The sequence below is a fragment of the Aedes albopictus genome, chromosome 1 (assembly GCF_035046485.1).
Source record: "Aedes albopictus strain Foshan chromosome 1, AalbF5, whole genome shotgun sequence".
NCBI lineage: Eukaryota > Metazoa > Arthropoda > Insecta > Diptera > Culicidae > Aedes > Aedes albopictus.
Genome location: NC_085136.1, coordinates 142,072,686 through 142,144,774, shown reverse-complemented (window position 1 = coordinate 142,144,774; position 72,089 = coordinate 142,072,686). Strand labels below are relative to the sequence as shown.

General features: G+C 41.8%; 3 protein-coding genes across 3 annotated transcripts; 2 read left to right on the top strand and 1 right to left on the bottom strand.

The window, feature by feature from the left end:
* The first annotated feature begins 25,722 nt into the window (after window positions 1-25,722).
* On the top strand, window positions 25,723-28,226 carry LOC134289580 (uncharacterized). The gene is made up of 3 exons (XM_062855596.1): window positions 25,723-26,115; window positions 26,177-26,236; window positions 26,295-28,226. The coding sequence occupies exon 3, from the start codon at window positions 26,526-26,528 to the stop codon at window positions 28,224-28,226; it is 1,701 nt and encodes a 566-aa protein (XP_062711580.1). The 5' UTR covers window positions 25,723-26,115; window positions 26,177-26,236; window positions 26,295-26,525.
* Window positions 28,227-28,688: 462 nt separating this feature from the next.
* LOC134289576 (uncharacterized) lies at window positions 28,689-36,964 on the top strand. The gene is made up of 2 exons (XM_062855589.1): window positions 28,689-33,576; window positions 33,635-36,964. Exon 1 carries the CDS (start codon window positions 28,689-28,691, stop codon window positions 32,970-32,972), a length of 4,284 nt encoding a protein of 1,427 aa, XP_062711573.1. The 3' UTR covers window positions 32,973-33,576; window positions 33,635-36,964.
* LOC109422809 (general odorant-binding protein 99a-like) lies at window positions 36,442-37,963 on the bottom strand. Its single transcript, XM_019697689.3, has 2 exons — window positions 37,761-37,963; window positions 36,442-37,690 (listed from the first exon to the last, which is right to left on the bottom strand). Exons 1-2 carry the CDS (start codon window positions 37,803-37,805, stop codon window positions 37,295-37,297), a joined length of 441 nt encoding a protein of 146 aa, XP_019553234.1. The 5' UTR covers window positions 37,806-37,963; the 3' UTR covers window positions 36,442-37,294.
* Between the last annotated feature and the right edge of the window lie 34,126 nt (window positions 37,964-72,089).

The following is a 72,089-nucleotide window of genomic DNA, read 5'->3' as shown; positions in this document are numbered from 1 at the left end:
CATGGAAAAGTGATTTGTTGATATCTTTGTCATCTTTCATTCAATTTTAATTCTTCTTGGCTTATTTGAAACAAAATGAATGATACTTACTGAATAGACATTGAACCACACATATTTGTTGAAATTTACATACTAAAACTTAACGTAAAGTTGCCGCATTTTGTGAAGCGTAGTAAAATGTGCTAACTTTACATAACATTTTTATATACAAAAATCGTTAAATACGTTAAGTTGAAGACATCATACGTAAATTTAGTTAATTATCTTTGAAATGAGCCAAAAATAATTAAAATTGAACTATAGATGACGAAGATATTACCAAATCACTTTTCCATGTTTTACGAAAGTGACCCCAAACTTTTGGCCGATACATCATATTGAGGGGTGACCCCAAACTTTTGGTCGATGACATCAAGGATTAATTTACTTAATAACTTTTTTTCTAGATTTTTTAGCTAAGTTCTGTAAAAAGCAGTTGAAAGCTAATAGAAAATGGGTCATATTACCGCTATCATCTTAAAATTTGGTCGACCCAACTTCCAGCGACACTGCTGTAAGTTTATATTCATTTTTTTTGAAAATTTGGCAACTTTGGGTTAAGTTTACATACAATTTTTTTTGAAAAAGTTTCTTTTAAATCATGTTCAAAGTTTCTTTGACTTATTTTCTATTGAATGAAACCTAGGGTTTTGAAATCGGACGCAAATTGGCGGAGATATGGGCCTAAAAAAATGACATGTTTTTGAGGGGGTGACCCCAAACTTTTGAACGGGAGTGTACCCAGAGCGAACTCGGATACCTTCAGCGTGGTGTTGCTGAATAACAATCAACCCGAGATTTGTTTTGATTTTCTGCTTTATGTAATTTCGGAATTATGTTTTTGTGTTTGTATGCTAGAAAATTCAATGGAAATGTAAAAAAATGTTATAAAGAAAGTAATTTGTTACAAATTCGAACAATATTGGGTAGACATCTTGAAATTATCATAAATCAAATGTATTATTGATCTATTTTGATTTGAGCACTTTCTATGTGAACCGCTAAACGCACCGCAATCATAAACACAGAGTCAAAGATGGAGAGCAACAGTAAGCCGCGTAGGGTTGCCAACAATGCACTGGCCCATCTTATATTATCAGTTATCACACAATCACTGAGATTGCAATGCAATTACACTTTGTTTGCAATAACTATCTTTTTACAATTCAGTATCATAATTTGTATTTTATTTAACTCATTTTAGTATCATAATGGCCAATTTTTGCGTACTGATTCATTATGCAACTGAAATTACTTTCATTTTGAAAACGAGTTGTATAATGTTCATTATACAACTCATTTGGATTGCATGATGAACATTATGCAACTCAAATGAGCTATATAAGGAAAATTTAATTGCATTAAATTTTGTATGTACCTCGGCAAAACTCGTACTTTTCAGCACTAGTGCAGAAAAAATCATCTTTTTGCAACTCGTTGCATAAATAACAATTATACTTTACATCTACATGAACTTGCAATGAGCATAGTAAACAGTAAGTTTAGAATGTAACAACAGTTCAAATTATTACGAATGTAACCAATCGCTAGCATGATCATTTCTGGTAACCCTGAAGCCTGCCGCGATTCGCTGTGCTCATCCCACCCACCAGGATCAGAGAAAATAAGAGAATGTTTTTTTCTCAATATGAGGTAAATCTGAGCGATGTTATCATATCATTATTGACTAGAAAAGCACGGTTTACGAAATTTTATGCTGTAAAGTATACTTTTTTTTAGGTCTACATGATCCTTGAACTTGTAATAATATTTGCACATGGCGGTTTGAGAATATATGACCACTATATTTGAAAATTATACAAGAGAAATGTCTGAACACACATTTTCTGTAAGTAACTTTGTTCGCTCTTGATCACGGTTTTCAAATTTGGAAAATACTTCAATCATGAAATTTTCACAGCACATTCTAGGATACCTGTAGAATATTCGCACATGAAGAAATCACGATATTCGGTCTCATATTCGAGAAATTATGTAAAATACGCCAAAAATTATAAAATCCTCTCTCCCGTGAGAAGCGTGACCTCAGACCTTAAACGTTGAGTTACGTCTAAATGTTTCTTTGAAACACCATTGTACGCACCTTGAATCTTTCGTATGCTCTAAAACTCGATAACAATGCTGATAAATGATGCTACTGGAATCTCTCCCCGTGTAACCTCCCTTGTAACACCCATGATCCCTCTAGGGGTTCGCTGACGTCCTTGAGCCAATCATACACAGAGCTTAGCAGATAATGTGATTGCATATGGTAGAGCTATTTAAAGTAAAGTTAAAGAAAAGTTAAAGTGAAGTTAAAGTAAAGTTAAAGTAAAGTTAAAGTAAAGTTAAAGTAAAGTTAAAGTAAAGTTAAAGTAAAGTTAAAGTAAAGTTAACGTAAAGTTAAAGTAAAGTTAAAGTAAAATTAAAGTAAAGTTAAAGTAAAGTTAAAGTAAAGTTAAAGTAAAATTAAAGTAAAGTTAAAGTAAAGTTAAAGTAAAGTTAAAGTAAAGTTAAAATAAAGTTAAAGTAAAGTTAAAGTAAAGTTAAAGTAAAGTTAAAGTAAAGTTAAAGTAAAGTTAAAGTAAAATTAAAGCAAAGTTAAAGTTAAGTTAAAGTAAAGTTAAAGTAAAGTTATAGTAAAGTTAAAGTAAAGTTAAAGTAAAGTTAGAGTAAAGGTCAAGTAAAGTTAAAGTAAAGTTAAAGAAAAATTAAAGTAAAGTTAAAGAAAAATTAAAGTAAAGTTAAAGTAAAATAAAAAAAGTTTAAGTAAAGTTAAATAAAAGTTAAAGTAAAGTTAAAGTAAAATTAAAGTAAAGTTAAAGTAAAGTAAAGTTAAAGTAAAGTTAAAGTGAAGTTAAAGTAAAGTTAAAGTAAAGTTAAAATAAAGATATAGTAAAGCTAAAGTAAAGTTAAAGTAAAGTTAAAGTAAAGTTAAAGTAAAGTTAAAGTAAAGTTAAAGTAAAGTTAAAGTAAAGTTAAAGTAAAGTTAAAGTAAAGTTAAAGTAAAGTTAAAGTAAAGTTAAAGTAAAGTTAAAGTAAAGTTAAAGTAAAGTTAAAGTAAAGTAAGAGTAAAGGTCAAGTAAAGTTAAAGTAAAGTTAAAGAAAAATTAAAGTAAAGTTAAAGTAAAGTTAAAGTAAAGTTAAAGTAAAGTTAAAATAAAGTTTAAGTAAAGTTAAAGTAAAGTTAAAGTAAAGTTAAAGTAAAGTTAAAGTAAAATTAAAGTAAAGTTAAAGTTAAGTTAAAGTAAAGTTAAAGTAAAGTTATAGTAAAGTTAAAGTAAAGTAAAGTTAAGTTAAAGTAAAGTTAAATAAAAAAAGTTTAAGTTAAGTTAAATAAAAGTTAAGGTAAAGTTAAAGTAAAATTAAAGTAAAGTTAAAGTAAAGTTAAAGTAAAGTTAAAGTAAAGTTAAAGTGAAGTTAAAGTAAAGTTAAAGTAAAGTTAAAGTAAAGTTAAAATAAAGTTAAAGTAAAGTTAAAGTAAAGTTAAAGTAAAGTTAAAGTAAAGTTAAAGTAAAGTTAAAGTAAAGTTAAAGTAAAGTTAAAGTCAAGTTAAAGTAAAGTTAAAGTAAAGTTAAAGTAAAGTTAAAGTAAAGTTAAAGTAAAGTTAAAGTAAAGTTAAAGTAAAGTTAAAGTAAAGTTAAAGTAAAGTTAAAGTAAAGTTAAAGTAAAGTTAAAGTAAAGTTAAAGTAAAGTTAAAGTAAAGTTAAAGTAAAGTGAGAGTAAAGGTCAAGTAAAGTTAAAGTAAAGTTAAAGAAAAATTAAAGTTAAGTTAAAATAAAGTTAAAGTAAAGTTAAAATAAAGTTAAAGTAAAGTAAAAAAATTTAAGTAAAGTTAAATAAAAGTTAAAGTAAAGTTAAAGTAAAGTTAAAATAAAGTTAAAGTAAAGTTAAAATAAAGTTAAAGTAAAGTTAAAGTAAAGTTAAAGTAAAATTAGAGTAAAGTTAAAGTAAAGTTAAAGTAAAGTTAAAGTAAAGTTAAAGTAAAGTTAAAGTAAAGTTGAAGTAAAGTTGAAGTAAAGTTAAAGTTCAGTTGGATGCGAACTGTTTAAAACAAAAAAAAAATCAAGCATCCCCAGGTCAAAAACTTCTTTGCTCCGGTACATCAAGGAAGCAAACGACCCCTCATCAGTTTATTTGATTCGATTGTAGCGTTTTAAACAACAAGCCGCACTCTCTGATAACGACCTCAAATATCATCGTCGTTTGAATGTGCGGCTGCACTGCATAGCATAAATCCAATTTCTCCCGGTAATATTCCTATGGGTATGAAAACATCACGGCTGAGAAGTTTCAGTACAAAGAATTGTCTTTTATTCATATTTCATATCTAGTGTTGAATGGTCACTTCTCACCAATCAATTGAAAAGCTACATAGAGAAAATTATTTTTCCGTAATTTTTTTACCCACTGTTCAAAGAACTTGCCGTGTAAACAATTTTTTTTTTTTGAACGGCAATGTCCAGCCGGCATATGGACAGACCGAATCAATCTAAACAGTCTCGCCTTGTTTAGGAATCAGCTGACCGGGGGTCTGGGCTTCGCTACTGTTGTCAGGGCTAGCGAACGATACTCACGAAACTAATGTCTACGCATTCAATTGCACGCACCAGAATGCTGCCTGGAGTGGAGGTTTCCATTGTCAGTTGACAATTTCCTACCTACCATATGATTTATGCTGGTGATATAAGTAGAAGAGCAGCCTTTATCAATCTACATAAGTCACGCGACGATCATTCTGTCCAGTTAGCAATAAATTGTTGTAAATCTGCAAGATGATAAAAAATACTTAGGAGCAAAAATGTGCAAAGTGCTTCCTAGTGATTACACTTCGTACGATCTATCGTCAGCGCTTGACAATAGTTTGCTAGATGGCCCATATAGACGAAAAGATAAACGTTCGAGTATTTAGCATTAGGGCGTCTGGGCTAAGCAAAACCAACATTTCTTCAGCTCCAAAGAGGTCATGCCTCCAAATAGTATACATTGAAACCTCCTTTTAAGTAAACGAATGGCTGATCGAAAATAATTTTTACCGTACAAGCAATGACAAAACTATACACTTTTATATCTTTTAACACGCATAACTAAGGAGATTTTCGAAAAAATAAATATAAAACTGTATAGTTTAGTCATTGCGCTGGCAATAAGTAAGAAATTCTGCATCACGCCCAGCTAGATCCAAGGTGGTAACCCCATCAGCGTGATCGTCTCAGTGATGGTTGGGATGTTAAACAGAGCTGGCACGATGGCCCTCCGGCGAGACAGGAGTGTTGGCGTAAGCCCAATAAGCCACCCGTGAAAATCCCCATTGCGAATAACATAGGAGAAAATACGACTCAATACAATCGGCAAAGACTCACGCGATGAAATCCGTAGTCCTGATTGGAAACTAGAAACATGGAATTGCAAGTTACTTGGTTTCGCAGGATGTGACAGGATAATCTACGACGAACTACATTTCCGCAACTTCGACATCGTGGCGTTGCAGAAACTTTGTTGGACTGGACAGAAAGTGTGGAAAAGCGTGCATCGAGCGGCTACCTTCTACCAAAGCTGTGGCACCACCAATGAACTGGGAACAGGATTTATAGTGTTGGGCAAGATGCGACAACGTGTGATCTGGTGGCAACCGATCAACGCAAGGATGTGCATGTTGAGAGTTAAGGGCCGTTTCTTCAACTACAGCATCATCAACGTCCACTGCCCACACGAAGGGAGTCCTGATAACAAGAAAGAAGCGTTCTACCTGCAGTTAGAGCAAACATACGATGGTTACTCGCCGCGTGACGTGAAAATCGCCCGCCGTATCGAATGATAACGGGCAGCGATGCGTAAACTTTGCAGCCTCCCGTGTTATGGTAGTCTGAAGCACCTTCTTCCCCCGCAAAGATATCCACAAAGCCACCTGGAGATCACCCGACCATCAAACAGAAAACCAAATCGATCACGTTCTAATCGACGGTAAATTCTTCTCGGATATAACCAATGTCCGCACATACCGCAGTGTGAATATAGATTCGGATCACTACTTAGTAGCTGTATGCATGCGCTCAAAACTTTCGACAGTTATCACCACGCGTCGAAGCCGCCGTGGCTCAACATCGAGCAGCTGCGTAACGTAGAAGTGGCTCAAGTCTACGCGCAGTAGCTAGCAGTGGCCCTACCAACGGAAGAGCAGCTTGGCGCAGCTACATTTTAAGATGGCTAAAGGACTTTTAGCAGAAACGGTGCGGAGTCCATCATTGATGTGACCTTCTGGAGCCCAGGGCTTAACCCTAGCTCAGACTGGAGAGTTGATAACGGGTACACGCATAGTGATCACCTGGCGATTCGATACAGTATCGAACAGGGCGGTAGACGGCAGCAGTCGAGGATAACCGACACTCACCGAGGATGGCTAACCTCGAGTTTCGATAAGCCGGCATTTGTGGAGCGGATGCTCATGGAGCAGAATACAGACTACTTGTCTAGCGACGGTCTAGTTGGTACCTTGAGACGAGCGTGTGATGCGGCAATGCCGAGGCGATCCATACCCAGGAATGGACGAAGACCGGTGTACTGGTGGTGTCAAGAAATCGCGGAGCTCCGTGCATCTTGCCACAGGGCAAGGAGAAGGATGCAGAGAGCCCGGACCGATGAGTCGAGAGCGGAGCGAGAGGTGGCATACAGGGCGGCAAAGTTGGCACTGAACAAAGAGATCAAGGCGCGTAAGCGGGCGTGCTTCAACGATCTCTGTCAGACGGCCAACACAACCCCCTGGGGTGATGCGTACCGCGTAGTCATGTGCAAAACGAAAGGCACATCTGCACCACCGGAACGCTCTCCCGCGATGCTGCAGAGGATCGTGGAAACGTTGTTCCCGCACCACGAGGTGAGACCATGGGCACCCACACCACAAGACCATCCTGGTCCGAGTGAGGTTCCCCCAGTGACGAATGAGGAGTTAGCCGCAATTGCGAAATCACTTAAGCTGAACAAGGCCCCGGGCCCGGATGGCATTCCGACGGTGGCTATCAAAGCGGCCATCGAGGCTAGCCCTGACATGATCAGATCGGCTATGCAGAGATGCTTGGATAGAGGCGAGTTTCCGGAGAGGTGGAAAAGGCAAAAGTTGGTTCTACTGCCCAAGCACGGGAAGCCACCAGGCGACCCGTCGCACAGTGATGCGAGGGCGGCGAAAAGTCAAAAAATCAACTTTCAGATATGGGTCCTGTATTATTTTTGTACTATTTCTATATGTTTCGAGAGCTTATTACCAATGTTTCAATAAGATTGAACCGAAATTGATGTTTTTACAGCATTACAAAGTATGTGTTGAAAAATGTTGCATTTTTAGTTTCTTTGCAAAATGTATGGGGAAACGAAAAAAAATTCAACTAAGTTTTCAAATATGAGGACGCAGTTGGACACATTTCACGCTATGCTTATTTTGAAGATTTTCATGTCGTCTTTCAGAAAATCAATGGGTCATCTTGCGCAAACTTGCGCAACATATGTTTTAAGTCCCTTGAACATAGTGTATGATACAATATTTAGTACAAAATAATACCGTTCGTGCCTGGACTTAGTATGCATATCATTGTAGTCAGACTGACTCAGGGTAAAAGCATCTGTTAAAATGGGTTCTTTTTTTTCATTTGCAGCTGAGATTGGCGATGCTAAAACGATTTCATTGCATTTTTGTGTTACACTAAGGTCTTTTTTTACACGGGGGATACGTCCCGTGTAAAAAAAAACCGTGTAAAAAAAAACCGTGTTAATTCGCGAATCCGTGTAAAAAAAAACCGTGTTAATTCGCGAATCCGTGTAAAAAAAAACCGTGTTAATTCGCGAAACCGTGTAAAAAAATACCGTGCTAATTCGGGAATCCGTGTAAAAAAAAACTGAGGGAAATCTGAAAATATTTGAAATGTCCTCACCTTCAGATATCCGAGGTTTGTTTTAGAGAGTAATAAGAAAAGGGGGGGGGGGGTTAGTAGTAAGGGTTGAATCTAGGGGTTGGTGGGGAAGGGGACAAGGGATGGGCTATGGGGAGCAGAGTGCATACTGTTTCCAAGAAAGATTGTAGAGGATATTTTGGGGTGATAAGGACTGTCTAGACGGACGAAACGAAGGATCAAGGAGACTGTCAACACTCTACAGGTCCACGGAGCTAGGTGGTGTAGAGAAAGATGTTCCAGGACACCCAGGAACTTTCGCGAGTAAAGGCTTTGATATCTACGAGCGTAATCGATTGATTGTTGTTACATCGCTGATACTGTTCTACATCCTACAGGTATACGGAGCATTGTTCTGTAAATAAATCATTTTCAAACATGACCTCCAATTTTGATCTACAAGAACTTCCGCGAGTAAAGGCCAGAAGATCCACAAACATAGCCAATAATTTCTTGCTACCTGCGTTGTTACATCCCAGAGGTCCATTGAGCGTTGTACTGAAGAGTATTCATTTCTAAATACATACTAGGTCTTCCTTGAACTTCCGCGAGTTAAGGCCTTAAGATCTACAAGCGTACTCAATGAATTGTTGTTACATTTCTAATACGTTGTTACATGCTACAGGTCCAAGAACATTTTTTCTGTAAGGAACTAATTGTCATAGATGTTCTAGGTACTCCAAGAACTTCCACGAGTAAAGTCCTGAAGATCTACAAGCGTTGTCAATGGTTTGTTGTCACATTACTGATACAGTGTAGCGTCCTACAGGTCCAGGGAGCATAGTTGTGTAGAGAAATAATTTCCACAGATGATCTAGGACCTCCAAGAACTTCCGCGAGTAAAGGCCTTAAGATCTACAAGCGTTATCAATGGTTTGTTGCCACATTACTGATATAGTGTAGCGTCCTACAGGTCCTGGCAGCATAGTTCTGTAGAGAAATAATTTCCACAGATGATCTAGGACCTCCAAGAACTTCCGCGAGTGAAGGCCTTAAGATCTACAAGCGTAATCAATGGATTGTTGTCACATTTTTAATACGTTGAAACATGCTACAAGTCCATGAACCATTTTTCTGTATAGAAATAATTGCCACAGATGTTCTAGGTCCTCCAAGAACTTCCATGAGTAAAGACCTGAATATCTACAAGCGTTATTAATGGTTTGTTGTCACAATACTAATACATTGTAGCGTCCTACAGGTCCAGGGAGCCTAGTTCTGTAGAGAAATAATTTCCAATGATAATCTAGGACCTCCAAGAACTTCCGCGAGTAAAGGCCTTAAGATCTACAAACGTTATCAATGGTGTGTTGCCACATTACTCTTACAGTGTAGCGTCCTACAGGTCGAGGGAGCATAGTTCTGTAGAGAAAAAAATTCCAAAGATGATCTAGGAGCTCCAAGAACTTCCGCGAGTAAAGGCCTTAAGATCTACAAGCGTAATCAATAGATTGTTGTTACATTTCTTATACGTTGTAACATGCTACAGGTCCATGAACCATTTTTCTGTATAGAAATAATTTCCACAGATGTTCTAGGTCCTCCAAGAACTTCCATGAGTAAAGACCTAAGATTTATAAGCGCAACCAATACAAGAACTTCCGCGAGTTTAGACCTGAAGATCTACAAGCGTTATCAATGGTTTGTTGTCACATTACTGATACAGTATAGCGTCCTAAAGGTCCAGGGACCATAGTTCTGTTGAGAAATAATTGCCAAACATCTTCTAGGCACTCCAAGAACTTCCATGAGCCGCAAGAGTACAGCATTCTTGGAAATCAAGACTCTTCAGAACTGTCTTCCATGGACCTGTAGGATGTTGCACCGCATCAGTAATGCAACAGAAGTTCATTGATAATGCTTATTGATCTTAAGGCCTTAACTCGCGAAATATCTTGGATTAACTAGAAAATCTTTGAAAATAACTTCTCTATAGAACCGTGATCCATAAATCTGTATAACATCATATAAGTAATGTAAAAGCAATTGATTAATTACGCTAGTAGATTCAGCCCTTTACTTGCGGAAGTTCTGGATGACCAAGAACACGTTAACGGAATCTTGCGCCAAGGACCTGTAGTAGACGTGTGCGCCGAAGCAATTTTCACCGGCGGCGGCGTGTATAGTAATTCGAGGCAGCGGCGGCGCACGCCGTTCGTCCTATACGGCGGTGGCGGCGGCGGCGTAATCGGCGTGACCAAAATTTTAAATTATTTTTTTTAGTGAAGAGCAAATTCTAGTCATTAAAAAAACGTCAATACAGAACAATGTCTTTCTTGTATCTAAATTATAATTTTCATCTATTTTGTGTAAACGGTTTAAACGTATGTCAATCAGAGGTTTCAATAAAAACTATCCTCATAAGAACTATGCTATAAATTTCAGAGAGTACCCTTGAGGACGTTTACCAGGAAATTTATAAAGGATTCCTCTAGATAGAAATACACAACGTCGCACGTCTCGTCTAAGGATATTCTTCAATGAAACTCATTTTAGACCAGTATAGTCATGGTAAAATTCGAAATGTTTGTAGGTGTTCTGTTAGGGTGCTTTTCAGGAATTACTCCAGGGATTCTATCAGGAGTTTCTCCAAAAAATTCTGAATAGGGTTCCTCTAAGGGGCTTCCTAGAAGATCCTTAGATATTCCTCCACAAGTGTGATAGTAAACTTCTCTAGAGATTTTTAGATACTTTTCTTCAGGGATTCTTTAGAATTCACTTCAGGATTTATTTCTTAACGCTTCTCCAAGAATATCTTCAGAAATTCTTTTCGGAATTATTGCACAGCATTCTCCAAATTTCAGAGACTCCTCGAAAAAAAAAATATCAATTTTAGAAAATTCTTTGGTGATTCCCTTACGAATACTTCACAAGCTCCTCTATTTAGAAGTATGTCCATGAGTTCTTTCAGTGTTTGTTCCAAATCACCCTTCAAAAAATCATTAGGAGATTTATTTAGGAATTCTTCTAGTATTTATGTCTGTATTTTCTTTATTTATTTCCGAAGATTTTTTTCAAGGATTCTTTCAGAAACTTATCAGAGGTGTCCTTTAGAAATGCCTTCAAGGATTTTTAGAAACTTCTTCAGTATTTTTTCCTTGATTTTTCCCAAAAATTTCTCATTAAATTCTACTTAAAAATCCTCTAAATCCATCACAGGACTTTTTTTCCCACCCCCCTATTGGGGAAATTAAGCCACTTCGTCCAATTAACTGAATTTTTGTGTCGAATCTCAGGAGTTCCTCCAGGTATTCCCCAAGAACTTCTTCAGGAGCTATAAACGATTGTTTCTAAAATAGTTTCAATAAAATTTAATCTCATCTGAAATTTATTTAAATATTTCCTTCAGGTAACCCTCGAAGAGTAACTCCAACATGATTTACGTTATTTCATAAAATAATTCTGTAAAAATCTGTGGAGGAATATCTCAAACCGCTGAGAATTAGCATTAGCGTAGTTACGGTATACTTCGTAGATTGGATACTAACAACATTCATGTACCTTTTGCTAATCTTGCTTGGATTGCTTTTCGGAACAAGGCTAGGGAGTTAACTTCGCTCCAATCTTATACAAGAATACCAAAAGCACAAATGTCATTATTCCCGGCCACGCCCATCTTTACCGTAACTTGGGATAGGGGAAGGAAATGTTGATGTAGCACTTATATAAGAGGCCTCCGACTCAGTGACACTCCCATAAGTACTACGGAGTGGGTGGTTGGGAGATGTATTATGTAGGTCAAGGATTCGCCTGAAAAGCTGGCGATAGACCCACGGCATTGGTTGTTTAGTTGGTTAAAATTTAATCTTTTGAAAGCCGGCAATCAAAAGAGATTTTTTCCTATTTATTGTTTAAATAATTATGTTCCTGCTCAGTAAGAGGCCCAAGCAGAACCGATCCCTCCAGGGTCATCGGAACATCACAGTAAATGTTTGAAACGCGTGAAAAAAAAAACAAATTTGGCGATCCGGAAAAAAAAACTCAATTATATAAAAAAAAAAAACGCGAAAACAACGAAAAAAAAACATCTCAATTTATTAAAAAAAACGTAAAACGAGTTGAAGAAAATAAAATCAAAAGATATTTTTTCTGTTTATTGTATAAACAAGTATGTTTCCGCTCAGTGCGAGGCACAAGCAGAACCGATCCCTCCAGGGTCATCGGAACTTTGCAATAAATGTTTAAAACGCAAGGAAAAAAAAAAATGGTGACCCGAAAAATAACAAAATAAAAGAAAAAAAAATAACAAAAAATCGCGTTACACAACAACAAAAAACATCTTAATTTATCTATAAAAAATAAATCAAACAAGATCGCGTGAAACGAGTAAAAAACCATGGTTGGCAATCCGAAAAAAAAAATCAATGTTTCTAAAAAAAAAAAAAAAAAAAACGCGTCCACACCCGCGACATTACGACACTCGGCTCGAAGAAAAACAACGCGGACAACGTGGTCTACCTGCCACCGAATGATATGGCGATCTTGACCCTTAAAAAAATAAGAAGGATGTTTCGTCGTCCCGACTTCAGGGTTGCCCGCTTGTACATCTGAAATAGAAAATAGTATTAAAAGGTGATAGGCTCACAACAGTTACATAATTTTCGAAAATAAATCTCTCTTTACATAGACAAAAATTACCTGAATCCTCCTGAAACAAATGGTTCATTAGCAATAAAAAGCATAATACAAAAAAAAAAGTAGAACAAATTCTGATCTTGGATTTTTTTTGCATTTAAATTGACAAAGCTAAAAAATTACAAGATCAGAATTTGTTATGGTAGATCTTACACCGTAACGCACCATTATAAGGTGATCTACCCACGTTACGGGGCAATATCTCAAACCGCTGAGAATTCTTCGAAAATTCTGAAAATGAAAATAACAAAAAATCCATGGAAAAGGTAATCTTTTACTGAAAATTATGGGAGACGCTTAAACTACTGAAGGAGTCTCAAGTAATATTTCAAAAGGAATTCCTTAGTAAGATTTAAATGGAGTTCATGGAAGAATTTCTGAAAAAACCCATGGAGGAATTTCTGAATAAATTGTCTTTCTAATTCTTGAAGTAATCCCAGAAAATATTCTTGAACGAAGTCCTTCAAGATTATGTGAAACTATCTTAGGGATTTTTCTGAAGAAAGAGTTGCTAAAGAAAATGCTGAAAACTCTCCCTCGGAAACCCATGATTGAACTCCTACAAGGATTTATTAAAAAATATTTAGAAACATTCCAAGAGAAATGTCTTACCAAAACTCATGGAGGATGTTCTGAAAGAATTCCAGGAGGAGTTCATGAACATATTTTTAAAGAAAAACTTTAACAGTAAAGGAAATTTCCAAAAAAAAATACCTATATAACAACAATTGATTGAATACGCTAGAAAATGTAACAACAATTGATTGAATACGCTAGTAGATCTTCAGGCCTATACTCGCGGAAGTTCTTGGAGGTCCTAGAATATCTTGGAAAAGTACGTCTCTACAGAACTATGCTCTAAAGACCTGTAGGATGTTGCACCGTATCAGTAATGTAACTACAATCCATCGATTACGCTTGTAGATCTTAAAGCCACTACTCGCGGAAGTTCTTGGATGCCCTAAGATGTCCTTGAAAATTACTTATCTTCAGAACTATGTTCCATGGACCTGTAGGATGTTACACCGCATCAGTAATGTAACTACAATTCATCGATTACGCTTGTAGATATTAAGGCCACTACTCGCGAAAGTTCTTGGTTTACCTAGAATATCCTTGAAAATAACTTCTCTTCAGAACTATGCTCCATGGACCTGTAGGATGTTACACCGTATCAGTAATTTAACAAAAATCCATTTATTACGGTTGTAGATCTTGAATTCTTTATTCGCGGAAATTCTTGGATGACCTAGAGCATATTTGGGGAGCTTTTTTTTTTCTACAGAATTATGCTCCATGGATCTGTAGGAGAAAACACCGCCTCAATAATACAGCGGCCGTTCGGTCGTTGCAAAACCGCTCGACGCAACGCTTTTTAGTTGCAAGTCCGCTAATTGCAAAATTTGACAAGTTTTTGCAACTAAAAAGCAATCAAGTGTCAAATTCGTGCTGTGAGTTGTGCTGTCAGTGCATTTCGATGCACTTTAGTGTCAAAATGACGTTGCAATTAGCGAATGGCATTCGCTCGTTGCAAAGTAAACATTTTGCAACGAGCGAACGGCCGCTGTATAGCAAAAATAATTGATTACGCTCGTAGATTTTCAGGCCTGTATCCTCGGAAGTTCTTGGAGGTCCTAGAATATCTTTGAAAACTACGTCTCTACAGAACTATACTCTAAGGACCTGTAGAATGTTGCACCGTATGGGAGCGTCCATAAATTACGTCACGCAAAAATTGCCCATGTTCAACCCCCCCCTCCCCCCTATGTCACACTTTTTGTATGGGACCTCTGAATTTTTTGTATGGGTTGTCACACTTTGCTGAACCCCCCCTCCCCCCTAAAAGCGTGACGTAATTTATGGACGTTCCCTATTAGTAATATGACTACAATCCATCGATTACGCTTGTAGATCTTAAGGTCTTTATTCGGGGAAGTTCTTGGATGCCCTAGAATATCCTTGAAAACAACATCTCTTCAGAACTATGCTGCATAGACTGTAGGATGTTACACCGTATCAGTAATGTAACTGCAATCCATAGATTACGCTTGTAGATCTTAAGGCCACTACTCGCGGAAGTTCTTAGATGACCTAAGATATCCTTGGAAATAACTTCTCTTCAGAACTATACTCCATGAACCTGTAGGATGTTACACCGTATCAGTAATTTAACAAAAACCCATTTTTTGCGGTTGTAGATCTTGAATTCTTTATTCGTGGAAATTCTTGGATGACCTAGAGCATATTTGGGAAGTTTTTTTTTCCACAGAACTATGCTCCATGGATCTGTAGGATATTACACCGCATCAATAATATAGCAAAAATAATTGATTACGCTCGTAGATTTTCAGGCCTGAACTTTCGGAAGTTCTTGGAGGTCCTAGAATATCTTTGAAAACTACGTCTCTACAGAACTATGCTCTAAGGACCTGTAAGATGTTGCACCGTATTAGTAATGTGACTACAGTTCAACGATTACGCTTGTAGATCTTAAGGTCTTTATTCGCGGAAGTTCTTGGATGCCCTAGAATATCCTTGAAAACAACATCTCTTCAGAACTATGCTGCATGGACATGTAGGATGTTACACCGTATCAGTAATGTAACTACAATCCATCGATTACGCTTGTAGATCTTAAGGCCACTACTCGCGGAAGTTCTTAGATGCCCTAAGATATCCTTGGAAATAACTTCTCTTCAGAACTATGCTCCATGAACCTGTAGGATGTTACACCCCATCAATAATATAGCAAAAATAAATTGATAACGCTCGTAGATTTTCAGGCCTGAACTCTCGGAAGTTCTTGGAGGTCCTAGAATATATTTAAAAACTACGTCTCAACAGAACTAGACTCTAAAGACCTGTTTGATGTTGCACCGTATCAGTAATGTAACTAATTACGCTTGTAGATCTGAAGGCTTTTATTCGCGGAAGTTCTTGGATGCCCTAGAATATCCTTAAAAACAATATCTCTTCAGAACTATGCTCCATGGACATGTAGGATGTTGCACCGTATCAGTAATGTGACTACAATCCATCGATTACGCTTGTAGATCTTAAGGTCTTTATTCGCAGAAGTTCTTGGATGCCCTAGAATATCCTTGAAAACAACATCTCTTCAGAACTATGCTGCATGGACCTGTAGGGTGTTACACCGCATCAATAATATAGAAACAATTACTTGATTACGCTCGTAGATTTTCAGGCCTGAACTCTCGGAAGTTCTAGGAGGTCCTAGAATATCTTTGAAACTACGTCTCTACAGAACTATGCTCTGAGGACCTTTAGGATGTTGCACCGTATCAGTAATGTGGCTACAACCCATCCATTACGCTTATAGATCTTAAGGCCTTTATTCGCGGAAGTTCTTGGATGCCCTAGAATATCCTTGAATAAAATTACTTCTCTTCAGAACTATGCTCCATGGACCTGTAGGACGCTGAACCATACTCAAAAATCACCTTTAGGAAACCCCCCCCCATTTAACCCCTCCTAGCCCCCCATATATTTACCACCCCTCCTTCAAGAAACAGACCCCCCACACATCCCTTTCCTGCAGACCTCTTACATCATCATCCGCCTTCACCTCATACCACTTTTCAACTCCCTTGCAACCCTTTCCTATAAATCCCATTTCTTCCTTTTAATAAAAGTTCCCTTCTAGACACTTAGCGCGAGAAAGTTGAAAAAACCGTGTTAATTCGCGAATCCGTGTAAAAAAAAACCGTGTTAATTCGCGAAACCGTGTAAAAAAAGCCGTGTAAAAAAAAACCGTGTAAAAAAAAACCGTGTAAAAAAAGACCTTAGTGTATTCACTTGAGCCGTCCAAGCTCACACGTCCTAGAGTTTAACGGAGCCGTACATGCAGTTCGAATGAAGGCAGCGTTCAGTCGTTGTCTCAATTAGTATACTAGGGTCAATATGACCCAAATTTGAATATAAAATAGGCATACCTTATTTATTTATGCACGGAGATTTATTATTCTGGGGTGATATAAAATGGCATCAACATTTTCGATAAAGTATAAACCGTACGAGCTGAACAAAAAACTTATAAATAATACACTAGGGTCATATATAAACGCGGAAAATCGAACCCTTACAGCCCAATGACATTTTAACCAAACAACACCATTTTATATATCATTCGATTGAAAATTTTGTTAAGAACTCGATGTTGAAGTAAAAAAAATATTTGTGGTACAATGATCACCAGGAATCGACTACAAAGCATATCATGTTGACCATAACACTTACCGCATCTTCAACCATTTAGGTCTATAGGAAACCTGGTTTTAAGTAAAGTTAAAAATATGTTTACACTATAGGGTATTCTGCTGGCTGAAACAGATCATCGATAGCGGAAGCTATGCTAGAAAATTTTCGGACGTTTCGTGGTGCTCCGGGGAACTTGTGGCAAGAAACATGTAGGGAATCGCGCTACTTGGGCGGTGGCTTCTATATTCGTCTGTTTTCCACTATAACTCAGTCAATCTTGAATCAATTGACACAATTCTTGAAATGCGGTGAGATAGGTATAGTATCTACCCGTGTACAAAATTTCAAGTCAATCGGTTCAAAATTGACCGGGTTACAGTGGAAAACAGACGAAAATAACAGACGAAGAAAACCACCGCCCAAGTAGCGCGATACCCTATGTAGTAACGTCAAAACATGGCGTGTAACAGCTCTTTCGTGTGATGTTTTATGAATGTTCTTCAGGTTGTGCCTGAACGGATGGGCTATAGCAGAAAAGGTCGAAGTACAGAACGTCTAAAGACAAAAGGTCGAAAGTCTATGGACAAAAGGTCGAATGGACAGAAGGTCGAATGGACAAATTGACAAATGGACGAATGGACAAAAGGTCGAATGAATAAAAAAATAGTAAAATATGCTCTCAGGGGGTTGTAGGACAAAAGGTCAAAAATCAAAAGGTCGAAGGTCGAAGGTCGAAGGTCGAAGGCCGAAGGTCAAAAGGACGAAAGATCGAAATAAATGAAATAACTAGGATCGAAAGGACAGAAGGACGAATGGACTAAAGGTCGAATGGATGAAAGGTCGAATGGACAAAAGGTTGAATGGATAAAAGATCGAATGGACAAGAGGTCGAAACAAAAAAAAAGTACAGAAGGTTGAAAGGACAGAAGGACGAATGTTGAATTGACAACATAAAGAAAAGAAACAATGCCGATGCGACCATTTTTTTCCTGTTTTATGTTCTCACTGCAACTTGACCTGCATCTCTTCAACTTAGATTTCTTTTAGCGCTTCCACAATTATTATATGCAGGGTTTCTTTTGCTTTCCATTGTATTGTATTTGTATATTGCATAATAGGCATAATACCACACTATATCCAGGAAGTCGACATTTTTTTCTGATCGTAATCGAACCTCTAATCTGGGCTTATTATAATAGTTTGTTTTTACCTGGTATAAGTGTTTTGAAGAACTTATACCTCTTTTGAACGATGGCTGTTCTCTTGAGTAACTTGTTTTTACAGTTATTGGCGTGATTACTAATATTTTTTTAAATAGTATTCTACATTCTTTTGAATAATATTGCAATGTAGTACCTTTTGCCTTTTCTACCCTTTGTCCATTTGACCTTTTATCCATTCGACCTTTTGTCCTTATATTCAACCTTAAATTTTTTGTCACATATTCAACAAGCTTCTTTATAATTATCATCGTCGTTAGCAATCGGTTCACCCATGGATATCAAATGAATATTATTCTTATTTTTTCTGTTTTTTTTTTATTAGGATAAGTCAAAAATAAATTAAAATTTTGAACATAATGACTGATGAAACGAAATGTATAACTAATTTAAATGTTATTGTTGTTTTGATATATTGAGCAATTTGAGGAACTAATTTATAATACATCAACTGATTCATATTTCAATAATTTTTAATAATCAAGCTTAATGTTTGCTCAATATAACACAAATACTAACAATTGTTTTATAAAGCCGCGATTTAAAAAAATAATCTTAGAAGGTTCCGTATACTTGCACATGTTCATTCGTTTGACTTTTCAGTAGAGTCATGTTTTCTAGATGGCCATCCAGAAAAGGTGCTGAAATGACTACTAATGCACATATTTTTGAAATTCATGAAGAATGGTGTGTCGCAAGATGGAGTTTGAAAACATCCAAAAAATGTCCTCTTCTCCGAGGGAACGAGGATTCCGGAATGGTCTTGAAAGTGGCCAATCTAGCTCAAAATTCCGGAAATGACTTCTAATGGAACGTGTTTGCAAAATCATGAAAAATGGTGTGTCGCAAGATGGGTTTTAAAAACATCAAAATATTGTCCTTTTCTCCGAGGGAACCAGGATTCCGGAACGGTCCTGAAAGTGGCCAATCTCGCCCAAAAGTCCGGAAATGACTTCTACTGGACCTATTTTTCAAAATCATGAAAAATGGCGTGTCGCAAGATGGGTTCTAAAAATATCCAAAAATTGTCCTGTTCCCCGGGGGAACCAGGATTCCGGAACAGTCCTAAAAATGGCCAATGTGACTCATGGGATGTCAAAATGTCTTCTTGGTAACTAATTCTAATAAATAACAAAGTTTTTTAAGCTGTGAAGGTATACAATTCATGTTAAGACTTTTCGCCAACTTTTGTATGGAGCCGCATCACTGTGCGTCGGCTTATAGACCAATTTGCCTCCTGGACACGGCCGGGAAACTCCTAGAGCGGATCATTCTGTCAAGGTTATTGGTCTATACCGAGAGGTCGGATAACGCGGGGCTATCAGACAGCCAGTACGGGTTTCGCAAAGGTAGATCGACAGTGGATGCCATTAGGTCGGTGACTGGATTGGCCGAAATTGCGCTGCAGAAAAAGAGGAGAGGCATACGGTACTGCGCGATCGTAACGCTAGACGTTAGAAACGCCTTCAATAGTGTAAGCTGGGCCGCCATAGAGAGCGCCATATCTCGCTTAGGTGTCCCGGCTGGCCTAAGGCGTATTCTGGGTAGTTACTTCCAGAACAGGGTGCTGATTTACGACACCGAGGAAGGCCAAAAACAGTACAATGTCACTGCAGGTGTACCGCAAGGATCCATCTTGGGTCCGGTACTGTGGAACGCGGCATATGATGGAGTACTGAGGCTAGCACTACCACCGGGAGTAAAGTTGGTTGGCTTCGCCGACGACATTACCCTGGTGGTATACGGTGAGTCGCTCGAAGAGGTGGAATTGACGGCAGCGCATGCGATTGACATAGTGGAGGGCTGGATGAGGTCGAGGCAACTGACACTCGCACACCACAAGACAGAGGTGGTGGTGGTGAACAACCGCCAGTCTGCACAGCAGGCAGTGGTCACCACGGGCGGGTGCTCGATCGAGTCCTGTCGCTCACTGAAGCTCCTTGGAGTCATGGTCGACGACAAGTTGAGCTTCAGTAGTCATGTCGAGTATGCTTGTAAGAGGGCGAGTGTAGCGGTTATGGCATTGTCTAGGATGATGTCAAACAGTTCGGCAGTTGTCTCGAGTAAGCGGAAGCTGCTCGCGTCAGTCGCGGTGTCCATACTACGGTATGGCGCCGCCGCATGGTCGAACGCGCTCAAGCTGCAGAGGAATGTTGACCGACTAGAGAGTGTACATAGGCTGATGTGCCTCAGGGTGGCCAGTGCATACCGGACTGTCTCGAAAGACGCGGTATACGTGTTAGCGGGCATGATGCCGATAGCACTGGTGTTGGCCGAGGATGTTGAGTGCTACGATGAAAGAGGTACGAGAGGTGCGCGACGAAACGCCAGAACTTCGTCTATGGTGAAATGGCAAAGAGTCTGGGACTCTTCAACAAAGGGTAGGTGGACACACAGGCTCATACCGAGCGTGTCCCGGTGGACGTGTAGACCCCATGGCGAAGTGAACTTTCACCTGACACAATTTCTGTCGGGCCATGGGTGCTTTAGGTGGTACCTGCACAGGTTCGGGCATGCAAACTCACCCTCATGCCCGGAGTGTGCAAACAGGGCGGAGACGGCGGAACATGTACTCTTCGAGTGCCCGCGTTTTGCGGAGCAGAGGTCGAGCATGTTAGAGGTATGCGGCAGGGATACTACTCCCGATAACATTATTGAGAGGATGTGTACGGGGGTGGACGAGTGGAATGTCGTGTCGAACACGGTATCCACAATCGTGCTCCACCTCCAAAGGAAATGGCGGGCCGACCAACAGTTAGTCGAGTTGGCCCCCTAGAGATATGCCGAGTGTGATGGCTGACAGATGAGCGAGAGTGCGAAAGCACAGTCCCCCCCCCCCTCCTCTACGAAGTAATCCCTAACGGGCGTGCCGCGGAGCAAGGTCAGGTAGTGCAGAATGTGGTTTTCCTACGGTGTTGCTAACCAACAGGTTTCCTCATTCTATAAAAAAAAAAAAAAAAAAAAAGGGACATCCGATCCGCCATAGGCAGTACCTCGGCTACAGCACTAGGCCTCGCGACTCCGAATCACAGAAACGACTGGTACGACAGCGAATGTGAACAGTTATAAAACGAGTAGAATGCAGCATGGGCGAGAATGCTGCAACACCGTACGAGAGCGTATGAGCCACATTATAGATAGGCGCGGAACAGGCAGAACTCAATCTTCTGGATCAAGAAATGCCAGCAGGAAGAACGAGATCGAGAAGCGATGGAAGAGCTGTACCGCGCTAAGGACACACGAAAGTTCTACGAGAAACTGAACCGCTCGCACAGAAGAGGTTTTGTGCCAACAGCCGACATGTGCCGAGATGTGAGTACCTCAAGGCGACGTTGCAAGTACCGTAGGTGGCGTGGTAACAGATCTAGGAGTATGTGCACAGGACGAAAGACTTCCGGCCCCTGACCTCCAAGAGATTGAGGAGGAGGTTAGCCGGTTGAAAAACAACATAGCCGCTGGAGCAGATCAACTACCAAGCGAGCTTTCAAAAATACGGTGGAGAAGCACTGGTGAGAGCACTGCACTAGGTCATCACCAAGATTTGGGAGGAGGAATGATTACCGGAGGAATGGATGGAAGGTATCGTGTGTCCCATCTACAAAAAGAGCGACAAGTTGGATTGCGGGAAATACCGCGCGATCACACTACTGAGCGCTGCCTACAAGGTACTCTCTCAAATTTTATGCCACTGTCTTTCACCGATTGAAAGTGAGTTCGTGTGGCAATATAAGGCTGGATTCATTGGTGAACGCGCTACAACGCAGAAATGCCGCGAATACAACGTGACCACACATCACGTGTTCATCGATTTCAAATCGGCGTATGATACAATCGATCAAGAACAGCTATGGCAGACTATGCAGGAATACGGATTCCGGGATAAACTGATACGATTGATCAAGGCGACGATGGATCGAGTGATGTGCGTAGTTCGAGTATCAGGGACACTCTCGAGTCCCTTCGAATCTCGCAGAGGGTTGCGGCAAGGTGCTGTTCAACATTGCATTAGATGGTGTAATAAGGAGAGCGGGGATTGACACGAGTGGTACGATTTTCACGAAGTCCGTTCAGCTGCTTGGTTTCGCTGATGATATTGATATTATTGCTAGTAAATTTGAGACGATGGCGGAAGCGTACATCCGACTAAAGAGTGAATCCAGGCAAATCGGATTAGTCATTAATATGTCGAAGACAAAGTACATGATGGCAAAGGGATCTAGGGAGGAATCACCGCGCCCGCCACCCCGAATCCATATCGACGGTGATGAAATCGAGGCGGTTGAAGAATTCGTGTACTTTGGCTCACTGGTGACCGCCGACAACAACACCAGCAGAGAAATTCAGAGGCGCATTGTGGCAGGAAATCGAGCTTACTTTGGACTCCGCAGAACTCTATGATCGAATAAAGTTCGCCGTAACACGAAGTTAACTATCTACAAAACGCTGATTAGACCGGCAGTCCTCTATGGGCACGAAACATGGACCCGACGTGCAGAGGACCAACGCGCCCTTGGAGTTTTCGAACGGAAGATGTTGCGTACCATCTACGGCGGAGTGCAGATGGAAGACGGGACTTGGAGAAGGCGACTGAACCACGAGCTGCATTAGCTGCTGAAAGAACCAACCATCGTCCATACCGCGAAAATCGGGAGGCTACGGCGGACGGAGTCATCCGACCGGTACAAGAAGACAAACAGCCATGGACCGAGTGGAATGGAGACGGCTATTATGTACATCAGACGCCACCCCTGCTTTAGCCTGATCGGTAAGGTAAGGTAAGTTGAAGTTCGCTCACTATAGTATACCGACATCTGGTATACCGACATCTGGTGGTTGTTCGGCTGAACACAGCATGAATAGCACTGGGCGGAGCGTTTTCGTGACGATGATTTTTACTGTAATTTGTTCTAAGTATTACGACTGCATGAACGTGGTATCCGGCCATTAAGCAGAGGAAATTTTTGACATTCTATCTGTTAATATGATGATTAAAAATATTTCCTTCATTAGTCAGTCATAGGCTATTCTTTCTAGTTTTTGCCATTCAGGGATTAGTTGGCGTTGAAAATGACAATATTTTTTCAAAGATTTTTCCTTCCTTAAATCATAGGATCTTCTTTCGAGTTCTACTGATGCGGAGAATAGGGCATTGGTAATCAAGTTCATTATTCATTTTTCGGCCAAACGGCATTCGGCCAAATGACCCGGAACGGCGGAAAGCGTTTGATAACTTTGAACGTAATCTACTTTGAAGTGAAAATTACTTGACAAAAAGATAAAAAATCACCTGCATTGGGCTTGTCTCTTCACAATGGCGTAAACATGACAAGCGAAGAAAATATTCAGTAAAAAATCAGAGAGAAGCCGTCGACTTCATGGCAGGCCGCGTACATGATGGCTTCTCACGGTTGAAGTGGACCCAAAGAGCGTTTAACATCCAGACAGAGTAATAAGAAGCGATTGACACAGGACCGGATCCAGTGAAAACGGATATTTGATTTGGCGTAAATTCGACGAAGTAAATTGTTACTAATAAGCATTTAAACAAACCGTATTTCAGCATTACATTTACAAACCACCTACTTACTGCTCTATAATAGCAGTTCAACTGCGAAACAGTTCTAAATTAGCAGCTGAACTGCTACTGAAAATGTGACAACAGTTGCGTAGCATTTCAAATACACGATTATGTTTTAGGCCTTCAAGTAAAAAGTATTGCCTAGCACTAGCACATCCGAAATTACGTAATTTACCTCTTCTGATGCGCAGAGTGAAGAAAAGCCAAATGGAAAAGAGATAGATAAGACAGCGGAAGAAGAAGTGTTGAATTCTACACAATTTTGGTTTCCATTTTCGATAGTCTGAGGGATAAGCACATACGCGCCTACTTGTGACGTAGTTGGGGGGGCAAGGCCTCTCAAAACCAATGAAATGGTGACAAAATCGATGCCGTTTATCCAAATTAGGCATATTCTCGTGGAAACTAGTGCATTTTGTTCAATTTTGAAGAGCTTCGCTCCCCAACTACGTCACAAGTTGGCGCGTATGGATAGGCATTTAATCAGCCGTATATTGGGTCAAAACCGCATATACGGCTAATTTTTATTTAATGACTTTCTGTAAAGGCGCATTTCATCTGCTTATTAGTAACTTCGGATATCAAATGAGTATCGCTTAAACTTGCATTCCAGAAAGAGTTGTTTTGGAAAAACAGCCTATCATTTATGTATGAAAGACTTTGTTTATTTGTTTATCAGGTGCAATAATGAAGTATCCTATTGTTTTTTCATCTTCTTTTAGCGGCTGTTCGGGCCCGTTTAAAGTTGATCATCAGTATTAACTTCTTTTCTCGATCAGCCTAGATAGCTGTGTAGTGTCGGTAGTGATTGTCTCAATTGGTTAAGAATAACACTACGGACCGCCTGTTCCGGTGGTAAGAGTCCACCCACAGGTGACCCCTAATTCATGGTGTGATGCGGCTTCATGCTTACCGTGCCTAGGAATGAATGGCTAGGGGGGTCTAATAAAAACCTAACCGCAAACGGAGCCTGTGGAGTACCAGGGCGCCCTTCACAGTATGTTGCCCTTACTGTGCTAACCGGAGCAATGGAGCACTGGACCTTGTGTTTCTCCGAGACAATCGGCTGCCCTTCTTTAGTCTCACTTGAGGCTAAATAAGGGCGGGATTATGAAGATGCTGTTAATTAGTTTAAATTTTCACCTATATGGTTTCGCGTTATGCGATTTACACAGTGTATTCTGTGTATCCTCGCCTTTGGCGTTTTCCAATCGATACCGATCTGGTTTTGTTGCTGCTGTTCTTTGTTGTGCTGTTGTTGCGAAGAGTTAAATCTTGCCTAGTTTGGGTAGTGGCTACGGTTAGGATAGCTCAGATCAATCTTCAGCATAAAAGAACAGCAACAATCAATCTCTGCAGACTTATGCAAAATGGTTCAGCCCAAGTGGCCTTGGTCCAAGAACCTTACTTTCGTAAGGGAAATTTCTATCTAGGAAACCTTGTGAACCCGGTGTTTGCTACTTTCAGTAAACATGAAATGGCAAACTCACGTGTCATGCCTCGAGCCTGTGTGCTTGTCAACAACGCAATAGTTGCTACACTCATCTCTGAACTAACCACCGGAGATGTATGTGCTATCACAATTGATGTATCTGTTGGAAACCTCAACAAGAAATACGTCTATTGTTCTGTGTATTTACCGCATGATGAACCATCCCCTACGGATGCTTTCAAACAAGTTATCGCATACTGTACTTCAAAAGCCCTTCCGCTTATTGTTGGCAGTGATGCTAATGCTCACCATATCATCTGGGGCAGCTCAGACATTAACTTGAGAGGCTCCAGTTTGATGGAGTACTTAAGTAGTACAGATCTTGCATTGCTTAACATAGGCAACCGCCCAACCTTCATGGTATCTGGTAGAGAGGAAGTGTTGGACATAACGCTTTGCTCTAGTAGAATTAGTCACGAGTTGACCAATTGGCATGTGTCATATGAAGAATTTTTATCTGACCATCGCTACATCTTTTTTGAACATTTAAATGTTACTTCGCAAACACTGCGTTTCAGAAATCCCCGGTCAACAAACTGGGATCTTTTTACTGATTTGGTTGCGACCAAATTTCATGGATACTCACTGTTGCGACCCCTCGGTCGGCGCGTCTCCACACAAGTCAAACGAATAAGGGTCAGCTGTGGTAACGTCAACGTGACATGTAGGTAGCCACCGAGCGATCCGCTCGCCGTTGATGAATTGCAGAAATAATCAAAACAGAAGCTACATGGAATGTGATGTGCAGTGAATGCTAGCCAAATTATTAGAATTCGTTAATCTTATACTGTTATTATTAGCATTAGTAGATCGAACGTGAACTTATGTACTCGATTGAATAGTGTGCTGGTATGCTTTGAATTCGTGGGCCTCATACCTTAATTTGAACTTAAATCTAGTTTTTTCTCTTAGATAACCTATAATTGAAATAGTACGGTGGTAAATCTAATCACAATTAGTTAATACTAAGTTCTAAAACTACAGAACTACTACGTAAGTTGAACATTATTGAAAATTGAACTCCTAACATACTGAACAAGATCTAATTGGACAGGTGGGCAGATCCCTTTGATGCTCTAGTCGTTGCGTCAGTACTTTAGCGAAAGTGGTCCAGGTAAATCTAATTGGAATGAGCCTAGAGATTTTTTAACTAGTAAGCTAATGAATTACAGAGCTAATTCCCGAATCATAAAAGTGGCCAGAAGGAGAAAAACCAAACCGAAATAAGAAAACTAAACGTGAGTCCCACAACCTTTGTAATTTATGCCTGCCTATTCAATTTTTGCTATATTACAGGATTTTTTTAATACACCACTGCTGTTAAAAACACGGAATTCTTACTTCTGACCGGTTGTCCGCCACATTTTAAAAAAATCGTTTACACGTAATCCTGCATAGCCAGAATGTCTAATCGATCCCATGAACCCGAAGCCACTCCACAAACTCAGGGAATCCAGAGCTCCACGCCTACAGACAAATGCAAGATCTGCCAGAGGGCGGACCAAGGTCGTTTGTGGAAATGCAACATATGTCGTAATTGGAATCACCCCGCCTGCATTGGTATAGAGTCGACTAATGAGAACGATAAATTCGTATGCCCCCAATGCCAGCCGCTAACTGGTGCACTGAAACATACCTTCGTAGCACCTCCTGTAGTAGTGCCTGCAAGCACAACCCCAATTGAATACGTGAATATGTCGTGGTCGCAGATATCTCCAGTCACTACTCTAACGTCGACGACGCCCATGTTCGTGCCGCCTAACACAGTTGTAGACTCACGGACCATAATGCCACGATACTCTATTGCTCCGTCATCCTCGTGTCCCTCTCCGTTTCCTCCGACTAATCAGGCCTTCAGAAATACATTCCCGATTCTGTCCAACCTCGCTCAAGCTTTGCCACCGTATCAATTGCCGTCATACCCCGCGGCGATAAACCAACCTTGTTCGAGGTCGCAGTTCATATCACCAGGTGTTATTGTATCCATTGGAGACGCAATGGGAGCACCAACAGTATTGCCTCCGCCAAGCGTTGCAATACAATGCACAAATAACGCTCAACCGGTACACCCATTGACAATAACCCAACCGTACTCGACGACACAGTTTGTCCCACCGGGTACCGCACACCTTGAAGAAGCCATGGTATCCTCTGAACAGCTTTCGTCAAGTCTCCCAAATCAACAACCAGCGATGCACAACCCACCTTCAATATTGCGTGGTGCAATACCATCAGCTGTAATTGTATCTAGTGGGGAACCTATTCCAACAGCCCCGACGATGTTGCCTCCGAGTGATGCGCGGAACAACCAATCCTTAGTTCGAGCGGATGCCAGAAGTCAAGTCTCAAAGGCTACAGGTTCCAGATTATCTACGAGACAGCAACAGAAGCAATTGGAGTTGGAACTGCTCGATGAACAAAGGAAGCTGCAAGAAGAGGAGGAAGCCAACAAGCGTGAATATCTTCGAAAGCGGTACGAACTGTTGCAAGAAATGGCCAGCGAAACATCGTCAACTTCCGGCGTTAGTGTTGTAGAGGACGGGCCGAATGAGAAGGTCAACGCATGGCTGCAAAGTGGAATACCAAATCGCAACATGACGCAAACTTTGGCGACGTCCCAGGTGCAATATTTCGGGCCTACTGGACCAGCATCCGGTGTACCACGGGACGCAACAGGAAACTTAATGGGCAATATAACACGTAGCAGTCAACAAGAGTGTAGGCAGCAACATGCACTGCACGACGATAGCCGAGCTCCAACAAGAAGTATCCGGTTCGCCAACACTGGTGAACCTAATTTTGATCCGGTGCAGCGATCAACACCAAGGCACATATCAACGCGGTCAGAATATGGAAACAATCTGACACACAATCAAGTAGCTGCACGCCAGGCGATCTCGCGAGAGCTTCCCATATTCGACGGTTCACCAGAGGAATGGCCCTTATTCTACTCCACGTTTAACTCAACTACCGAAATGTGCGGATATACTCAGGAAGAAAATCTGATACGTCTTCAAAAAGGCCTCAAGGGGAAAGCATACGATGCAGTAAAGTGTAGGTTGATGCATCCCGCTAACGTCCCTGGAATTATTGCCACGCTTTAGATGCTGTACGGGAACCCCGAGGTTATTATCCACATCCTTATATCGAAGATAAACGCTGCTCCTGCTCCCAAAGCCGATAAACTCGATACTGTCATTGAATTCGCCTTGACAGTTCAAAACCTATGTGCAACTATTGAAGCATGTGAGCTTCTGGAGTACTCTTACAACGTCGTACTTCTGAGAGAGCTGGTCGACAAACTCCCTTCAGCACTAAAGCTTGACTGGGCAAAGCACCGACGAACTCTACCGACTGTTCATCTTTCCGCGTTTGCTGATTGGCTCTACGACCTCGCTGAAACTGTGTGTCCAATCGCATCACTTTCTGGTTCACGTAGCGGTAAAAGTGGACAGGCATTTCTAAATGCCTACAGTGCTGAAACTGACGCCTTGTCTACGCCGGACTGTAGCTCTAACACGTCTACCATTTCTACGAAAACGTGTCCAGCATGTAAAGGTAACTGCATGAACCTCGAAAAGTGTCAGCGTTTCCTAGATTTCGGATACAATGCTAGGTGGACAACGATTAAAGAATCCGGGATATGCCGAAAATGTTTAAAAAAACATAAGGGGCCGTGCAAACTTCAACAACCCTGTGGGAAAAGTGGCTGCACGTTCAAACACCACCCGTTACTTCACAACAGTCAACGTGATGGGGCAGCGTCCACCCAACACCAGGAGCGAGAAGAGAACAACTCAACGCCAAAAACTCCAGATGAAAGAAACTGCCATGCTCATCACAGCTCCATTACAAGGACGTTGTTCCGTGTCGTTCCAGTTATGTTGTACAGTCGCGATAAAGTCCTCAAGACGTACGCCTTTTTGGACGATGGATCGTCATGGACTCTGATGGACGCAGGACTTGCCGTAGAACTGGGTCTGGACGGAAAACTTGAACCAATTTGTTTGAGATGGACCGGAGATAAACACCGGTACGAAAATTCGTCTAGAATGGTGGAGGTTGATATATCCGGAACAGGCGAAAACTCCAAAAGGTACCCCTTGCGAGATGTTCACACGGTCCCAAACCTCGGTCTCTTCCACCAAACACTCAGTATGGATGATCTAGTCCGGCAGTATCGTCACCTTAAAGGAATCCCTGCCGTATCATACGACAATGTTCAACCACGTTTGCTCATCGGAGTGAACAATGCTAATCTCGGGCATCCACAAAAAGGGAGAGAAGGAGGCATGTGCGAACCACTAGCTACGAAGACTCGTCTCGGTTGGATCATTCATGGCGGTTCAGATGGCAGCGAGTTTACAGGACATCATAGTTGGACTGCTAGCGCTTGTAACGAAGACAGTAACGAAAACCTACACCAGAAAATGCAGGAATACTTCTCTTTGGATAGTCTAGGTATAACCAAACCAGAGCACCTTATAATGTCTGCGGAGGATCAACGAGCACAAGACATTCTGCGTACAATGTTCAGGACAGAGAGCGGTCGATTCGTTACACGCTTGTTGTGGAGATTCGACGAATTTCGGCTTCCCAATAGTAAACCAGTGGCACTTCAGCGACTTAGATGTCTCGATGCTAGACTTAAAAGGGAACCCAAGTTAGCTCAAGCGATGCAACAAAAGATCAATGACTATTTGAAAGAAGGATACATCCGAAAGTTGACCAATATGGAGCTGGTACAACCAACGGCACGAGTTTGGTATCTTCCAATTTTCCCTGTGTTTAACCCAAACAAACCAGGGAAGCTAAGGATCGTCTGGGACGCGGCGGCGAAAACGCAAGGCATATCGCTGAACACAATGCTCCTTAAAGGACCAGACCAACTAGTTTCATTAAACTCTGTCCTGTATCAGTTCAGGGAGAACAAGGTGGCCATCTGTGGAGACATCAAGGAGATGTTCCACCAAACACTTATACATAGAGACGATCAGAACTGCCAACGTTTTTTGTGGAGAGAACATCCGGGTGATTTGGAACCCAGTACATTCGTTATGCAGGTCATGACCTTTGGAGCGTCCTGCTCACCCAGCTGCTCTCAATACGCTAAGAATACGAACGCAAAAGAGCACGAAGTCGAATTTCCCAAAGCTGCAGAAACAATAATAAAAAAGCACTATGTGGATGACATGCTGGAAAGCGTGGAAACCGCAGCCGAAGCAATCCAGCTGGCTGAGGATGTCCGACACGTACACGCTCAGGCGGGATACACCATGCGGAACTGGCTCTCCAACTCTTCAACGGTTTTTGACGCACTACGTGTTGATGGAGGATACGAAAAGAGCCTGAATCTAACGTCAGAGCTGGCGACCGAAAAAATTTTGGGCATGTGGTGGTGCACGGCGACCGATACGTTCACATACAAGTTGTCTGCGAAACACGATACAGAGTTGTTGGCCGGGACGCGTAAACCAACCAAGCGGGAGATGTTGCGGACTCTGATGGCTATTTTCGATCCACTGGGGCTCGTTTCGAATCTACTGATTCTCCTGAAAATACTTCTCCAGGAAGTTTGGCGATCCTCTATCGGTTGGGATGATGAAATACCAGATGCCCTCAACGATAAATGGGAGTTGTGGCTACGATACCTTCCGATGGTACAATCGGTGAGAATACCACGCTGCTACCGGGATACGATCAGCTACGGGGAAGACACGAATGTTCAGCTGCACACCTTTGTAGACGCTAGCGAGTTCGGATATGCAGCTGTCATATATCTACGTTTCGAACAACAGGGCAAGGTGGAATGCGCGATAGTTTCTGCCAAAGCAAGAGTCGCACCGCTACGGTTTATCTCCATTCCACGACTAGAACTACAGGCAGCTGTAATCGGCTCGAGACTGGCAGACACCGTTGTAGGTTCACTTTCGTTCAAGATCGACAAACGCATCTACTGGACAGATTCACGTGATGTTCTATGTTGGATTCGATCAGACCATCGGCGTTACTCACAGTTCGTTGCATTCCGCGTAAGCGAACTTCTCGAAACTACAACGGCGTCCAGTTGGCGGTGGGTAAGCTCTAAAGATAACGTAGCAGATGAAGCTACCAAGTGGCAGCGACAACCGGATCTAGGAAGCAGTAGCAGATGGTTCAATGGACCGGAATTTCTCTATCAAAATTCCGAAAACTGGCCAACTGAGCCTTCGCATGATAGAACTACAAAAGAGGAACTGCGCTCGCACCTACTTCACCACGGTACGGGGCCGATATCCGTAATTGACTTCAACTGCTACGGTACATGGGAAAAACTCCTTCGTGTGACTGCTAGATTGTTCAGGTATGTGCACAATCTCCGCCAAACCGTCATCGGACAAGACCGCAAAGGTGGTCCACTATCAAGGTCAGAACTACAACGCGCTTCACTCTACGTCTACCGCCAAGTACAACAAGAAGTGTATACCGACGAGATGAGTTTACTGTCCAGTTCTGAGCAGCATCAACTTCCCAAAACAAGTCCTATCTACTCGTTTACACCATTCCTAGATGAGCACGGAATAATCAGAATGCGGGGTAGAATAGGAAATTGCGAGTTTGCAACGATGGATGCTAAAAACCCCATAATTCTGCCCAAAAAACATTGGGTAACCAAATTACTCGTATCATACTATCACGTGCTGTATCATCATAGCAATCACGAAACGGTAATAAATGAACTGCGCCAGGTATACCGTATTCCTCAGCTAAGAGTGTTATACAAAAGCGTGAAATCTGGCTGCCAAGTATGTAAAAACCTAAAGGCTATTCCAAATCCTCCTATGATGGGTGATCTACCGAGTGCTAGGCTAGCGGCGTTCTCAAGGCCATTTTCGTTTATTGGCGTGGACTATTTCGGGCCAATGTATGTTACAGTTGGACGGAGACTTGAGAAAAGATGGGGTGTACTGATAACGTGCCTGACTGTGCGAGCTATTCACGTTGAGATTGCACATTCCCTAAATGCTGATTCGTGCATCATGGCCTTACGAAACTTTATGGCTAGACGTGGCGTACCGTCTCGAATCTTCAGCGACCGTGGTACTAACTTCGTTGCGGCTAATAAAGAACTTGAAGCAGCATTGAAGGAGATGAATCAAGAGCATGTTATTCGAGAAATTGTGAGTCCTCATACCGAGTGGGAGTTCCTGCCCCCTGCATCTCCACACATGGGTGGTAGCTGGGAACGGCTCGTCCGCTCGGTAAAAACGAACCTACAGAAGATGAAACCCCAACGTAATCCGTCCGATGAATCCTTGCGCAATACACTCATCGAAATAGAGAATACTGTAAACTCTAGACCATTAACGTTTGTGCCTATAGATGACCCTGATGCCCCAGTTCTGACTCCGAACCACTTTCTATTGGGGTCATCCAGCGGATTGAAACCTGCAGCACCCCTGGACGATAGTAGTCGTTCTCTGAGACGGGCATGGCGAGCCTCACAAGCAGAGGCGAATCTTTTTTGGCGTAGGTGGCTGCGAAGCTATCTTCCGGAGCTGACCAAAAGATCTAAGTGGTTCAATAAGGTCGAGTCGATTAGTATGAATGATGTCGTGGTGGTGGTGGATCCCGGACTTCCTCGGAACTGTTGGCCTCTCGGGCGTGTCATCTCCATCAAAACCAGCAAGGACAATCAAGTCAGAACAGCAACTGTCCAGACCAGAAGTGGAATCTACGAGCGTCCGGCCACGAAGTTAGCAGTACTTGATGTTCGACGCGATGGACCAGTAAGCCAGGAACCTGGCGTACCCGGGGGGGGCTGTTGCGACCCCTCGGTCGGCGCGTCTCCACACAAGTCAAACGAATAAGGGTCAGCTGTGGTAACGTCAACGTGACATGTAGGTAGCCACCGAGCGATCCGCTCGCCGTTGATGAATTGCAGAAAAAATCAAAACAGAAGCTACATAGAATGTGATGTGCAGTGAATGCTAGCCAAATTATTAGAATTCGTTAATCTTATACTGTTATTATTAGCATTAGTAGATCGAACGTGAACTTATGTACTCGATTGAATAGTGTGCTGGTATGCTTTGAATTCGTGGGCCTCATACCTTAATTTGAACTTAAATCTAGTTTTTTCTCTTAGATAACCTATAATTGAAATAGTACGGTGGTAAATCTAATCACAATTAGTTAATACTAAGTTCTAAAACTACAGAACTACTACGTAAGTTGAACATTATTGAAAATTGAACTCCTAACATACTGAACAAGATCTAATTGGACAGGTGGGCAGATCCCTTTGATGCTCTAGTCGTTGCGTCAGTACTTTAGCGAAAGTGGTCCAGGTAAATCTAATTGGAATGAGCCTAGAGATTTTTTAACTAGTAAGCTAATGAATTACAGAGCTAATTCCCGAATCATAAAAGTGGCCAGAAGGAGAAAAACCAAACCGAAATAAGAAAACTAAACGTGAGTCCCACAACCTTTGTAATTTATGCCTGCCTATTCAATTTTTGCTATATTACAGGATTTTTTTAATACACCACTGCTATTAAAAACACGGAATTCTTACTTCTGACCGGTTGTCCGCCACACTCACCATCCATTGACACTCCTAGTGATTTAGTTGATGCCGTTGATACTACAACGACCTTCATCATGGAAGCTTTTGAAGAAGCATGCCCTCTACGGTCTGTGAAGATCGCAAGAGGAACCCCTTGGTGGAACTCTGATCTGGCGAAACTCAGGAAACAATGTAGAAAGAGTTGGAACAGACGACGTTCGGCTGGTTCGGAGGCTTTCAGGTCGGCTCGCAAGGCCTACAGGAAAGCTCTCCGGTCTGCTGAACCTTTGCACAAATGTTTCCAGTTTGAGTGAGGTCAGTCGGTTAAATAAAATCTAAGGATTTCCGGGTGAACGAACTTCGTTTGCCAAATGGCGATCTGACTTCCTCTGATGAGGAAGTTCTGGAATGCTTATTCAGCACACACTTCCCTGGATGTGTGGATATCACATCTTCGGATGAATCTGATGTCTTTTCTTGTAGTTACGATTCCCTGGCTTCGGCTCGGAGTATTATAACTTTAGAATCGATTGAATGGGCACTTAATAGCTTCGCTCCTTTCAAATCTCCTGGGGCAGATGGGATTTATCCTATTTTGCTTCAGAAGGGATTTGATTATTTCAAACATGTTTTTAAAAAAAAATACTTGTTTGCAGTTTTGCTACAGGATATATTCCCAAATCCTGGTGGGATATTACTGTGAAGTTTATTCCGAAAGTGGGTCGTGCGTCGTATGAAGAAGCAAAGAGTTTCAGACCTATCAGTTTGACCTCTTTTCTTCTGAAATGCTTAGAACGCATTGTGGATCATCACATCCGTGATGTTCATCTGGCCAACGTGCCTCTTCATGTGAACCAACATGCCTACCAATCTGGTAAGTCTACTGTGACTCTTTTACACAAGGTTGTTTACGATATCGAGAAAGCATTCGCTCAAAAGCAATCTTGTTTGGGTGTTTTCTTAGATATCGACGGTGCCTTTGACAACGTGCCTTTCGATGCCATATTGAAAGCCGCACGGAGTCATGGTATATCTCCAATGATTTCCAATTGGATTCATCAAATGTTCAAAAACCGATATCTCTTCTCGACGTTGCGTCTAGCAGGGATTAGGAAATTGAGTGTTTGTGGCTGCCCCCAAGGGGGAATCTTGTCACCGCTTTTGTGGAATCTCGTAGCAGATACGCTATTGAGGCAAGTCAATAATAGCGGGTTTCTTACTTATGGTTTTGCCGACGACTACCTAGCATTGTTAGTTGGTATGTGTATAACCACCCTTTTTGACCTGATGCAAAGCGCCCTTCAGGTAGTTGAGGGTTGGTGTCGCCAATATGGCCTTTCGGTTAATCCGAGTAAAACATCTATTGTTCTTTTTACGGAAAGGCGAAACCGTAATGGTGTTCGACCTTTACGTCTCTTTGATTCTGAAATTAATGTGACTGAACAGGTAAAGTACGTTGGAGTCATTCTTGATTTCAAGCTTTCCTGGACACCTCACATTGAGTTCAGAATCAAGAAAGCTTGTATGGCCTTCGGGCAATGCCGGCGAACCTTTGGTACAACTTGGGGTCTAAAACCCAAGTATATCAAATGGATCTACACAACTGTTGTTCGGCCTATATTGGCCTATGGATGTCTCGTGTGGTGGCAAAATGGCGAAATGATAGCGGTCCAATCAAAGTTAGGCCATCTCCAAAGGATGTGCTTAATGGCGATGTCTGGAGCGTTCTCTTCAACTCCCACGGCAGCGCTCGAAGTTCTCTTTGACGTTGCTCCACTACACATTCATCTCAAACAAGAAACACTTTCTTGCACTTACCGTCTACGGGTACTCGGTCTACTAGAGGAAACTCCTGTGAACCGCACATCAACACACACCTCCTTGTTTCCACTTTTGGTGAATTGGGACAAAATTGTCCTTGCTCCAAGTGATCTTACAATTGCTTGTAATTTTCCATATAGGACATTTTCCACGAAATTCCCTTCCCGGGAAGAGTGGACATCTGGTTATCTGGAAAGAAGTATTTCAGACGGCATCGTATGTTACACTGATGGCTCCCTTCTCGAAGGTCGAGCAGGTGCTGGTGTTTATTCTCGTGAGCTAAGGCTGTATCAGTCTTACTCACTTGGTAGACACTGCACCGTTTTTCAGGCCGAAATCTTTGCTCTTATGTGCGGAGTGCAATCAGCACTTCAGCAGCACATAATGGGCAAAGTAATATACTTCTGTTCAGATAGCCAGGCTGCTATTAAAGCACTTGCTTCAGCCAACTCCAGGTCGAAGATAGTTTTCGCTTGTCGAACTCAAATCGAGGAGCTGAATTCAGCAAACGCTGTTCACCTTCCAAGGGTGGTGAAGTATCTTACAAATCTGTCAAAGCAGAACTGCAGCATTCTGGTCAAAGCATTGACTGGCCACTGCCGACTCAGCTATCACATGGCGAATATTCAGCAAGCTGATTCATTTGCATGTGATAGCTGTGAATCCGATTATGGAACTTTGCGTTAGTATCCTCTTCCAGGGTACTTTTCCTATTTCCCTACCTGTCCTTATCCCCATCTCTATCCTTATTTCCTTCCTTTTCCTTCAGGTAGATGATGAAATAGGCTATTATTTTGGCGATGGCACAAATGTCCCAAATGGAGGATAACGTGCCTCTGGAGCCGGCCTTCTGAAACCTTCTGATACCTTCTGTAAAGGCGCATTTCATCTGCTTATTAGTTACTTCGGATATCAAATGAGTATCGCTTAAACTTGCATTCCAGAAAGAGTTGTTTTGGAAAAACAGCCTATCATTTATGTATGAAAGACTGTGTTTATTTGTTTATCAGGTGCAATAATGAAGTATCCTATTATTTTTTCATCTTCTTTTAGCAACTCTGTATCATCGGAGGATTGTACACAAACTTTGTGTTTTGCTAGAAATATTTCTACAGTACGACTGTCAAAGCTGTCGCCTTGGTCTATTATCTATTCACTTATTTGTTTATTCAGTAATCTCAGTCACTATATTGAAGTTTTTATCTCTTCATGTCATTTTATTTAATTTTATCATTTTACTAATGATTTCTAAAACTGTTTTGGTAATTCCATTACAATGCACAACTGCAACATGTTTAACTCAAGAAAGACAAATCTCAAAAGTTAATAATCTTTCTCGAATACGCTTATAAAAGTTATCATTCTGAACTATGACCTATGTAGACATGAATATAATAAAATAATGATTTACAGTCGTATAAAGTCTTATGAGTGTTAACTGATAATGCAAACGCACGCAACAGCTGCCGATCCCCTTGGGAGCAAAAAAAAAAAACGGTTGTTATTACAGGATCGTTCATTTGGATTTCCCCAAACAACTGAGCATTGCCGCAAACGCCCTAATCACGTGACTACGCTGCTCATCCCAGAGAGCGCTGACATCTGCAACTGCTGCGTACGATGAAGAACGGAAATGTGGCGTGATCGGCTACTTATTACTCTATCACAATATGGTATAATAAAATAAAGCGCGGTGGCCTCTTTGTTCTTATCAAACTAAGGAAATTGAATGCTCTCCCCATCGATGGCACAAATTTTTGGTGTAAAATCGTTCCGAGGCACGCCGTTCAGCGGCGGCATCTTTCAAGTGTTTATCGATCCGGGTGACTTCATCAGCAGAAGGTTACTATTCTGGATGCACTGATACAGCGCATAGGCCCGCTCGCAAACATCCTCGGGATCCATTTCCATGTCTTGGTAGGCGCAGTTGAGGATTTCACCGCGAATTTCCTTGGTGGAAGACACCGACGCGAACTTCATCTGCCTAACGAGACGACCTACGTGCGGACCGCGCTTGTCATTGAACAGTCCCATCCTGTTCATGATGCACTTAATGACACACTTGGCCGAGTCCTGGTCGGGGAAGTCGAACAGGCCGAATTCTTCCTGTAGATCATCCTGCATGTTCAGAATCTTGATGCATTTGTTTCGATTGCGCAGAAGGTCATCGACCGTCTGAAGCCTCCATCCCGCAGATGCCTGCAAAAGGTTCAATCAAACTCAAAGTTTATCCCTAAATTAACACGCAGAAAGTATCCATCTCACTTACCGCAGCTATTAGGCTCGTTAACACGATGATCCACTCAATCTGCATAATTTGGCTGTTTGTTTCGCACGTCTGCTCGCTCACACGCTGCAAATCTTTTTGAGGGGATCGTCGTCGTCGGTCGAGTCTGGTCAGCGAGATTGTACATTCATTCAAATGGAACTCACCACACGACGCGTGATGCCGGCTGTTGTGGGACAGTGGTTTCCAGACATCGTACTTGGTGTAAGTTAAAATCCATTCTATTATACTCATGTTTGTTACTTAAACTTATCTTACATTGATTAAGGGCGCGAAGTACGTCATCAGCATTATTGAAAGCTCGCTCAAAATTTCAGAGTGATAAAACTCAGTCGCCAAAGCGCATATTTGTATGAAAATGTATCATCCCATATGCTCACTCGTGGTGAGTGTGATGATACATTTTCTGCTGCGTGGCTGCAGAATTGCCCGTTTTTTATCACTTCAAAAACGCGAGGCAAACAATCATTGAAAATTGAACAGTCCATGATTCCTATGAAAATTCTGTGATGCACCAAATCACCTTAAGAAAGTCCACGATCATTACACCACGATCGACCTTCAGCAACCTAATACATTTCGGTGGCAATCAATCTCATGTTCGGCATGGCACTATTTGCCAACCTCTATACCTACAACACAGCGAATGCAGACAGAAATAGCTGGGAACACCGCTAGCCGCTGGCTGCTGATTATCTGTTTGTTTGGTGTTGGTGTCCATGTGATGATGACACAGGCGACGAGACTCGGTCGGTAGGACCGGCCCGTATGAATATGTAGCAAGTGTATACAAACTAGTGTACCGCACGTTATCAATATCGTTGGGAGGTCAATGGAGTCGGGAGAACCGAAGAGATTTGTATTGAACTGGATGAGATCACTTAATGAACAAATTACAATAATGTGTGTTTCAGAAGCTTGTAGAGCCTACTGTTTACGATATACATATTTTTGTGAATGGGAGTACAGTTAACATTCATATGTTTAACTAGCCAAGCCGTCCCTATAGTGTTGGTTCTTCAGTTAGATCGAATGATGCAACGGATAAGAATGAAAGAGACGAATAATTTGTCTCATCAAATCAGCTGATATCATACCACGCAATTTCTTTCACAATTTCACCACTTGACCACGCGTCTCTAGCCGAAGCAACATCATGTGATTTGATGCATGATGCGAACAAGATGTGCTTCAGAATTGAAAACCATGTCAGAGGCCGGCTAGTGAAAACAAAATTGTTTTCACTCTAATTGGGAATGATTGCCTACACACACTGATTTAAGGTGAATATAGAACGTGGCTAGAACCAAGTATCGCACTAAGCTGAAAAGTTGATCGATTGGTCACCACTAGCGGGTGACCAATCGATCAACTTTTCAGCTCGGTGCGATGTTTGGTTCCTAAGATTTGTGCTTTCGAAAATTCTAGGTGTGGCTTCGTTCTATATTCACCTTAACGGTCTATTTGACAATTTGCTTGTTGGTCGATTACCCAGCGGTGGCACTCGCATTGGTTTTGCTTGAGGTTGACGTTTGGCCGTCCTACCGTCCTCTAGTTCATGATTGGCCATACTAAGCCAATATGCACAGGGGAGGACACAAACCGGACAACTTCGTCCAGAGGATGTGTAGGGATGAGTTTGGCTGGAACGCCGTTTCAACGGCTATTACCCACATCGTCTGGGAGCTACAGAGGAGGTGGCGCGTGGACTCGGAGGATGGCTAGTCCAGATGCAGTACAAGAGGTGGTCCAGGGGTTCGGAGTCTGCTTCGTAGGTCATACCGGTGCCCTGCGGTCGAGATCGACCCTTACAGCGATTAAGTGGCCGCGGAGAGGAAGTCCCGGTAGCGGTGCTGTCGTGGCGTCGGTCTACTGGGTTGGATCCGAGCCCGTGGTTGTAAAGGGGTCCCCGGCAAGGGTCGGGGCAGGTGGAGACCCTGCTTTCTGGTGCAGCTGATAGGGCCTGAAGGGTAGTGATACCCTTGCCTTCAGCAGGTCAGATCGGGTTGCACGTGGGCATCAGTTCTTGATGTCTGCATAGCAGTTGTCCGCGGGCGGGGTTGACCCTGCCCGCTTTCCGAGGACAAAGGGAGCGGCGAGGACCACTCGGAAAACTGGCTAAGCGCCATCATGCTACCGTGATGGACTCTCCAAAGCGAGTCATCGATGTTCGTTGCTGCAGGCTACGCAGCTACGCAGCCCCTCTCTGAAGCAATGCCTTCTTGGTGGTTCCGGAGAGACGAAGGGTTTAGTGACCATAGGAATGTGTTTTAGTGGGTCGAGGATAGAGTCCTGACTTTTACTATTGTTGTAGAAGACGGCCTAAACCCCACACTATCCTAACCTTCCTGTTAGGGTGTTTGTTGAGCAGATTTTTCCTCCTATGGTTTAGAAGGAAAAAAAAAAAAAACAGCCAACATGCATCACTTACTATGTTCTGAATCGAAAAGTTTTACGACTGGTCATAATGCTATGCATTATTGAACGCCTATATCACTAAGACAATATGTTTCAAACGAATAGAATACATTTTAAAGAAGGAAAAATCTGTATGAAATTGGTAGTATCCGTAACAAGAACAATCTCCGAAACAACATGACTAGAAAGAATAGCTCATGTTTGAAGAAGGAAATATTAACAATATAAATATTATCAGTTCCTTTCTGTGTTTGTTGGTATGCATCATTAGCCTCCTCACTAATCTCAGTTTCCGAACTAAGGCCCATGCTGAGGGTTACGTGGGCCAAGAAATTTTCATTATAAAATGTTTTTGACTCCCTTTGGCATTGAGCATATTCGTGCCCCTTACATGATATATCAAGCTGAGAAGCACGCTATATCTTAGTTGGGGCGTAACTCAAAGAAAATAAGGAAGTGCTATAACTTGTATATGCATTTTCATATTTTCAGCCTTTTCAATTTTCAGCCTTTTGTTATTTCAGCCTTATGTTACAGTTTTTCAATTTCAGCCTTTCGTATTCAGCCTTTTGTGCATTCAGCCTTATGTTACCATTCCATTTTTTGGGATAGATACCAATATATGACATTTTTTTCAAATATCTCGGAAATCAGTGGAGATATCGCAATTTTGAGCACACATTTGGTCCAACTGGGTTTTAGAATCACCGATTTAGTCTAGAAAAATTATGTTCGAAAATTAAATTTGAAATGTTTTTTGAAAGTTTGTTCTAGCAAAAATTTCACTTGAACCCTTTGCTCTCTCTCTCTTCTTGGCGTAACGTCCTCACTGTGACAAAGCCTGCTTCTCAGCTTAATGTTCTATGAGCACTTCCACAGTTTTTAACTGAGAGCTTCCTCTGCCAATGACCATTTTGCATGTGTATATCGTGTGGCAGGCACGAAGATACTCTATGCCCAAGGAAGTCAAGGAAATTTCCTTTACGAAAAGATCCTGGACCGACCGGGAATCGAACCCGTCACCCTCAGCATGGTCATGCTGAATACCCGTGCGTTTACCGCCTCGGCTATATGGGCCCTTTGCGTCACCCCTAAATATCAACCAAAATCGCTCATTTTTGTACAGCCCACTATTTTTTGAAATTAGACCTAATACCGTATTCATGTATGCAATACGGCTTGAGCAGCGTGATTACTTGGTTTGCTCGATTCTCTTGTAATTTGATCTGCTATGTTTGGAGAGTTGGAGACTTGATGCCTTTTATAAAACTTTGCAAACTGTGCTCGGGCCGCTGCTGGATTCTTGAAGTGTTGATTCATTTCCTTTCGCAGTAGAGATTAGCATTATTTATGAACTTCCTATTTCGACGATAGCTACCAGCGTGAGCAGACCTTATGAGCTTGCTCAACACAAGAGAATCGGATTTGCCGTTGAAATCGCGATGGTAGGGTAAACTTGTCACATGTTATATGACATAGAGTCTTACTGCCGACCTTCGGGGTTAGTATTCTTCTGGCCTTGTGGGTTAGTATGCTCACTTGACGGCTGTCTCACTCGCTTCTGCAAGTGCTTATCACGAGCAGTCGCATCCACCACACCTATTGGATTACCTGCGAAAGCGAAGGCCTCTGTCTGGGTAGTCTTCATAACCTTTACTTTCACCGGTTCCGCCGCTGCTGCAGTCTTCACGAGTTTCACGTGATTCTGCTTGGCATCGACCATCGACTTATGAAGTCGCAACAGGGCCGTTTTCAGGTCCTTACCAATGTTGGACTTCGTGGACGCAAGGTCGATGATCTTGCCAAGCTGCTGCTCAACCACCTCGATTGCGAGCAGTCATTCTCTTTTTTGGTTGATGGCCCTCAACAACCATGCTCCGTCCAGTATCTCCACTGGCTAGTATGCTCCCGCGCTGGAGCTTCCAGCTCCTACTTCCTCGCTTCTCCTTAACGGAGACCTCGCCAACCCACTTCTTTCGAAGGGGTTAGTCTCGCCACTACCACTACCTCCTGTTTGATTTGTTTGTTTATTAGACTTCATAATTAATCCCACGAGTTGCATGATAACGGAGGTCCACCACGCGAAAGCCAAGCATTAACGCGGTAAGGGGTGAAATACTGTGGGGGTGCCCAGATACCCCACAGGCTCCGTTAATGATCGAGTATCTCTTTCACCCCCTTGATCATTCATTCCTCGGCGCGGGTCGCTTGACATCTTGAATTTGGGTTTTTAGCCCTATTCTTAACCGGTGACTACGCGGCTGACTTGCAAGCAGGGGGGTTCGTCAGGTCCCGGGACTGTAATCCCTTCTGCCCTCATCAACCACAGAGTATGGCGAACTATGGGGAGGATCCCACTTGGACGAAGGTTGAGCGGAAGAAGAAGAAAATAAAGCCGCAGGTCGAGGAAACTTGGGACGTTGAACCAAGTCGTACAAGAGAAGATGCCAAGCGCGAGAAAGACGACGCGCTCGTCTTCAAGACCGAATAGTCAAAGTACTTGGACGTCTTGAAGATGATTTGAAGCGACGCCAAGCTCGTGGATCTGGGAGCCGACAACAGTACGCAGTGTAGGTGGCCGCCGCAGCCGTTAGGCAACGGAAGGGGCCGGCAGGGACACAGGTAGCTTTGGTTCAGCTACCTATGGCGGACGTAAAAAAGGCCGTTAAAGTAGGGAGGATCAAGGTAGGCTTGAGCGTATGTCAACTGACATTCCACCAGCCACCGGGGGTTTGTTTCAGATGTCTGGAACCAGGCATGGGAGTGCAAAGGTCCTGACAGGAGCAAACTGTGCTGAAGATGCGGCGCTGAAAGCCATAAGGCACAATGCTGCACGAGTCCACCCATTTATCTGATTTGTATAGGGAAATCTATGGAAAACAGTCACCCAACGGGTGGTCCAAAGTGCCCGCTTTTCAAAAAAGCCGCAGTGAACAAATCACAGTGCAGGTAACGCAGCTGAACCTGAACCACTGTGACGCAGCTCAACAAGTGCTTTGTCAGGCGGTTTCTAAGTGGAGGACGGATATCGCCATCATAGCGGACCCATAGCGAGTACCCGCCGGCAACGGCAATTGTGTTGCGGATTGATCAAGAAAAATGGCGGTGATATGGACGACGGAAAAAAAACCGTCTAGGCAGTTGGTGTCTGCTATCAAAGAGGGCTTCGTGGTCGCTGAAGTAAACGGGGTCTTCTCAGTCTTTAAGTCGAGAACGATTTTATTTCTACTCTTCCGACCTTTCGGCCGAAGGGAGTTCGGCCTTTCTCAAGGGTCGTATAGGCAACAGTGGGGTCGACACTTGAGAAAGACCAAAACCCTTCGGCCGAAATGTCGGGAGAGTAGAAAACAATTTGTTCACGACTTAAATACTGAGAAAGCTGTCGTAACGAAAGATGATATTAGAAATCACATCTTGTCGCTACTGCAATGGTAACCAGAATGACCCGTTCGTTTTCATCCGAGCTTCTCTGCTTTTTTTCTTCCATCGACTCGGCTAAAATCGGAGCTTTCTTGTCCAAGCCACCAAACTAGCGTCGCCGTTCTAGCATTGGGTTCGGCTCAATGAGCTGTCCCACTCATGGTCTCGCTTCAGACAGTTGCAGCAAACCTTCGTTAAGTTTTGCTATTTTATGCCGTTTCCACGCTGATTCGCTCAGGGATGTGACAAATAGTGCGTATTAGAGTGACTGGAAGGGAGAGTGGCGTCATGTTCCCATTTTGACAGGTCTCCTGCTCGTTTGGAACAGGAATTTGTATGGATTTGACAGATGACCGCTGTTCCAATTTTGACATTGACGCCACTCTAAGTTAAAGCCACTCTAGTGCGTATGTATCTTTTTCGATACACACAGAACTAAATTCAACAAATTGAATTAATATTCTAATCCTACCCACTACAATATTCCTTTCCTCTACTCTTGAACTACCATTTAATCAAATTCAATCCAAATCTCATGCAAGTCCAATCCTATGCATATATCATTCCAATGCAAATCTAAATCCTAATAAAACCTAATATAAGTTCGATTCAAATTCAATCCAATTCAAATCCAATCCATATCCAATCCAAATCTGAACCCAATCCGATTCCAATTCAAATCCAATCGAAATTCTTTCGAAATCAAATCCAAGTCATATTCAAATCCAAATCCAATCCTAATCCAATCCAAACCTAATCCAAATCCAATTCAAATCCAATCTAAATCCAACCCAAATCCAATCCATATCGAATCCAAATTCAATCGAAATCCAATCCGAATCCAATCCAAATCCAACCCAAATACAATTCAAATCCAAATCCAATCCAAATCCAATTTAAATTCAATCCATATCCAATCCGAATCCAATCCAAATTCCAACTCAAATCCAAACCCAAATCAAGTCTAATTCAAAGCCAATCCCATCCACATCTAGTTCAATGCCAATTCTAATCCAAATCCAATCCAAATTCAATCCAAACCAAACTCAAATCCAATCAAATCCAAATTCAATCCAAGTATAATCCAAACCCAATTCTAATCCAATCCAAATTCAATCGAAATCCAATCCAAATCCAATTCAAATCCAATCCAATTCCTATCCAAACCTAATCCAAATCCAATTTAAACCCAACCCAAATCCAATCCAAATCTAATTCAAATCCAATCCAAATCCAATTTAAATCCAATCCAAATCCAATTCAAATCTAATCCATATCCAATCCAAATACAAATCAAATCCAATCCAATCCGAATCCAATCCAAATCCAATCCAAGTCAAATCCAATCCAAATTTAATCCAAAACCAATTCAAATCCAATCCAAATCCAATTCAAATCCAATCCAAATCCAATCCAAATCCAATCCAAATCCAATCCAAATCCAATCCAAATCCAATCCAAATCCAATCCAAATCCAATCCAAATCCAATCCAAATCCAATCCAAATCCAATCCAAATCCAATCCAAATCCAATCCAAATCCAATCCAAATCCAATCCAAATCCAATCCAAATCCAATCCAAATCCAATCCAAATCCAATCCAAATCCAATCCAAATCCAATCCAAATCCAATCCAAATCCAATCCAAATCCAATCCAAATCCAATCCAAATCCAATCCAAATCCAATCCAAATCCAATCCAAATCCAATCCAAATCCAATCCAAGTCAAATCCAATCCAAATTTAATCCAAAACCAATTCAAATTCAATCCAAATCCAATCCAAATCCAATCCAAATCCAATCCAAATCCAATCCAAATCCAATTAAAATCCAATCCAAATCCAATCCAAATCCAATCCAAATCCAATCCAAATCCAATCCAAATCCAATCCAAATCCAATCCAAATCCAATCCAAATCCAATCCAAATCCAATCCAAATCCAATCCAAATAAAATCCAAATCCAATCCAAATCCAATCCAAATCCAATCCAAATCCAATCCAAATCCAATCCAAATCCAATCCAAATCCAATCCAAATCCAATCCAAATCCAATCCAAATCCAATCCAAATCCAATCCAAATCCAATCCAAATCCAATCCAAATCCAATCCAAATCCAATCCAAATCCAATCCAAATCCAATCCAAATCCAATCCAAATCCAATCCAAATCCAATCCAAATCCAATCCAAATCCAATCCAAATCCAATCCAAATCCAATCCAAATCCAATCCAAATCCAATCCAAATCCAATCCAAATCCAATCCAAATCCAATCCAAATCCAATCCAAATCCAATCCAAATCAAATCCAAATCCAATCCAAATCCAATCCAAATCTAATCCAAATCCAATCCAAATCCAATCCAAATCCAATCCAAATCCAATCCAAATCCAATCCAAATCCAATCCAAATCCAATCCAAATCGAATCCCAATCCAATCCAAATCCAATCCAAATCCAATCCAAATCCAATCCAAATCCAATCCAAATCCAATCCAAATCCAATCCAAATCCAATCCAAATCCAATCCAAATCCAATCCAAATCCAATCCAAATCCAATCCAAATCCAATCCAAATCCAATCCAAATCCAATCCAAATCCAATCCAAATCCAATCCAAATCCAATCCAAATCCAATCCAAATCCAATCCAAATCCAATCCAAATCCAATCCAAATCTAATCCAAATCCAATCCAAATCGAATCCCAATCCAATCCAAATCCAATCCAAATCCAATCCAAATCCAATCCAAATCCAATCCAAATCCAATCCAAATCCAATCCAAATCCAATCCAAATCCAATCGAAATCCAATCCAAATCCAATCCAAATCCAATCCAAATCCAATCCAAATCTAATCCAAATCCAATCCAAATCGAATCCCAATCCAATCCAAATCCAATCCAAATCCAATCCAAATCCAATCCAAATCCAATCCAAATCCAATCCAAATCCAATCCAAATCCAATCCAAATCCAATCCAAATCCAATCCAAATCCAATCCAAATCCAATCCAAATCCAATCCAAATCCAATCCAAATCCAATCCAAATCCAATCCAAATCCAATTCAAATCCAATCCAAATCCAATCCAAATCCAATCCAAATCCAATCCAAATCCAATCCAAATCCAATCCAAATCCAATCCAAATCCAATCCAAATCCAATCCAAATCCAATCCAAATCCAATCCAAATCCAATCCAAATCCAATCCAAATCCAATCCAAATCCAATCCAAATCCAATCCAAATCCAATCCAAATCCAATCCAAATCCAATCCAAATCCAATCCAAATCCAATCCAAATCCAATCCAAATCCAATCCAAATCCAATCCAAATCCAATCCAAATCCAATCCAAATCCAATCCAAATCCAATCCAAATCCAATCCAAATCCAATCCAAATCCAATCCAAATCCAATCCAAATCCAATCCAAATCCAATCCAAATCCAATCCAAATCCAATCCAAATCTAATCCAAATCCAATCCAAATCCAATCCAAATCCAATCTAAATCCAATTCAAATCCAATCCAAATCCAATCCAAATCCAATCCAAATCCAATCCACATCTAGTTCAAATCCAATTCTAATCCAAATCCAATCCAAATTCAATCCAGATCAAATTCAAATCCAATCAAATCCAAATTCAATCCAAATCTAATCCAAACCCAATTCTAATCCAATCCAATCCAAATCCCATCCAAGTTCAATCGAAATCCAATCGAAATTCAATTAAAATCCAATCCAAATCCAATCCAAACCTCATCCAAATACAATTCAAATTCAATCCAAATTCAATAGAAATCCAATCCGAATCCAATCCAAATCCTATCCAAGTCAATTCCAATCCAAATCTAATCCAAATTTAATCCAAATCCATTTCAAATCCAATCCAAATCCAATCCAAATCCAAATCCAATTTAAATCCTTTCCAAATCCAATTCAAATCCAATTCAAATCCAATTCAAATCCAATTCATATTCAATTCAAATACAATCCAAATCCAATCCAAATCCAATACAAATTCAATCCAAACCTATTCATATCCACCCCAAATCGAATCCAATTTCAATTTTATTCCTATAAAATTTCAACCTGTATTCTATTGAAATTCAAATTCAATCCAGATGCAATAATTCAATCCAAATCCAATCATCATCTAGTTCAAATCCAATTCCAATCCAATCCAAATCCGATTCATATTCGAATCCAATCTAATTTCAGTGAAATGCCAATGCAAATTAAATCCGATTCCAATTGAAATCCAAATCCAATACAATCCAATAAGCTAAACCGAGACTAATCCAATTCAAATCCAATCCAGTTTTAATCCAAATCCGATAAAAATACCCAATCAAAATCCAATCCAATTTCAATATTATTCCAACCCAAATTCAATCCAAATTTAGTATAGTTGCTATCCGAATCTTGATTTGATCCTTTAGTTTTAATTTGTTCTTGCACGCCCAATTTATATTAATATGATTTTTTCTATTGTTCAATTTTTGTTTCTATTTGACATTTTATAGGACAACTTCCTCGTGTGTTTCGCCAATCCTTTGTTCGCTCTTTTCTCAACCTTTTTCTCAAGGTATGTCAATCTCTCTTATTTTCATTTCCTTGTTCCGACTCATTTTTTTTTAAAGATGTCGCATTTTTTTCCAAGTCAAAGCATTTTTTCCTCTCTTTTTCCACCTCATTTTTTTTTTTTTGCTTATTCTCTCCCTTCATTTTTTTTTCTCCAGGCCTTTTTTTTTTTGCTTTTTCTCTCGCTTAATTTTTTTCTCAAAGCCATCTTCTTTTTTTTTGCTTTTTCTATCGCTTTATTTTTTTTCCAAGCCATCCTTTTTTTGCTTTTTCTCTCTCGCTTTATTTTTTCTCCAAGCCATCTTATTTTTTGCTTTTTATCTCCTTTCATTTTTTTTTTCTCCAAGCCATCTTTTTTTTTGCTTTTTCTCTCCTTACACTTTTTTCTCCAAACCATCGTATTTTTGCTTTTTCTCACACTTCATTTTTTTTTCCAAGCCATCTTTTTTTTTTTGCTTTTTCTCTCTCGCTTTATTTTTTTCAAAGACATCTCCTTTTTTTCGTTTTTCTCTTGATTCATTTTTTTTTGTCAATCCGTTGCTTTTCCTCTCGCTTCATCATTTTTTCATTTGCCATTTTCGATGCGTCACAATTAATTTTCCAAAATCCCATCTTTCTCGCTCTCATCATTCTCTCACTTCATCTATTTATTACCTCGCGACCCATTTGCTCCCATTTCACGACGTCGCACTTCTTGTTTCTAAGCCATCTCATTTATTTCCGCTACACTTCCACCCATCTTCAAGGGGCTAGTCGCTTGGAACATTGTGCCAAGAGGTGCCAAGCCCACCGTCTTATACGCTGCGTGGCACACCGAGGCACTCTGAGGCACAATTTTGACACTTGAGTTTGAGTGAAAAAACTAGGCAACCATGTGCATTTGACCTGCAAAATGAAAACAAACAGTTGGTTGTCTTGGTAGTTGCCAAGCAAAATCTGAATCATCAAGCAGTGGCACTTCGGGGCACACTGAGGCACAATTCAATACCCGGTGGAACACTGAAAATAATTGGCGCAAGTAAAGATGTGCTCAGCGACTCCCCCTTGCCCATCTTTCATGCTCTCCTTCGCGACACAATTGCGCCCTCTTCTAAAGCGCCCTTCCCTTGCGGTCACTAATCCACGCCTCCGTCAATGCATTCCCATCACACGCCCACAACAAATTCCCTTTCAAAATTCCCAACCCCTTCACAACTCCATGCACCACCAACAAAATTACATTTCTAAACGCGATAACATTTACGAATGTAGAATTATGCACTCAAAAGTTTCTCCAAAAATACTACCGGCTGCGCCATTGTCGTAACGAAAGATGATATTAGAAATCACATCTTGTCGCTACTGCAATGGTAACCAGAATGACCCGTTCGTTTTCATCCGAGCTTCTCTGCTTTTTTTCTTCCATCGACTCGGCTAAAATCGGAGCTTTCTTGTCCAAGCCACCAAACTAGCGTCGCCGTTCTAGCATTGGGTTCGGCTCAATGAGCTGTCCCACTCATGGTCTCGCTTCAGACAGTTGCAGCAAACCATCGTTAAGTTTTGCTATTTTATGCCGTTTCCACGCTGATTCGCTCAGGGATGTGACAAATAGTGCGTATTAGAGTGACTGGAAGGGAGAGTGGCGTCATGTTCCCATTTTGACAGGTCTCCTGCTCGTTTGGAACAGGAATTTGTATGGATTTGACAGATGACCGCTGTTCCAATTTTGACATTGACGCCACTCTAAGTTAAAGCCACTCTAGTGCGTATGTATCTTTTTCGATACACACAGAACTAAATTCAACAAATTGAATTAATATTCTAATCCTACCCACTACAAAAGCCACCCGAAACACCGGGGTCTTCTTCTGTAGCTATTATGTGCCTCCACGATGGTCGATCGAGCAGCTCACGCAGATGCTGGACTGTATGACGACCGTGCTGATAGGACGCCAGTCGGTGGTGATAGCGGGTGACTTCAATGCCTGGGCCGTGGAATGGGGAATCCGTTTCATGAAACAGCGGGGTCAGATCCTGCTAGAGACACTGGCCATAATAGATGTTGACCTGGCTAATGTCGGTACCAAGAGTATCTTTAGTCGGAACTATGCGGAGGCGATAATTGGCGTTACTTTTTGTAGTTCGAGCTGGAGAGTAGACGATAGCTACACTCACAGCGATCACCTGGCCCCTACAGCAACAGCGGGCAGCGGGTAGATGAAGAGGCGGCTAGGCCAAGGCCGACACCTCGCTGGTGGAAGATATCATACTTCGACCAAGGAGTATTTAGGGAGGCGCTCCACCTTGACCGACACCTGCTTGGTTTAAACGGTTATGACCTGGTAGCGGTGCTTTCGCGTGCGTGCGATGCGACCATGCCTAGGCGAGCCCACCCTAGAAATGGGAGGCTACCGGCTTACTGGTGGACTCCAGCGATTGTGGACCTGCGCCGCGCCTGTCTACGGGCTAGGCGGCGGATGCAGCAAGCACGATCTGAGGAAGAGCGAAACAAACGGCTGGTGTTGTTCGCCGATGCTATAGCCGCGCTGAAGACTGAGATAAGAGCAAGCAAAAAGGCTAGCTTCGAGGATCTCTGTCAAAGTGCCAATGTGAATCCGTGGGGTGATGTCTACAGGATCGTGATGGTCAAGGCGAGAGGTGTAATGGCTCCTACAGAGCAATCTCCAGAGATATTTGTATGGCATCATCGGGGGGCTTTTTTCGCGCCATAATTCTAGTCCTTGGCTTCCTTTCGTAGAACATCCGGGGACTGGGGCTGATGATGAGGAGAGGGTAACCGATGTGGACCTTGCGGGGATAGCAAAATCTCTTGGCGTAGGAAAGGCCCCATGTCCGGGCAGAGTTCCGAACCTGGCCTCAAAAGTAGCTATTACAGAAGCTCCCGAGATGTTCAGGTCTGCTATGCAGAAATGCCTGGACGAAGGAGTTTCCCCAGAATCATGGAAGAGGCAGAGCCTGGTTCTATTGCCATAAGCGGGGAAACCTCCCGGAGACCAGTCGGCATATAGACCAATATGCTTGATCGACATGGCGGGGAAGGTGCTCAGAAAGATCATCCTCAATAGAATGTTGAGCCACACTGAGGGTGTAAATGGTATCTTAAGCAACCGGTTCGGCTTCCGAAAGAGATGGTGGGTGACCTTAGACGTTATCCTGTCGGTTACAAAGACAGCCAAGACAGCACTCCTGCGTAAGACGAGGGCGACTATTGCCGATGCGCTCCTGCATCTGGGGATACCCAGGTAGCCGTACAGGATTTTCGGGAATTGCTTTCAGATTCAACTTCTAGTTTACGATACGAAGGTGGAATGGATGTGCTGTCACATAACCTCAGGAGTCCCGCAAGGTTCCATCCTATTCTCTGCATAGAATCAATGAAGGAACCGTTCCCCTATATTGCGTGAAAGATTTTGTACTCAATGTTTCATGCAAGCCACTTGCTTGAAAGTTTGTACCTAATATGGAGTGCAATAATAGCGACATAGCTCTTTTTGTGGCGAGTAGTCGAACCTATAAGAGCTGAAAGACATGCATATTCAGTAATCAACATACAAACTCTCCATTGCCGTTAGTGATTGATTATAACACGGGACAGACATATATGTAGCAAAACAAATATCTTGCACCCTCTATCACATAGTGTAGCATACAGATGAAATTGTTTACCGACCCACTTTGTATTTGATGGGCTAAACACTGAAGTTTTTTTTTACGACAGTATTGGTACCGCGTAAAATACCGTGTAAAAATCTCTTGGTGGGCCAATAGTTATTTATGTAACGAGTTGCAAAAAGTTGATTTTTTCAGCATGAGTCGTACATTTATCCAGCGAGGCTTGCCGAGTTGGATAAATACGAAGAATGCTGAAAAAATCGAGCTTTGCGACGAGTTCCATACAAAATGTTATGCAATGATTTTTTTCATAATGCAACCCATTTGAGTTGCATAATGTTCATAATGCAACTCAAATGAGTTGCATTATGCACATTATATAACCATTTTTCATTATACAACCCATTTCAGTTGCATAATGAGCCAGTTCGAAAAATTGACCATTATGATACCAAAATGAGTTATATAAAATGTAAATTATGATACTGAATTGCATAAAATACATTTCCCGGGTCAAAATACGTCCACTACCCTACACAGCCTACCACAGGGATACCGACCTTTTCCTCTGATTCTTTGCGATCGGAGCAGCCCAACATGGCCTGCCGTGCTTTATTCAAGTGACAATACCAAGCGTTCACATTTTCAGCGAAATTTTCGAAATTTTGTATAAGTTCATTATCTGTCACAACTGTTGGGAGGTTTAGTAAATTGAAAACATGGCCGAAAGCCAGCGATCTGTATTGCTGTATGCATTAAGCACAGGGAAATCAGTCACGTCACCTGGTTCGTCTAGAAATGAGTGTTGACTTAATTTTATTTTAGAGATGAGCAAATAATAGATCTGCTAAACATACTTGGTTGATACTTTTTTCTATGAAGAAAAACATAGTTTAACAAAGATCGGTGTGTGCTTAGTGGCATAGTCAATAAGTGTGGTTGTTCTTATATTTCCTCTTGACATTCTGACATAGTTTCGAAAGTTTAAAATCGTTTGTATTACATGACAAAGCCAGCAATCTGCAAATCTTATTTTACTTGATGTATTTAGGGGTCGGTTATAAACCACGTGGACTTTTTGGGGGGAGGGGGTGGGGGGGTCTAGCCAAAGTCTAAGGTCCATACAAATTTTAAAATTTTTGTATGGACAAAAGTCTACGAGGGGGAGGGGGTGTCTGAGATGGCCAAATTTTGGTCTACGTGGTTTATGAACAGCCCCTTACCGTTGCGGGGAAAAAGTTTAAGAAAATACGAGATTTTTCAATTGATCAGGTTGAAAAAACCAATACAAAAATCAATACATTAAGTGGCACACAAAGGATAATCGAACTAGTTACCACAATAAACTGTACCTGAAAGTGCATAAAGATTTCCAAAATTGCCCCTCGAGCGTTCCAGGAACCATATTTTGTAAGATTTCATCCCACACGCGTTGTACTCCTACCTCTGCAGCCTATCACGGATGACTGCGTGTAAAAAGCAGAACGCATGTCTTCCTCTTCTTATTTCTCCGTATCGTACATTCTACCTACCCTACCTTGTCCTACTTCCAAAGTGAAAGTTAAATTGTTATCTCAACAAGACCTTTTCTCTTCGGCTTTGGTGGGAGGCAGAAGGACTAACTACTACTGTTGCCTTCTTCAGTACCGGTAGCTGTATTTATATGGTAGGGTCTTGTTGGCTCTGGCGAGCTGTTTTCGCTACAGCAAAAGCTAAGAGGTTTCTGTTTTGATTCGCTTGAGCGGAATTCAATTTGGTTGCGTGGGAACTTGAGCGTGCGAAACGGGAAAATTTGTTTATTCTGAAGATGAACTGTTTGATTAAATCTACAGCGGGAGAGCGAATAACATCAGGGGTTCAGAGAATCATTTATTTTTGTTTGCTTAGAATGCAATGCAGGTGGAAACAATATAAATACGTAACTTTCAACCAAGATCAATTAGAAGCGATGAAATATGTACATATTTCCTTGATGGGATACATTTCCATAACGCGGGTAAATCACCTTAGACCGGTGTGTTACGGCGTAAGATCTACCATATCAAATTTTTATAAGGCTATTTTTTCTGCCTGATTACTCTAAATGCAGAAACATCTCAGGATCAAGATTTGGTATTGATTTACGTTTATGTTCCGGTTTTATCAAAACAGTCTGCGATTTCCAGTTTAAAAATCGACACTACACCGTCTTCAACCAGAGATTGTACTGACTGAACGATCACGAACATGTGACAAAGAAGAACACGAAACACCCAGTGGTCCAGTGGAGAATTTTCCGTTTGACGAAAAGTTTTCACCGACTGGAGTGGGAACCGAACCCACATGAAACGGTTAGACGCTGGAGCAGATCAACTACCAAGCGAGCTACTAAAATACGGTAGAAAAGCACTGGTGAGAGCACTACACTGGGTCATTACCTAGATTTGGGAAGAGGGAGTATTACCGGAGGAGTGGATGGAAGGTTTCGTGTGCCCCATCTACAAAAAGGGCGACACGTTGGATTGCGGTAACTACCGTGCGATCACACTACTGAGCACTGCCTACAAGATACTTTTTCAAATTTTATGTCGCCATCTATCACCGATCGCAAGAGAGTTCGTGGGGCAATATCAAGCTGGATTTATGGGTGAACGCGTTACAACAAACCAGATGTTCGCCATCCGCCAGGTGTTGCAGAAATGCCGCGAATACAACGTGCCCACACATCACGTGTTCATCGATTTCAAATCGGCGTATGAGACATTCGATCGAGAACAGGTATGGCAGATTATGCACGAATACGGATTCCCGGATAAATTGATACGATTAATCAAGGCGACGATGGATAGAGTGATGTGCGTAGTTCGAGTATCAGGGAACTCTCGAGTCCCTTCGAATCTCGCAGAGGGTTACGGCAAGGTGATGGTCTTTCGTGTTTGTAGTTCAACATAGCGTTAGAAGGTGTAATAAGAAGAACGGGGATAAACACGAGTGGAATGATTTTCACGAAGTCCGTTCAGCTGCTTATTTTCGCTGATGATATTTATATTATTGCTCGTAAATTTGAGACGATGGCGGAAACGTACATCCGACTAAAGAGTGAAGCCAGGCGAATCGGATTAGTCATTAATGTGTTGAAGACAAAGTACATGATGGCAAAGGGCTCCAGGGAGGAATCACCGCACTCGCCACCACGAATTTATATCGACGGTGATGAAATCGAGGCGGTTGAAGAATTCATGTACTTGGGCTCACTGGTGATCACCGACAACGACACCAGCAGAGAAATTCAGAGGCGCATTGTGGCAGGAAATTGAGCTTACTTTGGACTCCGCAGAACTCTACGATCGAATAAAGTTCGCCGTAACACGAAGTTAACTATCCACAAAACGCTGATTAGACCGGTAGTCCTCTATGGGTACGAAACATGGAGTTTTCGAACGGAAGGTGTTGCGTACCATCTACGGCGGAGTGCAGATGGAAGACGGGACTTGGAGAAGGCAAATGAACCACGAGCTGCATCAGCTGCTGATAGAGTGTCCATCCCGGGACGTCCCGGGACAAGAATGCCCAGGATTTAGGCAATTTCGGGATTTCCCGTATCCCGGGATTTAATATTTGATTTCCCGGAGTTCCCGGGAATCCCGGAATGCATGATTTTATGCCCATTATTGGCATTAAATATCAAAAATTCTTGATGGAGCCTGCAAGAGGGCGATTCAGTTTTTGTTAACAACACATTCTCTGTGTGCGGTAGTTCGGCAGCAGCAAAACTTCGCGCGCTGGCTTTGCTAGATTTTTGCGATTTTTTTTTTCTCTGCGGGGCACCGACGACGGGACACCAAGTAGTCAGTAGTGTGCGGTAGTTCGTCAGCAGCAAAGCTTCGCGCGCTGGCTTTGCTACACTGAGGATACTGTTCGTATGTTTTTCATAGTTTACATTTTATGAACCAGTAATTTTTATTTTTTTCATCATATCATAGTTCTCGTATGCTTTTCATACTTTGAAATGCGAAATCCATAAGACTTATCGTATGAAAAATCTCATAAGAAGCATCGTATGAAAATCATAAGATGTGCTATGAAACACCATTGCATTGCTAAGACCAAGCCCACTCATGGGCTCAATCAAGCGTTTTAACGTTAAGTAGAGCCCCGAACAAAGAAGCGAACCGCACCGGTCGCTGCTAAGTAGGGCTCGAAAGCGAAAAGTTTACGTACGGTTCGTAGCAGGGCTTAGAATATAGAGACACGCAAAGTACGGTCTCTATCCGTAGGCTCGTGCGCTCTCTCGCGTTTAGCTCTCTGGGTAGCGTAAAGAGGAGACGAAAGAACATGAGTATGGATTTGTTGCCAGGTATAGAGATTCTAGAGAATGATTTTCTTGTTTTGTATAGGTAGGAATTTATTTTAGTTTGCATCAAATATTTGAAATTTTCAACCAGTTAATATCATAGATCGTTACACGAATAACACAACAAATTGTCTGACATAGAATTGTGATAGAGTGACACTACAAACGCAGAAAAATAATAGGTTTAAATTGACAAGCTTTGCTTAAGTATGTTATGCATAAAGTTTTCGCTTCTTCGCCAATTTTAGGATCATGCATATCGAAAAAGTATTGATTTTCTCTTAAAAATTGTTACGATTGCTCATAATCGCACCTTTAGTTTTTGATTCGGCCGATCGTTTCGAAACTAATATTTGAAGAAATGTATAGTGGTTCAGTGAGTTTTGCTGTTTTAACACGTACATGTTTGAGCCGGGTTTTCTACGCAGCAAGTAAAGCTTAGTTTCGCACATTTAGAAAAATGTCCAAATAAATAACTCGCGAAGTTCGTTCCGACAAGTTTCAAAATTATCGTCATCCGATGCAGATTCCGGTGAGAAGATGTGCGTATTTTCTGACCCGAAAAGAAACTATTTGACGGTAATAAGTGACCACAAGGTTTTCTTTTTTCACTTTCCGGGCTGAGATCCTCCGCTTTGAAAGAGCTGTGCCTCGCGTTTCGTTTTGTCGTGTATATTTCAAAAAGGAAAAAGAGTTTTGGTTTGATTGCTGTTCTTGAAAATGGTGGTCGTCAGTGGGTGGTTTATTAAATATAAATTTAAAAATATAAATTAAATAAACGAGACATTAGGAAGAAAGTGTGTGAAATGGGTAACTTCACCGTCCACGCATCCTTCCTCCCCTGTAAATTCGAAAAGTACCTTGTCGAAATAAAATATTCTGTACTCCAAGTATTTCGAAGAATCATCTTTGCGTGTAAATACAACGCAGTAGACCAGGCCGTTTTGATGCATGTGTCATATCTCTGATATGCTGCAAGCATCAGTATTGACAAGAAAAGTAACACGATTGCTTTCCAGGGTGATTCCGCGTATGTATGAGATTAGAGAAGAGTAGTTACGATTTTTCAAAGATGCATTGACTGTACCTAACTCAACTCAGATATCATAGAAACACTACAGTTATTTCTTTTTGTAAAAACTTAATCATACCGATAAAAATCTTAAAAAATGTAGTCGAGCTGCCAAGTTTCACCAATTAAAAAAGGCGGTGTGCAGGACTGCCATATTGTAGGTTCCTCGTTATAGAAAAGGCAAAGCGTTGGATGTTAAAATACAACAATTTTTGTATGAAGTGCCAAAAAGGAGAGTGGGCTCATTATGTACTTTGACAAATCCGCAGTCTACTTCAAGCGCATAGAATCTGCTTCCAACAAAATATTCATATACCAGCATCCAAAAGATCACAATTTATATTAAGATTTGCGAGTGATGCTTTGTAACTAAAAGGTTGTGACTGAGTATAGAATTAACTGAGTTAAAATACACGTTAATGAAAAAAGGTTGCGCAAACTTATCGCAGACTGTTAGAAGACAGCTTCTACTATGACCAAGATTCAAGAATCTTGACCTACGCAAAGTTGTAAAGGAGACAACTACGTTATAAATGTGTTGGAAATGCAAGGGATGTAATTATTCAATAAACCTAATTATTAAAAAAGATGCTCATAATCTCAAATTCAGATAAATTTCTTGCGAGAAAGGCAACATGAATCTTGAAGAGATGGATATTATTTTAGATAAAAATTCAACCTACAAGTCATACAGTAAGCAACAAACATATAATTTAAAAAAAGATTGCTTGAATTCCGGGATTAAATACAATCCTAAATTATTGAGAATATGATATCTTTAAACGCACCAAAACTGGTACAAATCTCCAAGGAAATTATTTATTTGAATTCAATTTTTACTGACAGTTTTTAGTCTTATCCAAAACCCCATCTTTCATAATATGAGCACAAATTATTATACTGAATAAGATTTGCATTAATCCCATAGAAATACACAAAATATTGCGATGATTTACAGTAGTGCAAAAAACCGATGGTACGGAGAGAATAGAGACCACCGGTGCGCAAAGGCGACCGATCATTATTTTACTCACATGGAAACGAACGACCGGTGCGAAAATGGGTTGATAACGAAATTAAAAATCGTTAACGACGTGCTGTTGCGTGTGTAGTATTAAGCCCATGGGTGGGCTTGGTCTAAAAAACAACAAAACTTTTATTGGCTTCTAACCACTTCAACTTCCGAAGCATCGGTGGGCGTATGAGTAAAGCACGCACTCGCCAACCTTGACGTTCCTGGTTCGATACCAGGTTGCGATTTTTTTTAATTTGTGCAAAATATTTCGTAAAAATATGTATGATAGTCATACGACATAGTATCAGTTTTTATACGTTATCTGTATGATTTTCATACGTGAGTGTTATGAAATTTATACAGTAATAGAATGACAATAATAGTTGGCGCTTTGAATCCAAAATCATAGTTCGTAACTATGATTTTCGCAAGAAATTCTTGTGGCAAAAAATCATAGTTGATTCGTGTGATTTTCGGAGTTGCAGTATCCTCAGTGTAGATTTTTGCGATTTTTTTTTCGTGGTTGAGTCAGTTCCGAATTTTTCGCTTCCCTTCGGCGCTAGTTTCCAATACACTTTTGATAATAAATATTTTCTTTCTTTTTTTGCATTTACACAAAAGAGTGAAAAATGTTAGTTCGGGTTCGCCGGTCGAGAAAAAAATCCGGGCGCCGACAAGTGAGTCGCGTTCAGTGTATTTCTGTGTGGAATAGACTCAAAGGTTTCTGCTCCCTAGTGGAGTGGAGACGCGCGATAGAATTTTCTTTTTGGCTAGTTCTTGCGTCGAAAAGTGGTCGGTTGTTAACGGCGGTTTGTATATATTGATCCATTGTCAAATCATATCACCAACGATAGGTGACTCCCGGACTGACAATGTACCTTACCCTACTAACAAAAAATTCCTTCCTGAGACAAACGTGGAGATGCAGCGAGTCGCGGTCTTTATAACAACGTTTGTGTTACTAACATTCCCTTCCATCCTCGATGACCGTAAGGACGTGGCCGGCGCCGTTATTGACATTATTAAAGTTGAGAGCTCTCGACCTGTGTACATTGAGAATAGTAAGCTAGTCCCAAGCCCTATTCATTGGTTCCTTGTGCAATTTCGATTGCTCTGGTCAATCACGGAGTAGCAACTACGAATTGTGCGGTCATCTATGCTCATGCTCAACACATTCTCTTGACGAGTTCTATAATTGCACCACAAAATCACGAAATCCTCTGCAACAATCAAGTAAACAAAATGTTTACTCACTCGATAATTATTAAACTTTGTGTGGGCATGTATTGTATGGTTATCCAAATCATCCAGTCAATACCTAGTTTACAGAAACACGTTCGCCCCTTTAGAAGCTCAGTCAAAAGTTATAGTAAACAATATCTACACATTCTAAAAGCATTTTGAGCACATTACATTTATATTTTGCAACTAATCAAAAAAGTTCTGTTAGCTCTCCAGCAGCACATTGCAATTTAGTTTAGGTTCCCCATTATTTATCGGATTTCTGAAACTAAAAAAGCTGTTTTTATGAGTGACTACAACAATAATTCCCCTCCATATTCAACAAAATGGATAGACAATAGCTGACAAATATGGTGTTTTATTTGAAATTTATCTCAATTTCCACCGAAATCTGTATTTCATAAAAATCCCGGGATCCCGGGATTTCCCGGGATATGCTACAATTTTCATCCCGAATCCCGGGAAAAAGGAAAATGCCCGGGAAATGGACACTCTAGCTGCTGAGAGAACCAACCATCGTTCACATTGCGAAAATCGGGTGGACGGGTCACGTTATCAGGATGTCAGATAGCAACCCGACTAAAATGGTTCTCGAGAGTCATCCGACCGGTACAAGAAGACGTGGAGCGCAGCGAGCTAGGTGGGTCGACCAAGTGGAGGACGATCTGCGGACCCTACGCAGAGTGCGGAACTGGAGACAAACAGCCATGGACCGAGTGGAATGGAGACGGCTGCTATGAACAGCAGAGGCCACCCCGGCCTTAGCCTGATCGGTAAGGTAAGTAAGGAGATAACATTAAACTTTCTGATAGAATTTTCAGAGAGAGTATGTTACCAGTGCTAACTTACCACACACTAACGTAGGCTACAGTGACCGACACAATGGCGATGTCAACTACACAATACGGTGACAATGATTGTTTATCACCGTTACACACGCGAGCGGATCTGTTTCACTGCTGTTTTTAACTACCCCTGTTGCTATCCAATGATGTTAAACTCGTTGGATTCCAACGAAACTGGCGAATCGCTAGAGGAGGTCGAGATGTTGACGGCGGAGGCTTTGGATGCCATTGAAGCATGACTGACAGGAGAAAAACTGGAACTGGCCCGTCATAAGTTGGAGGTACTACAACTAATGAGCAACTGAAAAGTGATGCAATGTTTACCATTAAAGTTGGAGAACACGAAATTGCACTATTCGTTATTACAGAAACTAGCCAACTTTAGAACGGTATTTGCATATTTATATCATACGTTTTTATAATGTGTAACTAAACGCTTAAATGGTATATATCAAACCACATCTGGAATGGTTAATGAATAGAAAACCGAAAAAAAACGATGAACGAAATTCCACTCACCGGTTGCCATCCATTCACGGTTCAGACAACCATATCAATTCCACAATCGATACTGCACCAAATGTCGCACAACAAAAGGCTAATGTACACAACTCATTCAACGCTACATCCCCGATAGCTTCCCATAAATCAGGGTCTGCTGCGTTTAATAGGCCAATATCCTCCAGATAAGATTATGATCTAAACCCACTCGCCAACCAAACTGGTGAAATGTTTGTATAAACATTTACCGATTCATCAGAAACCGATGGCAATCCCTTTAACCGGTGGCCATTCGTCACACAAAGAGAGCCCGTTCGTCACACATCCCTTGTGGGACTTTTTTTCCCATAAAATCACACTCTAATTTTTGGTTCAAGGGAAAGAAGCGACTCGATTCAAGCAAACCGACTACACACAAAACCAAACGTAAATATTTCCGACAAAGCGTACATCATCCATTGATGATACCTCCCTCGTCGTTCCTCGTGATCCTGATAGCTGTGGCTGGCTGACTGGTGAAGCAAAGCATGGCGAAAAAAAGGGTTTGTCTCCTCTCCTTCAACTCTCCGATTGCTGACAAGAAGCATATTTTTTAAAAACATTTATTTGTAAGTACCTAGCACGGTACGCTAGGGTGTTCCAAATCAAATGTTAAGACATGAATTGCAAGCAGAGGCACTTGGTAGAGAGAGATCTACTGTTACGGTTTTTGCCTTACTCGTACACTAAGTGTACTGGAAAGGCTATATGTTCACTCCAAAAATGACTTTTTGATAGAAGGCCCGGAGGGTCAAGTCACATATACCAATCAACTCAGCTCGACGAATTGAGGTGATGTCTGTGTGTGTGTATGTGTTTTTTTCCTTCTAAACCATAGGGGGATAATCTGCTCAACAGACACCCTAACAGAAGGTTAGGGTAGTGTAGGTCTGACAGGCCGTCTTCTACAAGAAAAGCAAAATCCAGGACTACTCTCTCCTCGTACCCACTAAATTATTCCTATGGTCGCCAAACCCTACGTCTCTCCGGAACCACCAAGAAGGTATTGCTTCAGAGAGGGGCTAGTGCACATCGCACCCACAAGGTTAGCTGCGTAGCCTGCAGCAACGAACATCGATGACTCGCTTTGGAGAGTCCATCACGGTAGCATGCTGGCGCTTAGCCAGTTTCCCGAGTGGTCCTCGCCACTCCCTTTGTCCTCGGAAGGCGGGCAGGGTCAACCCCGCCCGCGCCCTACTGCTGAGCGGACATCAAGAACTGATGCCCACGTGCAACCCGATCTGACCTGCCCGTAAGGAAGGGTATCACTACCCTTCAGGCCCCTATCAGATGCACCCGTAGGTTGCAGACAGCAGGATATCACCTACCCCGACCCTTGCCGGGGACCCCTTTCCAACCGCGGGCTCGGATCCAACCCAGTAGACCGACGCCACGACAGCACCACTACCGGGACTTCCTCTCCGCGGCCACTTAATCGTTGTAAGGGTCGATCTCGACCGCAGGGCACCGGTATGACCTACGAAGCCGACTCCGAACCCCTGGACCACCTCTTGTACTGCATCTGGACTAGCCATTCTCCGAGTCCACGCGCCACCTCCTCTGTAGCTCCCAGACGATGTGGGTAATAGCCGTTGAAACGGCGTTCCAGCCAAACTCATCCCTACACATCCTCTGGACCAAGTTGTCCGGGGTTGTGTCCTCCCCGCATGTGGCAAGCATGCGGTCACGCATTGTGCGAAAACGCGGGCACACGAACAAAACGTGTTCCGCCGTTTCCTCTAAACCATTGCACACTGGGCATTCGGGAGAATCCGCATGCCCGAAACGGTGTAGATACTGTCGGAAGCAACCATGACCTGTAAGGACCTGTGTCAGGTGGAATGTGACTTCCCCATGGCGCCTATTAATCCAACTATCTACCCTCGGTATCAACCTATGGGTCCACCTTCCTTTGGTGGAACTGTCCCACGCGCGCTGCCATTTGACCATAGAGGCCATCCTGACAGTCCTGCGTATGCCTCTTGTGCCGCGCATTTCGAAGCACTCCATGTCCTCACTGATAAGAATGCTGATAGGCACCATACCAGTAATGACGCAGACAGCGTCGTGTGACACGGTACGGTACGCGCTCGCAACCCTCAGGCACATAAGCCTGTAAGTACTTTCCAGCTTCCGTCGGTAGCATTTAGTACTTAGCGCGGTGCCCCACGCCGGGCCGCCATACCTAAGTATGGATGTAGCAACACTAGCCAGAAGCTTGCGCTTACTGGCGTACACCGCAGAGCTATTGGACATCATCCGGGACAGTGCCGCAATAGCTGTGGAGGCTCTTTTACAGGCATAATCGACGTGGCTACCGAAGGTAAGCTTATCGTCGATCATCACGCCCAAGTGTTTGACGGAGCGCTTTGACAGGATAGTACAGTCTCCTACACTGATCTCCGTCTGCTGCTCCGACTTCAGGTTGTTAACAACCGTCACCTCTGTCTTGTGGTGAGCCAGCTCCAGTTTCCTGGACCGCATCCACGCCTCCACAACCTTGATCGAGTGGTTGGTAGTATAGTATAGTGTGTGTATGTGTGTGTGTGTGTGTGTATGTGTGTATGTGTGTGCGTATGTGTGTGTGTGGACAAAAAAAACTCACATCACTTTTTGGCAGCAAACCTCAACCGATTTTAATGACCGATGGTTCATTCGATGGGGAATCTGGTCCCATTGTTTCCTATTGAAAATGGTTCGGATCGGTCCAGCCGTTCCGGAGTTATGGCCATTTAGGTGTTCCGGACCGGTACCCCAGGAAGGGGCCAGATATGAAAATGCTACAAACTTATGCATGCGACACATAAAACCGCAGCATTTTCCATAACCTGATGAACGATATGCAGGAAAATAGTCTCAGGCCATATCTGAACCGGTAGTGTTCTGGAACCGGTTCCGGGTGTCCCGCCGGAAGTGACCAAATATAAAAGTGAACCAAATCCATGCATGCGACACATCAAATAGCGGCTTTTTTGATAACCTTATGAACGGTGAGCAGAAAAAACACCTTGGAGCATATCTGAACCAGTAGTGTTCCGGAACCGGTTTCGGGTGTCTCGCCGGGAGTGGCCAAATATAAAAGTGAACCTAACATATGCATGCGACACATCAAATTGCGGCTTTTTTGATAACCTGATGAAAGGTAAGCAGGATGTTCGTTTGCTCGGGAGATCAGCGGACTCGAAGTGCTCCAGTGGACGACGACGACGACAACGGCGATGATAAATACGAAACGGTTCGGTTTAACTATTTGAATTTATTGCTCTCCCCAAACAGGCAGCGTGCCTGCTGGGGAGCCGACTATTGCTATGACTACTGTATTCTACATTCGAATTGGGCCTCTTATATATACAGTGGCAAGTACGGTGGCGATATTGGTTTGTGTAGTGACGTGCGCACTGCCTATTGCTGGTCGGTATGAAAGAGCGCAAAGCAAAACAAGTGAGCAGTGCGCTGGGTTGTATCAACCACGCTGCCTACTGCAGTGTGGATAATAGAGACTGGCTGTTAGCGCTTCGTCGAGACGGATGGAATGAACAATTGAATGGGCTTCTGTCGTACACTGCGATGCGTGGACGAGATTCACACAGCCAGTGTAGACGCTTTTTACTTGTCGCTTTGTGCGATGATTCGTTCGGCACGGGCTTGGTTTGTGTTTGATGAATGGTTTAGAATTCGCATTTGGGATTTGGAAACAGATGACGATTTCGTTATCGAACATACTGCCCCCCGCAGAAATGACCATTTCTGAAGATTCGTTGACGTTGTAGGTTGAATGGTGCTCCGGTTGATCTGCCCTCAGAAACCGGGTATGCTGGTTGGGTTGATCCTCCGTGGAAACCGTCTGCCCAAGCACGATGCTAGGAATGGTGGTTGATCTGCCCGTTGCAGAAACCTCGAATGGCATTGGTTGATCCACGAAGAAGACCGCCAGCCGACTACATGGTTGAAAGTTGGCTTCATCGATGATTGATTTGGCCGATGGGTTGATCATTTTCTCCGGTTGATCTGCCTTCAGAAACCGGGCACGCTGTCTGAGTTGATCCATCGTAGAAACCGTTGCCCGAACACGGATGATGCGAATGGTGGTTGTCTGCCCTGTGCAGAAACCTCGAGGAATGGTGGCGTGGTTGATCTACGACGGATTTCACTTCCTTGATTCCGATTGATTTGCTAGATGAGACGGATGGTGTGATAACGACGAAAGAAACTTGATAACCGATCCAATGGAGATGACGTGGTGAGTAGCTTGATACACGCGTGGAATCCTAGCTAGTGTGCGGATCCGTTCCGCTCCCAGTAGAGGTGAGTTGATTGCTGAATTGGAGTACCGATTGGCTATCGGGGATCCTCGCCCGATGCCTACATTGGAATGGATGTCCAACGGGGTGCTATCGATTGGCTGCTTAGCATTCTTGTTCGACTATCGGGAACTGTCGACCGATACCGATGTTGGATAGGCGCTTACTGTTGACGAGTTGGTTGGTGTGTTGCGTAACGTCTGGTTGTCTGTGGTATCGTTTCCACTAGACTACGAGATGACTTGGCTTGGACGGATTCCTATCGACGTCCAAATCCGACTTGTTGCTCCTTGATTCTCCAGCGAGGACTTCCGTAGGGTTGGTTGGGCGGATTCCTCTCGACGCCCAATCCGGCTCGAAGGACCATGTTCGTTTGCTCGGGAGATCAGCGGACTCGAAGTGCTCCAGTGGACGACGACGACGACAACGGTGATGATAAATACGAAACGGTTCGGTTTAACTATTTGAATTTATTGCTCTCCCCAAACAGGCAGCGTGCCTGCTGGGGAGCTGACTATTGCTATGACTACTGTATTCTACATTCGAATTGGGCCTCTTATATATACAGTGGCAAGTACGGTGGCGATATTGGTTTGTGTAGTGACGTGCGCACTGCCTATTGCTGGTCGGTATGAAAGAGCGCAAAGCAAAACAAGTGAGCAGTGCGCTGGGTTGTATCAACCACGCTGCCTACTGCAGTGTGGATAATAGAGACTGGCTGTTAGCGCTTCGTCGAGACGGATGGAATGAACAATTGAATGGGCTTCTGTCGTACACTGCGATGCGTGGACGAGATTCACACAGCCAGTGTAGACGCTTTTTACTTGTCGCTTTGTGCGATGATTCGTTCGGCACGGGCTTGGTTTGTGTTTGATGAATGGTTTAGAATTCGCATTTGGGATTTGGAAACAGATGACGATTTCGTTATCGAACACAGGAAAAACGTCTTAGACCATATCTGCACCGGTAGTGTTTCGGAACCGGTTCCGGGTGTCCCGCCGAGAATGACCAAATATAAAAGTGAATCAAATCCATGCATGCGACACATCAAATAGCAGCTTTTTTTGATAAACTGATAAACGGTTAGCAATAAAATAGGCTTACACCACATTGGAAACTACCGGTATTGTTCCGGAACCGGTTCCGAGTGTTGCGCCGGAAGTGGCCAAATACAAAAATGAACCAAACCCATGCATGCGACACATCAAACTGCGGCTTTTTTGATAACCTGATTAACGGTAAGCAGGAAAAACGTCTCAGACCATATCTGAACCGGTAGTGTTCCGGAACCGGTTCCGAGTGTCGCAAAAGTGAATCAAATCCATGCATGCGACTCATCAAAACGCGGCTTTTTTGACCACCTGATGAACGGTAAGCAGGAAAAACGTCTTCGGCCATATCTGAACCGGTAGTGTTCCAGAACCGGTTCCGAGTGTCCCACCGGAAGTGGCCAAATATAAAAGTGAACCAAACCCATGCTTGCGACATATTAAATTGCGGTTTTTTGATAACCTGATGAACGTTAAGCAGCAAAAACGTCTTCGGCCATATCTGAACCGGTAGTGTTTCGGAACCGGTTCCGGGTGTCCCGCCGAGAGTGTTCAAATATAATAGTGAGAAAAACCCATGCATGCGACACATCAAAACGCGGGGTTTTCGATAACCTGATGAACAGCAGTTAAAACGTCTTAGTTCATATCTGAACCGGCGGTATTCTGGAACCGGTTGCGAGTGCCCCGTCGGAAGTGGTCAAATGTAATAGAGAACCAAACCTATACATTACTTGCGTCACATCATACCGCGGCTTTTAGGTAACCTGATGAACGGTTAACAAGAAAAAAAACTTAGACCATATTAGGGAAAACCAGTAGTGTTCTAGCACCGATTCCGGGTGTCCCGCTGGAAGTGGTCAAATGTAGAAGGGAACCAAACACATGCATGCAGCTCATTCAATAGTGGCTTTTTCGATAACCTGAAGAACGGTCAGTAAGTAAACAATATCAGATCACATTTTAAACTACCGGTAGTGTTCCAGAACCGGTTTCGGGTGCCCTGCTGGCAGAGATGGAATGCTCCTCAGAGCCCAAAGTGAGAAGAGAAAAAAATACACTTTACACGCAACCATCAGGAAGAGTAAGAGTGCGTGTTAAGAATTATCTTCTGCGTAGTTCAACTGTACGCACTCGGCATCGTTGTCGCATCGCGCAGGACGGTGCGCGCAGGAAAACAAGAGAAAGTACAATTCAACACACACCGCACACCGCATATGATGCGCTTCTCTGTATTGTCGAGTGCCTACAGCCTGCAGCGCAGAGCGCCGCGCAGCGCTAGGAATGAGCGAAGCCCACGCCAAATAATGTTTGAGCTCTGCGGCGTTTCGCGCAGCTGATGTGACCTTTTACACACTCTCACTCTCACGCAAAGTTTTACGGCTGAGTGGTGTGTATTTGCTACCGGGCCACATTCGTAGCAGAACACAGCTGCGCGCATTTTATTGAAGATGTGTTCGCAGAGCTGTTTAGCAGTGCATCTATGCCATCTCTGCCTGCTGGTATTGGTCAAATGTAAAAATAAATCAACCCCATGCATGCGACATATCAATTCGTGGATTTTTAGGAAACCTGATGAACAGTTAGGCAGCAACTATTGTCATGCCATATTTGGGACAATCGATACTGCCCTGGAACCGGTTCCGGATGTCCCTTCGGAAGTGGTAAAATGTAAAATTGAATCAAACTCATGCATGCGGTACATGAAATCACGGCTTTTTCAATAACCTGGTGAACGGTTAGTAGTGTGCAGAAAAAAACGTTGTTGAAGACCGCAAAAGGATCTGTGATTGTGAAGCAAATTATATCTTAGCTTCTAATCATCGTCTTGATATTGATCGGCCTCCAGTGACAGTGAAGGTGGTCAAGCAGTCAACTGAGACGTATGATATTTTTCAGCTCTGTCTATACGTTGAACGTAACTTCGGAATGTGTGCCATCAATAAGTGTTCCTATTCAATGATGGCTTTGATAAAATTCTTGCTTTTATCAATAAAGTATTCTCAGGTTTCAGGAACACTTCGGTTTACGTCGAAGGAAATATCATGAGTTCATAGTCGACGAGAAAGGCGTTATCACCACTAGGTGGATTAATCTGGGTTTTTTTATGTAAAAGTTAGATAACTTCTCAACACTGCGTTAAGGTTTCGGGTGACCCGATTGACACATGTGATTCGAACCTTCAAGCCTTCTATCGAAAATTCGGTCTTTGACTGATCATAAAGCCTTTAAGTACGCTTTGGTGTACGAAAAATGAAAAAAAAATCTATTTTCTGGGATAACAAAGTAATATGAAATCGTCAATATTAACTGTCTGAACGTTCACTTTCTCATAACACCCTAATGCCACGTCCCATCTCCTGAAGCAGCAGCGGTGTGTACCAAGAGGATGTTGATGATGATACACCGATTTGGCCAAAAAGTACCAACCCCAAACGTACACACAATAAGAATTGTTTGCCCACTGGTTTGGAAGATCAAACAGTGCAAGATAACAAACTTATCAAGATTTTCCTTTCGTTTTCTGGGGTGGTTCTGCTGTTGGTCCCCTAAGGGTGGTTAGTTTTAGCCTTTTTCCAGGTTGCTTGCGTCGTAGTTGAGCTGATGAGTTCATATCGATGAGAACCGCAAGGGTTTTGCGAACCTTGGGATTAATCTGATAATTTGTTTTGATTTTATACCTTTTTAAGGAGCAATAAAATCATTGGCCTTTTCGTGTCAGGGGTTCTTGCCTGGTAATTTCATTTTTGGGTTTCTGTGTGAAAACATTCGAAAAATTGTCGCAGCAATTTACATATTTCTTACCAATCGCACCACTCCTGAATAGATAAAATTGCGCCATTTGTATCCGACGAGCCGTGAAATTATATTTTCTTTCAAACTCCGTGTGGAAACGGTATACTTTCTCGGTTTTTGCTTTCAATCTGCCGCCAGCACAAGTTGTGTTGTAGTCGTTCACAAGAAAGCAAAATTCTTAGTGCGACTGACGGCAGATCTCCGGTTCCGGTTCCGCTTGCGAGGTTTTTGATTCCGTAAAGAAAACATCTGAGAGGACGGGACCCGAGACAGGAAATAACAACAATCTTGCAAGAAACTGTGCTGTTGTTTGTAACAGAACTACTTGGGGATATGTTATATGTTGTCGTTTATGATACACTGATTTTAACTCTGTTTTTTACGTCTTTTAATGTCCTGAACTCAATTTAATGTACATTTCTATTATTGCTCTAGAACATGAAAAGGTATCTTAGTTGCAACCATTATTGATAAAAAGTTTAATTTATATTTTTTTCAATGGCTTCTTTAGAAATGCTAAGATAGGGTATATGTACCATTCCTTGGCCTAATTTGCAAGCTGCCTTGACAATTTTGACCATAACTCATGAATTAATAGCACTAGAAATAATATGTTGACCCTATTACACACCCAAGGCTATGCATGTTTCACCAATTGGAAGTAAACTAACGTAAATATTCAAGAATTTACTTAATTAAGTTGAAAACATTCGATGCGATGGTATGCAACGTTGGTCTATGGTACAAAAAATGGGCCTATTAGTGGATACAACGTTGGCCTATTGCTTTCCATGCACTAGAACCACTCATTATCTCATTTTTTCATTATTTTTGCTGAAGTATTATCTTTGTTTGTTCACCAATCTTACTTTTAAATTACATTTTCGGAGACAAATTTTCAAAAAACTATAAATAAATCACTTTTTAACTGAAGTTCTTTCTTTATTTAGTAACGAAAGCAACGCAACCCTATTATTGTGTTATATTTTTACACCGCACACAAAATCTTTCTTCCTGTTCGTTCTTTCTGGATCTTATGCAAGAAATGTTGTTGACGTCTTTTTATCGCTGTTTTTGACGTAACTTTACTGATGGGCCAAGATTTGGGTACATAAGGAGTGTATCGGATATTAACTATAAACATTCAGGATGCTCTATCTCGAAGCATGTTTGGTCTTATCATTTCGGTTCTTCTATCAAATCTTCACAATATATTCAAGTTTAGAACAGCCTGAAAAAATTTGAAAAATGTTAAGCATTATTGAAAATATTGTAGAATGAATAAATCTCACAAATTAAAGTTTTGGACAAATTGTTGTCTTTTAAAGATTTTTCAGCGTTTCATTAACCTGTAGCGAATAAAACTTGTACGGCGAAAAATCCAAAATAGTTATTTATGCAACAAGTTGCAAAACGATGATTTTTTTCAGCACGAGTCGTACATTTATCCAACGAGGCTTGCCGAGTTGGATAAATACGACGAGTGCTGAAAAAATCGAGTTTTGCAACGAGTTGCATACAAAGTTTTTTGTAATTACGAAAAATACCCATTTAGAGCGATCTTTTCTAGCTACACAAATATGTACCTATCAGTACGAACCACGTGCGCGCACTCATGCTTGTCGGCGTAGTTTCTGTTTGATCAGGTAGGCTCTGGTGTAGTAGGCGTCACCAATGATCGAGCTCCCATTGTCAAACAGTTGTGTGCAGGCAAAAGCAAAAGCAGATTCAACAGCTGCCTCTAATTGATTTGTAGCTTGAATCCGAATTGAAATTGTCCTGATTCGGATTCGAGCTGCTCAGTAGATGTAGAGGCAGAGGTTGAATCTACGGAAGGCATGGTGGTAAGTAAAAAGTGCGTATGAGGAAAAGTGCCAAAAAGTGTTACTTTTCAGCACTCTTAAGAATGCCGAAAAGTAGTACTTTTCGGCACACTTGCATTAGGGGTGAAAAGTAGGCCATTTCAGCATACTTCAGCCAACTGAAATGTTCTACTTTTCACAACGTAATTACAAAAAATATTATTTATTGTTAGCAGTTATGTACACATAACATATCATCGAACACCAACTTAAAAACAAATACTTATGATCGAAAAACCCTCAACATTTAAAAAATGGCCTATCCTAAAAAAACACTAATTTTTTGTCGAACTTTGACAGTCTGTTTTAAATATCTTCAAAAGTTATACAATTCCGTTCTCTACTAAAGCTACCTCGTCGTTAAGTTTAAAATCATTTCCAATTAAAAAAAAATGAATTATCAATTTGGTCTATTTTTTATTTGCGTAACCGTGCTTTGAATGAGCATCAAAAAATGGGGTCCTTGAAAAATGACCTTTTTTTTCATTTTTAAGAATTGCGCTAAAATGGAGTCGAATTTTTTCTTGAACATAATTTTTACCTATATTATGAGCAATCTTGGAAAAAATATTTTAAAAAATAAAAAAAAAATCCATTTTTTCCGTAATTTCAAATTTTTAAGAGGTGTCCAAAATTTCAAGATCATGCGTTTAAACTTTGAGATTGATGTCCATGTAAAGGCCCATATAGCCGAGGCGGTAAACGCACGGGTATTCAGCATGACCATGCTGAGGGTGACGGGTTCGATTCCCGGTCGGTCCAGGATCTTTTCGTAAAGGAAATTTCCTTGTCTTCCTTGGGCATAGAGTATCTTCGTGCCTGCCACACGATATACGCATGCAAAATGGTCATTGGCAGAGGAAGCTCTCAGTTAATAACTGTGGAAGTGCTCATAGAACACTAAGCTGAGAAGCAGGCTTTGTCCCATTGAAGACGTTACGCCAAGAAGAGAGAGAGAGAGTCCATGTAAAATAATTATTTTTACAAAAGCAAATGTGCCATTCCTTTTTCTGAGGATTTATATAGTACCTCCAAAAATAAAATTATTTATAACTCGAATAAATTATTTTTTAGAATGTTTTAAACATATATAGTTAATTTCCGATACACTCCTTAGTGAAAAAAATGTCCATAATATTCGGCCCACATCTAGGCCCACATTCAATTTGTAAAACAGTCATTATTGTTTGAAAACAAATACACAAGTTTAAAATAGCGC

What these genes read in the sequence shown, in the direction of transcription:
- LOC134289580 (XM_062855596.1), top strand. Translation starts at nt 26,526, where the DNA reads ATGTCTAATCGATCCCATGAACCCGAAGCCACTCCACAAACTCAGGGA.
- LOC134289576 (XM_062855589.1), top strand. Translation starts at nt 28,689, where the DNA reads ATGAACCTCGAAAAGTGTCAGCGTTTCCTAGATTTCGGATACAATGCT.
- LOC109422809 (XM_019697689.3), bottom strand. Translation starts at nt 37,805, where the DNA reads ATGCAGATTGAGTGGATCATCGTGTTAACGAGCCTAATAGCTGCG. An exon ending in TAACGAGCCTAATAGCTGCG is followed by an intron (nt 37,691 to 37,760) that starts GTAAGTGAGATG and finishes AACCTTTTGCAG; the next exon opens with GCATCTGCGGGATGGAGGCT.